The sequence below is a fragment of the Nuphar pumila genome, chromosome 8 (genome assembly GCF_984573655.1).
Source record: "Nuphar pumila chromosome 8, dmNupPumi1.hap1.1, whole genome shotgun sequence".
NCBI classification, from domain to species: domain Eukaryota; kingdom Viridiplantae; phylum Streptophyta; class Magnoliopsida; order Nymphaeales; family Nymphaeaceae; genus Nuphar; species Nuphar pumila.
Window position 1 is genome coordinate 65,433,850 of NC_143256.1, and position 72,089 is coordinate 65,505,938.

Sequence of the window (72,089 nt, forward strand, 5' to 3'; positions counted from 1 at the left end):
TTTCACTGGTCGAACTTCTTAAATCCGGTTTTCACTGGTCGAACTTCTTAAATCCGGTTTTCACTGGTCGAACTTTCTGAATCCAGTTTTTACTGGTCGAATTTTCTGAATCCAGTTTTTACTGGTCGAACTTTCTAAATCCAGTTTTCACTGGTCGAACTTTCTAAATCCAGTTTTTACTGGTCGAACTTTCTAAATCCAGTTTTCACTGGTCGAACTTCCTGAATCCAGTTTTTACTGATCGAACTTTCTAAATCCAGTTTTCACTGGTCGAACTTTCTAAATTCGGTTTTCACTGGTCGAACTTTCTGAATCCAGTTTTCACTGGTCAAACTTCCTGAATCCAGTTTTCACTGGTCGAACTTCCTGAATCCAGTTTTCACTGGTCGAACTTCCTGAATCCAGTTTTCACTGGTCGAACTTCCTGAATCCAGTTTTCACTGGTCGAACTTCCTGAATCTGGTTTTTACTGGTCGAACCCTCTAAATTCAGTATTCACTGGTCAGACTTTTTCAAAGCCCAGCGTTCGTGCGGGTACATTTTTTTTAATCCAGTGCTCATGCTGGTATCCTTCCAAAATCCAGTGCTCGTACTGGTAGCCTTTTAAAGTTCAGTGCTCGTACTGGTATCCTTTAAAAATCCAGTGCTCGTACTGGTAATCTTTCAAAATCCATTGCTCGTACTGATAATCTTCCAAAATCCAGCGCTCGTACTGGTAATCTTCCAAAACCCGGTATTCGTAATGGTAATTTTTTAAAACATAATGCTTATATTGGCACATTTTCAAAATCCGGTGTTTGCACTGGTACACTTTAAAATTCAGTGTCCACTAATTTAGTTTCCCTTTGGGATTCAAGTTTCGACTCGAATTTCCTTTCCTTATAATTAATCTAGTTTTCCTCAAGAATTCGAGTTCCGACTCGAATTTCTTTTCCTTCTAACCGGTTTAGTTTTCCTTTGGGATTCGAGTTTCGACTCGAATTTCCTTTCCTTCTGGTTGATCTAGTTTTCCTCCGGGATTCGAGTTCCGACTCGAATTTCTTTTCCTTCCAACCGGTCTAGTTTTCCTTCAGGATTCGAGTTTCGACTCGAATCTTCTTTCCTTCTAGTTGATCTAGTTTCCTTCGGGATTCGGGTTCCGACTCAAATTTCTTCTCCTTCCAAATTGATCTACCTTTCCTTTCGACTCGGATTTCTTTTCCTTCCATAATGGACCTGGTTTTCCTTCGAAGATTCGAGTTTCGACTCGAGTTTTCTTTTCCTTCAGAGTTGGTCTAGAAAATCCAAGTTTCGACTTGAATTTTCTTTCAAATCCAATTCGCTTAACTTTCCTTTACAAGTTTGAACTTCTACTCAAACTACCCTGCAAGTTGGTTTAGAAGATCCGAGTTCCGACCCGAATTTTCTTTCAAAATCCAATTCATCTAGTTTTCCTTGAAGAGTTGAATTCTGATTCGAATCTTCCTTGAAAAACCCAGTTTAGCACCTGGTCCATTCAAAGCTCATGAGTTGGAATCATTCCTTCTTAAGCCATGATCCTTAGGTTTAATTCCTATGGAATTGATAGTTCGTAGGTCGAATCCCTGCGGAACCAATGCCGTTCTCAATAGAACCAATGTCGTTCTTAGGCTGAATCCCTATAGAACCCATGTCATTCTCAGTAAACCAATTCACAATTTCAACCTTTTTAGCCAATCAATTTCCAATTTCCAATTTTTAAATTCCCAATTTTCATATTTCCAATTTCCAATTTCAAATACCAAATTTCAGAACCCAAATTTCAAAATTCCAATTTCCAAAATTTGACCCTTTTGAGTCACCCAATACCCAATTTCAATCATTTTTCTCTTGCAAGAGACCCTTTTTATAGGGAGAGTTAGAGGGAGCTCGCTCTTTTCGCATGCTATCCAATTCGTTTACTTAGCCCCTTTTCAGGGAGAGTTTGAAGGGACTCGTGTATTTGTGAACCGTTTGCAAAACAAAATTCCAAATTTCACACAAGGAACCCTTTTTATAGGGAGAGACTCGACGGAGACTTGCCTTCCTTGTGGCCCCATAATTTCAGAATGGGCCATTTTATCATAGAGGACCCTCTTTTCAGGGAGAGTGTGATGAACTCGTTCCTTCATGACCAATTTACCAATCTCACCAATTCCGGCCCCCTTTCCATAAGAGAAGCCTAATGTTAGGAAGTTTTGACGAAAGCTTAATTTCTCTTCGAAAGTTCGTTTTGCAAACACCTCATCTTCAAGGAAGAGAGAAGTAATTTCTAATTCCAATTTCTGAATCTTCTCCTTTAGGGAAAGGAGAAGAGAATTTCTGTCACGGATGTGTTGCGTTGTGCTTCGAATGCTCGCTTTCACAAAAGGATTTCAAGAAAAATTTCGCCAATTTGTCATTAAATATTTGTTGATTTCAAAAATCTTTATTACACAAAATTATTACTTCAGAATACCTCCAGTATTACTTCTGAAAGGGCAATGCTTTCGCGAAAAAGGATTCAAAGTTCAAAATCTTTCTATTGGCCAACCAAAAGGATGAAGAATAAATCCGCGATATGGCCAGCAAAGAGAATTCAATGTTGTTGCAAAGCCATGAGTGATTGATATTGATCGCAGTCAATGGCACATTTTTAAAGACCATTCTTGAAAAATAAAGCAGTCAAAATATCCTGGGTGATACAGAAAAATCCACTCAATTTCCATATCTCATCAATCACCTAAGCTGCAATTAAGTATCTGCAAAAGGGATCTCTCAATTGTCGTCAAGATGAAGGCGAATTAAGCGAGTCGACCCCCGAGGCCAAAGAAAATTTGGATCATCTCCAAGATGACGGAGTTTGTGACGGATCCTTCCAGGGAAAGTTCAAATCACCTTCGAGATGAAGGCGAGTGTGATGAGCCTACCGACAAACCCTAAAAGATATTTAATTTCTGCTATCATCAAGAGATTCCCAACCAATGAGCCAATAATCGTCAAGATAATCCCTGAGAAAAAAGAAGGATCAGAACATCTCTGAGATGAAGGAGTTTGTGACGTACCCTTCCCAAAAAGAGAGAAAAGTCAGGACATCTCCAAAATGAAGGATGATGTAATTCCCGAAAAATCCAAGAGAGCTCCAATTCTGTCAAAAAGAGTGCATAAAGATAATCATGAGAAAAGAATCCCAGGATATCAGACTGCCGAATCTATCAAAAATCTTCTTTAATTTTGCGAAATTCTTTTATCAATATTCTTTCACCAATAGCTCTCGCAATATCAAGAATACTTTCTTTCCCGTCCATATCAAGAAAATTGATAGCTTCCTTGAAAGAAAGCCAATTGCAAGCAATTTGAATTTGAATCTTGATTCTACGGAGTTAAGCCCAGTCGAAGGTAATACTTCAGGTAGAAAAGAGGGAATACTTTCAAAACAATGTGCATCATTTTCAATTATTTTGAATCAACAACAATTTTCAACATTTTGACAATATTTTCTAGCTATCCTGGCATAAAGCGAAAGCTTGAGGTTCATCTTTGGCGCATCCTAACACCATCCCTTTTAGGACTTGATTACGGGAGTTTTCAAGATTCCTTCTCTTCTTTGGTATAATCTGAGCGCATGGGCTCTCAGATTCGCACACTTCCCTGTGTCCCCACTGTCCCACCATAGACAGTCCAATTTCGGCTTGAGGTTAAGCCACCAATTTCAGCAAAAGGCAATTTCAAAAGCTATTTAGTCTTAGCAATGAGACGCCCAAAATCAAACCCTTTTCAAGCTTTAGGGACCCCAATTTGCTTCCTTTTGCAAAACCCCTATCAGATTCATTGTGCGGAAATCCGAAGGTTCCATCACGGTCTCTTCTTTCGAGGATTCCGTCCATTTTCTGCCCAATCAGGTTAAGGGTACAAACCTGGGCCTCCTTTGATGAGGTATTCCATTTTCTGCCCAATCAGGTTAAGGGTATAAACCTGAGCCTCCTTTGATGAGGTATTCCATTTTCTGCCCAATCAGGTTAAGGGTATAAACCTGGGCCTCCTTTGATGAGGTATTCCATTTTCCACCCAATCAGGTCAAGGGTACAAACCTGAGCCTCCTTTGATGAGGTATTTCATTTCCTGGTCAGGATAAGGGATTAAACCTGAGCTTCATTCTGATGAGGTATTTCATTTCCCGGTCAGGTTAAGGGTCAAACCTGAGCTTCGTTTCTACACGAGGTATTTTCTGTCCCATCCAGGTTAAGGGCAAAACCAGAATCTCACTTCCTTTTAAATAAAATTTTCTTCTTATTCTTCATTTCATATCTACCATCATCACTTGGATTAATTCTTTCATACCCAGTTAGATTCATCTAACTGGGGCATTTTTATAATCCAAATTTGGTGTGTTTTCTTTGCCACTAAGCTCGGCTTTTAACCGACTTAGCAGCAAAGAGGGTCATCTGTAAACACCCCAAATTTTCACTCTTATCCAGTGCTCACATTTCATGTGTCATTGCATATCATTGCATGCATTCGGCATACCATTTCATTGCACTACATAGCATTGCATGTCATTACATCTCATTTTCGAGATCCAGCACTCCTATTTTCAAAACATTTAATCAAGATTTGAGTTTTAAAGCTTTCTTTCAAAATCAATTTCAAAACCAATTTCAAAACCTGGGTTTTTAGTCAACATTCTATCATTTTCCAACCCCAGGACCTCATATTTCAAAATATTTTCTCAGAAAACAATCTAGATTCATTTTTCAAACTCAATTTCAATTGATTTCAATTCTCAGATGAGGCCCATTTAGGTGGTGTCGCTTCTGGATTCCTTTACTTGTCAAAAATCTCCAAAAATTTCAGAGTCCTAGTTGGATCATGACTCTTTTTCCATAGTCCAGTCGGATCAGAACTCTACTTTTCACTACCTTTTTACCTGTTTTCGGAGAAAACCTTTTAAAATCTTCTGTTTTGGCCAAAATTTTAGAGTCCTAGTTGGATTAGGACTCTTCTTCAAGAGTCCAGTCGGATCAGGACTCTTCTTCGAAGTTTCAATTGGATTGGGATTCTAATCTTTTACAACTATTTTATTCGTTTTCAATCAAATCTTTCAAAAACTTTCAAAATGAGTCAGAAACTCAGAGTTTCAGTTAAAACAGGACTCTGTTCAGAGAGTCCTAGTTGGATCAGGACTCTGATCCTGATTTCAATTTTGAGAGAATCTTTCAGAAATCTTTCAATCTACCAAAACTATTACACTTTTATCAAAGAATTTCAAAATTCTGAGGTTTTATCTCAGAATCCTGATCAAATCAGGATTCTACCCCAGAGTCCTGATCGAAGTAGGACTCTATCCAAAGTTCATTTTCTCGCTTCATTTTCACTGGTTTTCAAAAGCTTTGCTTAAAATTCATTATTTGCCTACCAGAAAAAATAAAATTCTTAGAGTTCTGATCGAATCAAAACTCTTTCTCAGAGTCCTAATCAGATCAGGAGTCTAAACCAAAACTTCGATTTCATCCTGTTTTTAACTGTTTTTCAAAATTCTCTCATTTGTTTTCTCAGAAAATCCAAAAATCTGAGAGTCCTAGTTCAATCAGGACTCTGTCCTCAGAGTCTCAGTTGAATCAGAACTCTGTTTTATTCCAATATTCCTTATTGTTTTCACTGTTTTGACAAGTTCTTTCATTTGTTTTTCAAAAAATACCAAAAAATCTAGAGTTTCAGTCTGATCAGGACTCTGTCCCAGAGTCCTAGTCCAGTTAAGAGTCTATTTTAAAGTCTGTTTTTATTCTATTTTCATTTATTTCCATTTGTTTTTAAAAATTAGGTCATTTTGTAGAGTCCAGTTAATTCAGGACTCTATTTCAGAGTTCTGATCGAGTTAGAAGTCTAACCCTGACTGTATTTTCTGACTTGTTTCACCATTTTCGATGAAATCTTTTCAAAAATTCCTTTATTTGGCTTTTAAAAACCAAAATCACAGAGTCCTAAAAATCCAGGACTCTAGCCTAGAGTCCAGTTCGCTTGAGACTCTATTTTCAAAAATCTTGAATTTCAAATACTGATTTTAACCCCTTTTCAAAACCATTTTCAGTGTTTATTTCAAAATTCTTCAAAACTCGATGTCGGCCAACTCAGTTGGCACCATATCCAGAGGAGTTCTAATCCAGTTAGGACCCCATGCCATTTCAAAACTTTCATTTTAAAAGTTTGCTTTTGAAAATCCTTTTGAAAACTCCTTCAATTTCAAGTTTTAAAATCGCTTTTTGAAAAACTCAAGTAGGGCCCACTCGGGGTGGCGCCATATTCGAGTAAGTGAGGGTTAGACTAGGGTTAGTCAGTGTCTTGGTTAGTGTTAGGGGTTTAGAAGAGTCAAAAATCATTTTGAAAACTCATTTTGAAGTTTAGTTTTTAAAACTAGTGTTTTTAAAGGTGTTTAAAAAAAAAAAACCAAATGTGGATGATGCCAAGTGGCATCACATTTGGGGGGTTTCTAGGTTTAGTTAGGGGCTAATTAGGAATTAATTAGATTAATTAGTCTAGGTGTAGTTAGGTCATTCCACCCAAAAATCGCCCCCACCTTAGAGAGTCCAAAATTTTTCAAAAAGGTCATTTTTAAACCTAATTTTTTTATTATAAAAAGCCCCCATAGGGGGGACGATTTTTCAAGCTCTCTGGTTGATATTTTGAAATGATCTTTTTAAAACAATTATGTTCAATAAAACTTTAGAAAATCGTCAACCAAAAATATAAAAACCGACTTTCCACAAAGTGGTAAGTACGGGTCGAATCCTCAGGGAACAGGAATTAATCACAATATTTCTAGAAAATTTAATTTATTAATGACAAATGTCAATCTACAATTATAAAGTTAATAGAACTACAATTAATCACTAAAATGAAAATAAACAAGCACGCAGTCTTCTGCTCCACACCAAGGGTATTTCCGTCTTTTCGCCAATTAGAGAATCTTTGCACTTGGACAATAACCCTGGAAACTAAATATACTTTTCACCTAAAAATGCAGAAAATACAAAATTAGTATTCTATTCTAACAATGCAAACAATAACTAAAACTAGTTCTAATTTTACAAAAATAATTAAACAAATGCTACTTATCAAACAAAAATTAAATAAAATACTAAATTAATTCTAAAATTAACTAAATTAATTCTACTAATGCTCTATGATGATTATGCAACTCCTAAAATGCAGAAACTACTGAAAACAAGTCTAAATTGCCGAAACTAAGAAAATTACGAAACTGCCCCTAACTAGTGTAAAATAGCATTCTGACAGGTTATCGGAAAACCACTGTTTAACAAGGCAAACGAGGTCCGATTTTCCCGAAATTTATTCTGTTCTGCAACTGACAAATTAAACAAACTTACAGTTTTTACAGAATTGAAAAATAGTATCTGGAACTCCATATATAAGCGTTTCAAATCTGGGAAAAATCAGGATATCGACAGTCCTGTAATTTGAAATCCAGAAAAAGCGGTTTTCGCAAAACGCTTAAAAAGCAGACCAAATCAACTCCGAATGAGCGGAAATTTGGTCTACAGTTAAATAACACTTCAATAAAGTGAATAGAAGAATTTTTTTTGGAAAACACAGAATTTTTGCACAGAAAATAATGCTAGTGCGACAGGGCAAAAATCTGGTTTTTATTTGAGTGTACTATTCACTTTATGAATCTATTTTAACACTCTAAAAGAAAAAGCAAACCTAATGCAATCTAAATGACACTGTATACCAATGTATATGCAGATGACTATTACGAATACGCTAAATGCACGACGAACAAAACACGATAAGCAAATTATGACAAGAACTACGTTAACTAACAAGGCAAATGCAACTATGCTAAACAATAAAATGCAATCCGACTACTAAGTTAAACAATATCTAATTACCAATTCAAACAATCACAAATACATTTCACACATACGAAACAAATACGATATCCATACACACACTTCTACACTAAAACTAACTTAGATAAATAAACTAATTAGTATAAAAATCAACATAAATAATACTAAATGAAATTAATTCACTAAAGAACGAAGGCTAGGGTTAGGGTTCACTCGGTTGACTCGACTAGGCTCGGTTTGACTTGGATAGGTTCGGGTTGGTTTGGGAGAACTCGGTTTGGATTAGATAGGCTCGAGCTATGTTTGACTCGACTTGGACAAGTATGGACTTGGATTAGGTTTGGCCTAACTAATTGGGTTCGGTTTTGAGTTGACTTAGTCAACTAGGTTCGGTTGACTTAGGTGGACTCGGTTTGACTTGGATAGGGTTGGGTTAACTTGGTTTAGGTTGACTCAACTTGGTTTAACCTAGGTTAGGTTTGACTTAGACTAGAGTTGACTTGACCTAGGCTCGGTTTGGACTCACCCTGGGTTAGACTAAAACGTGACTCGGGTTAGGTCTTGGTCTCGGACTTAGGCTTATTAAGACTAGGTTGAACTCGGTTTAGGGTTGACTTCATCAACTAAGCTCGGTTTGAGTTAGGTAGGTTGGGATAGGCTCGAATCAAGCTTGACTCGAGTTAGATCTTGGTCTTGGATTAGACCTAGGGTGGACTCAGTCAACTAGGTTCGGGTTGACTTAGACTCAACTAAGTTTGACCTAACTTAGGTTTGACTAGGCTCGAATGGGATAAGGTAATCTCGGTTGACTCACTAGGTTTAGACTAAGGTTTGACTTGAGTTAGATCTAGGTCTTTGACTAGACTCGAATTGTGTTTGACTTGGGCTAGGGTTCAAGTTGACTTGGACACAAGGCACACCTAACTAAGTCAACTAGGTTAACTCGGTTAGGGTAGGTTTCAATAGGTGGACTAAGGTTGACTCGACCTAGGTGTGGTCTTGACTAGACTCAAGTGTTGGACTAAAGCTTGACTAGGGTTAACTTAGTCAACTGAGGTCGGTTAGAAGGATAGGCACCCAATAAAAATTCAGAGATAATTTTGGAAATGGAGAAGTCCCAAAAATCGTCCTTCTAATGGGGAGTTACAATCTTAATGAGCTTTTAAATCCAATTGGGAAACATGGATCAATGCAATTTCCAAAACCAAGGTGAGGGAAAGCCTTTAATTGCAATTAATTCCTTTTTGAGAAGCCAAACCGTCCAACCTAGATAGTCACACGTTTTTGGCTTTCCAACCAAGAATTTAAGTGCAATTATTTATTTCTTGAACTCATCAACGCCTACTTTGGAAATTTAATTGATTTTCAAATTGGCTTTTCAAATCTCAATTTATAACTCCCTATTAATAGGCAATCAAGAATTAAATCCTTCTTTAAATACCCCACACGATTTTTGAAACTTAACTTTTTCCAAAAACTTTCCACATTTCAATGCATTAATTGCCTCTCTTCTCAAAAATCGCCAACTCTAAATTGACTCTACTTTCTAACTAAAAGAATTAAATCTACCTAAGGAATAAAAGGAATTAAATGAAAAAACGATTTCCTAGGAGTTAATGCTAACCTAATTCCCAAAACCTACTTAATTAACCCCTAAAAACGGCTAGGAAAGAAAACCCTAATACATTGAACCTAGACACCTTCCTAACTCAATTAATGACAATTAAGACTTGCTAAAAAAAATCGACCAAGAGCTCAAGGGGAGCTCTAATGGCTGCCGCCCGTCCTTGGGGAAGAAGAAGACTAAAAAAAATAAGAATAAAAACTTAAACTAAAAAAAAAAAAAACGACTTACTAAGGAACCAATATTTTGATAAAACTAAATTAAAATATAATGAAAAGAACTCCTAACTCCACAAATGCAAACATGAACAGCCCTATGCTGGAATTTATTAAGAACATAAAGAATTGAAAAATCGACTTTTGTAATTTTTTGTTTTTCAATAGATCCAAAACACCAAAAACGCAAAATGCTAAAAACGATTATTTAGAACTATCCTAAACGAATGAAATGAACTAACACGACTATATACTGCTGTTAACACCTAAAACACACAGCAACTACACAGTTTACCAACATCAACACATACATTTAACAAAAATACTAAGATCGGCTAGAATAATCCTAGCCGATTTTTTTTCTTTTTCAAAAATAAAATCAAAACAAGACACAAGCACAACCCACAAATAAAAATGAACTAAATGAGATTTTCTAATGAGATTTTCAGCAAAACAACACAATACACATGCTGGACGAAACAAAAATATCAAAACACAAAAATTTATTTTTATGAAAATCAAGAATCGGCTAGAATAAGTCTAGCCGATTTTTGGATTTTGTTTTTTTTTTAATTGAACACAAAATCATAACACATAACCAAACAATTAAAATGAATTAAATTGAAATATTTTTATTGGATTTTCTGTAAAAATTCCACAATGAGACGCGTTGGAAACAAAAGCTCAAATCGGCTAGAAAAACTCTAGCCGATTTACACGTTTTTCTTGAAAAACAATGAGAATAGCTAACCAAACATGAAACCAATAAAACAAAACCTATATCTAACGTGCTGGTCTATGCACGAATGCTACTCTAAGGTTGAACCAAAAAAAAAAACACAAAACACACCGAAAATAATAAAAGAAAAGCAACACTCACTTTCGGTTTTAGCTAGAAGAGAAGGAAGAAGAAGACCTACCTTTTGGAAGATCCGACGACCGAGGGGATGAAGAAGAGCGGACCGTGGCTGGAGATGGACGTCCTACGCAGTTCGAGAATGCTGTACTTTACCAAAAAACAGAACCTTTGCAGCTGCTACACGTTGGAGATCCACCGATGATGGAATGTGAGTCGATCCTTGATCGGAGGATGTAGAAAGCCGGATAGAGGTAGGGCCGGCTCACCTTGGTGGTGTGTTGCGCACTCCCGCCCAAGGTTAATGGTCTCTACCTCTGCTACACCTGCAAAAATACAGAAAAATGGTGAAACTACAGCAAGGAGAAAGAAAGAAATGGAAAGGAGCAAAGAGAAATCGAAGATATGCTTGAAAATCAAGCATAGGTCGGTCTTCAATGGCCAAAACGTTGGGGAAGATGGAGAGGAAGGAGTTGCTGGAGTAGATTCACTGCAAGGGGCGTCCAAACACAGCCAAAGACGCCTAGGATTCTTTAAAAAAAACTATTTATAGTTTTGACATTTTTCAGAAAGAAGGTTAAAAAAATAAAATTTGCTAGGTGCCACTTTCTAGGGGGTTTTCAGAAAAACTTTTTGAAATGGATATGGATAGGCGTGTGGGTTGGGTTTTGGGCTTTCTAAGAGTTGATCCAAGGTCCAATTAACCTAATTGGGTCGGATATGGATCCGATCCACCTCGAAATCCGTTCCCAAACACTGAAATAGCCATAACTCTCTCATTTTAACTCCGATTTTTCTGAAATTCGAACCATAGCCCCTTACTATCAAAACACATCTAAACATGGGTTTAAAACCTTAAACTTGATACAAAATGCATGAAAAACTTGTTTACATGATGTGCATTTCATGCATCATCAAATACCCCCATGCTTGAATGTTTGTTAGTCCCTTAACAAACCCTAATCATGATATGCCCTGAAGACAAGAAATGCTAAGCATGAATGCATAATACTAACTCACTTTCGTAGGAATCACAGTTGCATTTAGCGTATGCAACAAGCCCTTTAAACCCCTAGCTTACACTAGTGGACGAGTAAGGTCTCGTGAGGGTTTGCAGAGATGCTACCCACAAACATCAATGAAATGCGAGGATGATTTTTCAAAAATATGAGGCTCTTAAGAATGCAGTTGGAACAAATATTTCATGTAATTGACATTCTCAAAACAAGTTTAAAAATCTCATGCCGCCACAGTAAAAATTCTTTTCCGTCACTTTTCTAATATTGTAGCTAGTTCATGATTTTTCTCTGAAAGTCAAGTATTCTCATGTTTTACTCATTTATTCTCACTTGTATATTTTCTGCACAGTAATACACATATATGCCTAAGCAATGAAAATTTTCTCATTCAACACATTCTTTTTTTCTCATTTTCACTCTTTTTTCAACTTTTGATCTCTTGCGCATTCTTCTCATATGAGCACTATTTCAAATAGTCAGTTTTCGTGACCCGTGTAGCGAGCTTTGGGTCAGTGACTCCCAGGCTGGCCAACCTTAGGGCACTAGATATAAAGTATCCCTCGGACTTAATTGCTCGAGTCACTAGACCTTCTATTCTAATAGTTTACGTATAGTCTGTCTCTCGTCATGTGCAATGTCTCTATCTTTGAGGCTTTCTATGCAGTCCATGTAACAAGCTTTCGAACCGGTGGCTCCCAAACCAGCTGGCTTTGGGGCACCAGGTGTAAAACACCCTTCAGATTCTACTTACTTGAACAACAAAGCGCACAGATATCGACTTAGACAAGAAGATGATCTCCTTCGTTATCCTTTTCGTTAAGATACTCAAACACTTCATCTCGTGTCTGAGTTCCACTAATAGGATTCACGAAGACATCAACAACTAAACGTAGCTCTATTCTTTTAAACTCATTTTTCAACCACATCTTTCCATTGCTTATTTCTTTCAGAAAACATACTGTGCATACTTATACTAAAGTGATTCAAAATTTTCTAACAATCAAATACTATCTTTTCTTTGAATTTTCTCATGAATAACTACTCTATTTGACTCAGTTCAGAAATTTTTTTTTTATGGGGCTTAAAAATTTATAAACTGTTAGATTATGCCAAAAATAATCATATATGCGACAACTTATTCTCAAATGCCTGCTTAGATTACCAGTCATACAAAAAATTTTGAAATTTTTTTGTGTGCATGCATCTAAACCACCTCCTCATGCTTGAATGACACTGTCCCTAGTGGCATACAAAATAAGTAAAAATGTAATGCACATGCACACTAAAAGACACTAACAAAAATATGGGAGAAAGGATAGATACAACCTGATTTGCTCTGAGCTTCTGAAGTTGAATTTCATCTGATCTTTTAATTCTTTGAAAGCTCTTCCATGCACCTAGTAACTGATACACTAGGTGTTAGATTCATCCTGCATACATCAAAACAAATGTTAGCACATATGAAATGAAATACTGAATAAAGAAAAACCCTGAAATGAAAAACAAATTAATGTACATATGATACATCCCTCTGGTCGAATCCTCATGCCTTCGTGAGATGCACTATCTCACACTCACCATCCTGCAAGGCATCTGAAATGAAGGGCTTCAGTCTTTGCCCATTTACCTTGAATGTACCTTGGGTCATAGGATCGAATAATGTCACTGCTCCATGGGGAAATACTTCTTTCACGATGTAAGGACCTGTCCATCTCGATCTCAACTTTCCTGGGAATAAATGCAAACGAGAATTGCATAGCCACACTTTCTGATCTGGTTCAAACACTTTCCTGACAATATGCTTATCATGAAATGCTTTTGTGTGAGCTTTGTATAATTTGGCATTCTCATACGCATCATTCCGGAGTTCCTCTAATTCTGTGAGTTGCAATGCTCTCTCTTTGCCAGCCTGGGTGAGGTCAAAATTCAATTTCTTGATAGCCCAATAAGCTCTATGCTCTAGCTCGACAGGAAAATGGCATGCTTTCCCGAATACAAGGCGATACGGGGACATACCAATGGGAGTCTTAAAAGCAGTTCTATATGCCCAAAGTGCATCATCTAAGCGCTGAGACCAATCCTTGCGGTCCGGGCGAACTGTCTTTTCTAAAATTTGCTTAATCTCCCTATTGGACACTTCAACCTGTCCACTAGTCTGCGGATGATATGGAGTGGTGAATCTATGATTGACAGAATATCTTCTCAGAAGAGCAGCTATCTGTACATTCCTAAAATGCTTGCCACCATCGCTAATCATCGCACGTGGCACCCGAAAACGACTGAAAATGTTGTGCTTAATGAACTTAAGCACTACTCTATGATCATTGGTCTTGGTTGCCACAGCCTCGACCCACTTGGACACATAATCAACCGCCACCAGAATGTATAAATTTCCGAATGAAGGCGGAAATGGTCCCATGAAATCAATGCCCCAAACATCAAAAATCTCGACTATCAAAATCGGAAGCAAGGGCATCATGTCCCTCTTGGACATGTTCCCAATCTGCTGACATCGCAGGCATCGCCTACAGAACTCATGAGCATCCCTGTGGAGTGTGGGCCAATAAAATCCTGACTGCAAAACCTTTGCAGCCGTTTTCCTACTGCTAAAATGCCCTCCACCGGCTAATGAATGAGAAAAATTCAAAATGGACTGGTACTCCTCCTCCGGAACACATCTCCTAATGATCTGGTCAGCACAGTATTTCAACAACTCTTGTTCATCCCAATAATAGTGCCTTACCTAAGATAGGAATCTCTCACGCTCATTCTTGTTCCAATGCTCAGGTATCTGCCTCGAAACCAGATAGTTCACAATATCTGCAAACCAGGGTAACTGCGGTGTACTGACTGACATGATCTGCTCGTCGGGGAAAGAATCACTTATCGGCCTCTGATCCTGCGTGGTCTCCACGATCAGTCTGGAAAGATGGTCTGCTACTACATTCTCGCTTCCCTTCTTATCTCGAATCTCGAGATCAAACTCCTGTAGTAGTAGGACCCAACGAATCAATCTCGGTTTGGTGTCTTTCTTATTCAACAAATATTTCAATGCTGAATGGTCAGAATAGACAACCACCTTCGAACCGAGTAAATAGGACCTGAATTTATCCAATGCAAAAACTACCGCAAGTAGCTCCTTTTCTGTCGTAGTATAATTCATCTGAGCATCAGACAGAGTTCTACTCGCATAGTAGATCACATAGGGATTCCTATCAATGTGTTGTCCTAAAATGGCCCCCATAGCGTAATCAGATGCATCACACATAATCTCAAATGGGAGAGTCCAATCTGGAGGTCTCAAAATAGGTGCAGTAATCAAGGCCTCTTTGAGAATCTCAAAGGGGTTCATACAATCCTCACCGAAAACAAAGGGTTGGTCTTTCTCCAATAAAGTGCAGAGCGGTCGAGAGATTTTGCTGAAATCTTTTATGAACCGCCTGTAAAATCCCGCATGCCCTAAAAATGATCGAATCTGCCTCACAGAGGTGGGTGGAGTCAAACGAGAAATGGATTCCACCTTCGCTCTGTCAACCTCAATACCACGCTTGGACACAATGTGTCCTAGCACAATCCCCTCCTGGACCATAAAATGGCTCTTTTCCCAACTCAGGACGAGATTGGTCTCCGCACACCTACTCAGTACTCGAGCAAGTTTTTGGAGGCAATCTTCAAAAGAAGAGCCATACACTGAAAAGTCATCCATAAAAACTTCCATCACATCATCAATCATGTCCGAGAAGATAGCAAGCATGCACCTCTGAAAAGTAGTCGGGGCATTACAGAGCCCAAACGGCATACGTCTAAACGCGAAGGTGCCATAAGGACATGTAAATGTGGTCTTCTCCTGGTCATCAGGATGGACAGCTAACTGATTGTATCCTGAATATCCATCTAGAAAGCAGTAGTAGCTCTGGCCTGCGAGTCTTTCTAAGATCTGATCAATGAATGGCAATGGGAAATGATCTTTCTTAGTTGCCACATTAAGTTTCCTATAATCGATGCAGACTCGCCATCCTGTAGTGGTCCTCATCGGAATTCTCTTACCCTTCTCGTTCTCAACCACAGTGAGTCCTGACTTCTTCGGCACAACCTGAATCAGACTGACCCACTGGCTATCAGAAATAGGGTAAATGATTCCGGCATCCAACCACTTCACCACCTTTTTCTTCACCACTTCCTTCATGTTGGGATTTAGCCTTCTCTGTATATCCCTAAATGGCTTGACTTCCTCATCACAATGGATTCTATGCATGCAGAATGAATGATCAATCCCCTTCAGATCAGCAACTCCCCAGCCAATCGCTGCCTTATGCTCTCGAAGAATAGTCAACAGTCTCTGTTCCTGGTCCTCAGTGAGCAAGGACGAGATGATCACAAGCAGAGTCTCATTATCTCTGAGATAAGCATACTTGAGTGAATCTGGTAAGGGTTTCAACTCGAGTTTCGGAGGTGACTCGATCGAAGACTTGGCGGGGGTCTCCGCAAGTGGTGGAAGAGGCTCCCTGATAGCTCCCCAAGGTGGTCTCTCTGACGACACTCTAGACACATCTACACTATCTACACTACTATTCTTCTCTATATGGTATAGATCTAAAGAATCCTCAGTAATGTACAACTCGGGCTGCTCCTCCACTAACTCATGTGCAATGTCTACATGAAAGCAGTCCATGTCTCCTGCTGGTCCCATCGCGGCATTGAAAATATTCAGCTTGACTTTCCGATTGCCGAACGAGAGATCCATTGCTCCGGTTCTATAATTGATGCACGCATTGGCAGTCGCCAAGAATGGTCTGCCTAAAATTATCGGAGTCTAGTGCTGGCTGTCTACTCCTTCCATATCAAGAATAATAAAATCGACTGGAAAATAAAAGTCATCCACCTTAACTAGCACGTCCTCCAAGACACCTCTCGGTACCTTGACGGAACGATCTGCCAGCTGCAGTGTAATCAGAGTCGATCTCATCTCTCCTAGCCCAAAAGAATCAAAGAAATATCCGGGTAGAATGTTCACGCTTGCTCCAAGATCGAGCAATGCGCGTTCTATCCGAATGTTCCCTATAGTACAGATAATGATAGGGGCTCCAGGGTCCTTGAGCTTTGGTGGTGTCTGATGCTGAAGTACTGAACTCACCTGCTCAGTCAGATGAACCCTATTAGGAACTCTCTCTAGATTTACGCTTCTGCGTACATAGTTCCTTCAGGAATTTGGCATATGCCTGCACCTGCTGAATAGCATCGAGCAAAGGTAGGTTGATCTGCACATGCTTGAAGATGTCAAGCATGTCCTGGATCTTCGCACCTTGCTTTCCTCTATATCCGGGAGACTCTAATGCTTTGGGATAGGGTGGTGGGGGAATATACTCTGTTGGCTCCTCCTCTTTGTGAGAAGGCTCACTCCTATCCTTCTTCTTCTCTGAGGATGAAGATAATGATGATGATGAAGGTGATGATGGGGATAGGGATGATGATTGAGCCGACGTAGGTGAAACAATGGTCTCTGGCTCCTTTATCCTCTCTCTACTCTCTCGCTCTCTGCTCTCGACGTGATACTCACGTCCACTCCTCAGGGCCATAACCGATTTGGCCTGCTGCTGTGTCTCAGTATGAAATAGGCCTCCAGTCATCTGGTCCTTACCCTTCGGGTTCATGACAGCCTGACTCGGCAATGTACCCTCGGGTCTCCTACTAATAGCCTCAGCTAACTGTCCCATTTGCGATTCTAACTTCGCAATGGACTGCGTATGCGAACTCAAAATCTGGCTACACTTCTCGAAGGCGTTCTGATTAGAGGTTTTCACCTCTTGGAATGCCTGGAGAAGTCTCTCCTCAAAAGATGTCTGCGGGGCAGACTCCTGCTGAATCGGGGGAGTGACAGAAGAAGAAGAAGACTGAGAATAGTTCGGTCTTTGAAATGACTGAGTAAAAGATGGCTGCCGAACTGGCTCAGAGGGTGTAGGCCTCTGTGTGGAAGACTGTGGATACTTCCACGAAAAATTGGGATGGTTACGCCAACCCGGATTATATGTCGATGGAAATGGGTTATTCGGCGGTCTGACGTAACCCTGAGCTGCCTGAACTTGTTCTTGAACAAATTCAGGGTACTGAGCTACCGAAGGGCACTCAGTGATCTTGTGTGCCGGACTGGCACAAAGAGTACACACCTGCTGTGTAGTGGATGGTCCTGAGAGAAGCTGGTCCAGCTTCTGAGCAATCATGTATACCTTGCACTGTAGTGTAGTAGATGGACCAATCTCAAGAACACCAGCTTTCTTCTGAATGCTGGGTGTGGCTCTATCAGAATGAGTGCTCGAAGCATGGTGGAGTGAATTCTCGGCCAATGTATCAAATAGCCTCCATGCTTCGTCCTCGCTCTTCAGCATGAATGTCCCTCCACATGAAGAGTCGATCATCTGACGATTCTTGTCAGACAATCCATCATAGAAGCTCTGCACCAGTTGCCATTTCGGCACCTGATGATGGGGACATTTCCTGAGGAGATCCTTCATTCTCTCCCAGGTCTCATGAAAGCGCTCACCATCTAGCTCTGAAAAGCTAGTGATGGCTCTACGATATTGGTTTGTGCGACCAATGGGATAGTATTTCCGAAGAAACTCGTGTTGCAACTGATCCCAGGACTCTATTTCTACAGAATCTAAGGACTTTAGCCAATACTTGGCTTTGTCCTTCAATGAAAAGGGGAATAGAGTCAACCTTAAAGCATCATCATCGAAATTTTGTATCTTAACAGTAGAACAGATTTCGAGGAATTCATCTAAATGTCGGTTGGGATCCTCATGACTAAGGCCATAAAAGGATGGAAGCATCTGAATAATGCTGGCCTTAATCTCATAATGTGGCGCTCCTACATCGGGTCTCCGAATGCAGGATGCCTGCACATAATCTGTGGGAATGAAGTATTCCCGCAGAGGGCGTGAAAGAACTGGGGGTGGAGGTGGAGGATCCATGTCAGCCATTGTTGCCGAACTTCGATGAGAATGTAAAATTCTCTCTGGGTTGTCAACAAATGGGTGTAATGGGGTTCCTAGACCTCGTCGCCCCTGCATACACTGGTACTAAGACCAGATGTAAGCAAACGACCTAAATCTAAAAATAAAAACAAACTAACACAAGTACTAAAATGTAAATAAACAAATAACAGTAACTAAAAACAAACAGATATGCTATCTAGCTATGTCAGAATTCTATACTAAATAAATAAGTAACAAAGTAAACTATTCTAAAATGCAAAAACAAATAAATACAGAAAATCACAAACTATGTTTTTCTAAAACCCACCTGTCTAATCGCTCCTTGCAGAATGATAATTAAGTGAATCCTAAAAAGAACAATACGTGAATCCTATATTTACTAACTATGTTAATCCTATATTCACTTACTAATCCTACTAACTAAAAATAAAACAACTAATTAACTAACTAAAACAAATTAATAAATCAAACTCTAAGAAATAAAGTAATTAATTCGCCGTTCCCCGGCAACGGCGCCAAAATTTGGTTGATATTTTGAAATGATCTTTTTAAAACAATTATGTTCAATAAAACTTTGGAAAATCATCAACCAAAAATATAAAAACCGACTTTCCACGAACTGGTAAGTACGGGTCGAATCCTCAAAGAGCAGGAATTAATCACAATATTTCTAGAAAATTTAATTTATTAATGACAAATGTCAATCTACAATTATAAAGTTAATACAACTACAATTAATCACTAAAATGAAAATAAATAAGCACGCAGTCTTCTGCTCCACACCAAGGGTATTTCTGTGTTTTCGCCAATTAGAGAATCTTTGCACTTAGACAATAACCCTGGAAACTAAATATACTTTTCACCTAAAAATGCAGAAAATACAAAATTAGTATTCTATTCTAACAATGCAAACAATAACTAAAACTAGTTCTAATTTTACAAAAATAATAAAACAAATGCTAATTATCAAACAAAAATTAAATAAAATACTAAATTAATTCTAAAATTAACTAAATGAATTCTACTAATGCTGTATGATGATTATGCAACTCCTAAAATGCAGAAACTACTGAAAACAAGTCTAAATTGCCGAAACTAAGAAAATTACGAAACTGCCCCTAACTAGTGTAAAATAGCATTCTGACAGGTTATCGTAAAACCACTGTTTAATAGGGCAAACGAGGTCCGATTTTCCCTAAATTTATTCTGTTTTGCAACTGACAGATTAAACAAACTGACGGTTTTTACAGAATTGAAAAAAAGTATCTGCAACTCCAGATATAAGCGTTTCAAATCTAGGAAAAATCAGGATATCGACAGTCCTGTAATTTGAAATCCAGAAAAAGCGGTTTTTGCAAAACGCTTAAAAATCAAACCAAATCAACTCCGAATGATCTGAAATTTGGTCTACAGTTAAATAACACTTCAATAAAGTGAATAGAAGAAATTTTTTTGGAAAACACAGAATTTTTGCACAGAAAATAATGCTAGTGCGATAGGGCAAAAATCTGGTTTTTATTTGAGTGTACTATTCACTTTATGAATCTATTTTAACACTCTAAAAGAAAAAGCAAACCTAATGCAATCTAAATGACACTGTATACCAATGTATATGCAGATGACTATTACGAATACGCTAAATGCACGACGAACAAAACACGATAAGCAAATTATGACAAGAACTACGTTAACTAACAAGGCAAATGCAACTATGCTAAACAATAAAATGCAATCCGACTACTAAGTTAAACAATATCTAATTACCAATTCAAACAATCACAAATACATTTCACACATACGAAACAAATACGATATCCATACACACACTTCTACACTAAAACTAACTTAGATAAATAAACTAATTAGTATAAAAATCAACATAAATAATACTAAATGAAATTAATTCACTAAAGAACGAAGGCTAGGGTTAGGGTTCACTCGGTTGACTCGACTAGGCTCGGTTTGACTTGGATAGGTTCGGGTTGGTTTGGGAGAACTCGGTTTGGATTAGATAGGCTCGAGCTATGTTTGACTCGACTTGGACAAGTATGGACTTGGATTAGGTTTGGCCTAACTAATTGGGTTCGGTTTTGAGTTGACTTAGTCAACTAGGTTCGGTTGACTTAGGTGGACTCGGTTTGACTTGGATAGGGTTGGGTTAACTTGGTTTAGGTTCACTCAACTTGGTTTAACCTAGGTTAGGTTTGACTTAGACTAGAGTTGACTTGACCTAGGCTCGGTTTGGACTCACCCTGGGTTAGACTAAAACGTGACTCGGGTTAGGTCTTGGTCTCGGACTTAGGCTTATTAAGACTAGGTTGAACTCGGTTTAGGGTTGACTTCATCAACTAAGCTCGGTTTGAGTTAGGTAGGTTGGGATAGGCTCGAATCAAGCTTGACTCGAGTTAGATCTTGGTCTTGGATTAGACCTAGGGTGGACTTAGTCAACTAGGTTCGGGTTGACTTAGACTCAACTAAGTTTGACCTAACTTAGGTTTGACTAGGCTCGAATGGGATAAGGTAATCTCGGTTGACTCACTAGGTTTAGACTAAGGTTTGACTTGAGTTAGATCTAGGTCTTTGACTAGACTCGAATTGTGTTTGACTTGGGCTAGGGTTCAAGTTGACTTGGACACAAGGCCCACCTAACTAAGTCAACTAGGTTAACTCGGTTAGGGTAGGTTTCAATAGGTGGACTAAGGTTGACTCGACCTAGGTGTGGTCTTGACTAGACTCAAGTGTTGGACTAAAGCTTGACTAGGGTTAACTTAGTCAACTGAGGTCGGTTAGAAGGATAGGCACCCAATAAAAATTCAGAGATAATTTTGGAAATGGAGAAGTCCCAAAAATCGTCCTTTTAATGGGGAGTTACAATCTTAATGAGCTTTTAAATCCAATTGGGAAACATGGATCAATGCAATTTCCAAAACCAAGGTGAGGGAAAGCCTTTAATTGCAATTAATTCCTTTTTGAGAAGCCAAACCGTCCAACCTAGATAGTCACACGTTTTTGGCTTTCCAACCAAGAATTTAAGTGCAATTATTTCTTTCTTGAACTCATCAACGCCTACTTTGGAAATTTAATTGATTTTCAAATTGGCTTTTCAAATCTCAATTTGTAACTCCCTATTAATAGGCAATCAAGAATTAAATCCTTCTTTAAATACCCCACACGATTTTTGAAACTTAACTTTTTCCAAAAACTTTCCACATTTCAATGCATTAATTGCCTCTCCTCTCAAAATTCGCCAACTCTAAATTGACTCTACTTTCTAACTAAAAGAATTAAATCTACCTAAGGAATAAAAGGAATTAAATGAAAAAATGATTTCCTAGGAGTTAATGCTAACCTAATTCCCAAAACTTAATTAACCCCTAAAAACGGCTAGGAAAGAAAACCCTAATACATTGAACCTAGACACCTTCCTAACTCAATTAATGACAATTAAGACTTGCTAAAAAAAATTGACCAAGAGCTCAAGGGGAGCTCTAATGGCTGCCGCCCCTCCTTGGGGAAGAAGAAGACTAAAAAAAATAAGAATAAAAACTTAAACTAAAAAAAAAAAAAACGACTTACTAAGGAACCAATATTTTGATAAAACTAAATTAAAATATAATGAAAAGAACTCCTAACTCCACAAATGCAAACATGAACAGCCCTATGCTGGAATTTATTAAGAACATAAAGAATTGAAAAATCGACTTTTGTAATTTTTTGTTTTTCAATAGATCCAAAACACCAAAAACGCAAAATGCTAAAAACGATTATTTAGAACTATCCTAAACAAATGAAATGAACTAACACGACTATATACTGCTGTTAACACCTAAAACACACAGCAACTACACAGTTTACCAACATCAACACATACATTTAACAAAAATACTAAGATCGGCTAGAATAATCCTAGCCGATTTTTTTTCTTTTTCAAAAATAAAATCAAAACAAGACACAAGCACAACCCACGAATAAAAATGAACTAAAATGAAATTTTCTAATGAGATTTTCAGCAAAACAACACAATACACATGCTGGACGAAACAAAAATATCAAAACACAAAAATTTATTTTTATGAAAATCAAGAATCGGCTAGAATAAGTCTAGCCGATTTTTGGATTTTGTTTTTTTTTAATTGAACACAAAATCATAACACATAACCAAACAATTAAAATGAATCAAATTGAAATATTTTTATTGGATTTTCTGTAAAAATTCCACAATGAGACGCGTTGGAAACAAAAGCTCAAATCGGCTAGAAAAACTCTAGCCGATTTACATGTTTTTCTTGAAAAACAATGAGAATAGCTAACCAAACATGAAACCAATAAAACAAAACCTATATCTAACGTGCTGGTCTATGCACGAATGCTACTCTAAGGTTGAACCAAAAATAAAAACACAAAACACACCGAAAATAATAAAAAAAAAGCAACACTCACTTTCGGTTTTAGCTAGAAGAAGAAGACCTACCTTTTGGAAGATCCGGCGACCGGGGGGATGAAGAAGAGCGGACCGTGGCTGGAGATGGACGTCCTACGCAGTTCGAGAATGCTGTACTTCACCAAAAAACAGAACCTTTGCAGCTGCTACACGTTGGAGATCCACCGATGATGGAATGTGAGTCGATCCTTGATCGGAGGATGTAGAAAGCCGGATGGAGGTAGGGCCGGCTCACCTTGGTGGTGTGTTGCGCACTCCCGCCCAAGGTTAATGGTCTCCACCTCTGCTACACCTGCAAAAATACAGAAAAATGGTGAAACTACAGCAAGGAGAAAGAAAGAAATGGAAAGGAGCAAAGAGAAATCGAAGATATGCTTGAAAATCAAGCATAGGTCGGTCTTCAATGGCCAAAACGTTGGGGAAGATGAAGAGGAAGGAGTTGCTGGAGTAGATTCACTGCAAGGGGCGTCCAAACACAGCCAAAGACGCCTAGGGTTCTTTAAAAAAAACTATTTATAGTTTTGACATTTTTCAGAAAGAAGGTTAAAAAAATAAAATTTGCTAGGCGCCACTTTCTAGGGGGTTTTCAGAAAAACTTTTTGAAATGGATATGGATAGGCGTGTGGGTTGGGTTTTGGGCTTTCTAAGAGTTGATCCAAGGTCCAATTAACCTAATTGGGTCGGATATGGATCCGATCCACCTCGAAATTCGTGCCCAAACACTGAAATAGCCATAACTCTCTCATTTTAACTCTGATTTTTCTGAAATTCGAACCATAGCCCCTTACTATCAAAACACATCTAAACATGGGTTTAAAACCTTAAACTTGATACAAAATGCATGAAAAACTTGTTTACATGATGTGCATTTCATGCATCATCAAATACCCCCATGCTTGAATGTTTGTTAGTCCCTTAACAAACCCTAATCATGATATGCCCTGAAGACAAGAAATGCTAAGCATGAATGCATAATACTAACTCACTTTCGTAGGAATCACGGTTGCATTTAGCGTATGCAACAAGCCCTTTAAACCCCTAGCTTACACTAGTGGACGAGTAAGGTCTCGTGAGGGTTTGCAGAGATGCTACCCACAAACATCAATGAAATGCGAGGATGATTTTTCAAAAATATAAGGCTCTTAAGAATGCAGTTAGAACAAATATTTCATGTAATTGACATTCTCAAAACAAGTTTAAAAATCTCATACCGCCACAGTAAAAATTCTTTTCCTTCACTTTTCTAATATTGTAGCTAGTTCATGATTTTTCTCTGAAAGTCAAGTATTCTCATGTTTTACTCATTTATTATCACTTGTATATTTTCTGCACAGTAATACACATATATGCCTAAGCAATGAAAATTTTCTCATTCAACACATTCTTTTTTTCTCATTTTCACTCTTTTTTCAACTTTTGATCTCTTGCGCATTCTTCTCATATGAGCACTATTTCAAATAGTCAGTTTTCGTGACCCGTGTAGCGAGCTTTGGGTCAGTGACTCCCAAGCTGGCCAACCTTAGGGCACTAGATACAAAGTATCCCTCGGACTTAATTGCTCGAGTCACTAGACCTTCTATTCTAATAGTTTACGTATAGTCTGTCTCTCGTCATGTGCAATGTCTCTATCTCTTAGGCTTTCTATGCAGTCCATGTAACAAGCTTTCGAACCGATGGCTCCCAAACCAGCTGGCTTTGGGGCACCAGGTGTAAAACACCCTTCAGATTCTACTTACTCGAACTACAAAGGCCACAGATATCGACTTAGACAAGAAGATGATCTCCTTCGTTATCCTTTTCGTTAAGATACTCAAACACTTCATCTCGTGTCTGAGTTCCACTACTAGGATTCACGAAGACATCAACAACTAAACGTAGCTCTATTCTTTTAAACTCATTTTTCAACCACATCTTTCCATTGCTTATTTCTTTCAGAAAACATACTGTGCATACTTATACTAAAGTGATTCAAAATTTTCTAACAATCAAATACTATCTTTTCTTTGAATTTTCTCATGAATAACTACTCTATTTGACTCAGTTCAGAAATTTTTTTTTTATGGGGCTTAAAAATTTATAAACTGTTAGATTATGCCAAAAATAATCATATATGCGACAACTTATTCTCAAATGCCTGCTTAGATTACCAGTCATACAAAAAATTTTGAAATTTTTTTGTGTGCATGCATCTAAACCACCTCCTCATGCTTGAATGACACTGTCCCTAGTGGCATACAAAATAAGTAAAAATGTAATGCACATGCACACTAAAAGACACTAACAAAAATATGGGAGAAAGGATAGATACAACCTGATTTGCTCTGAGCTTCTGAAGTTGAATTTCATCTGATCTTTTAATTCTTTGAAAGCTCTTCCATGCACCTAGTAACTGATACACTAGGTGTTAGATTCATCCTGCATACATCAAAACAAATGTTAGCACATATGAAATGAAATACTGAATAAAGAAAAACCCTGAAATGAAAAACAAATTAATGTACATATGATACATCCCTCTGGTCGAATCCTCATGCCTTCGTGAGATGCACTATCTCACACTCACCATCCTGCAAGGCATCTGAAATGAAGGGCTTCAGTCTTTGCCCATTTACCTTGAATGTACCTTGGGTCATAGGATCGAATAATGTCACTGCTCCATGGGGAAATACTTCTTTCACGATGTAAGGACCTGTCCATCTCGATCTCAACTTTCCTGGGAATAAATGCAAACGAGAATTGCATAGCCACACTTTCTGATCTGGTTCAAACACTTTCCTGACAATATGCTTATCATGAAATGCTTTTGTGTGAGCTTTGTATAATTTGGCATTCTCATACGCATCATTCCGGAGTTCCTCTAATTCTGAGAGTTGCAATGCTCTCTCTTTGCCAGCCTGGGTGAGGTCAAAATTCAATTTCTTGATAGCCCAATAAGCTCTATGCTCTAGCTCGACAGGAAAATGGCATGCTTTCCCGAATACAAGGCGATACGGGGACATACCAATGGGAGTCTTAAAAGCAGTTCTATATGCCCAAAGTGCATCATCTAAGCGCTGAGACCAATCCTTGCGGTCCGGGCGAACTGTCTTTTCTAAAATTTGCTTAATCTCCCTATTGGACACTTCAACCTGTCCACTAGTCTGCGGATGATATGGAGTGGTGAATCTATGATTGACAGAATATCTTCTCAGAAGAGCAGCTATCTGTACATTCCTAAAATGCTTGCCACCATCGCTAATCATCGCACGTGGCACCCGAAAACGACTGAAAATGTTGTGCTTAATGAACTTAAGCACTACTCTATGATCATTGGTCTTGGTTGCCACAGCCTCGACCCACTTGGACACATAATCAACCGCCACCAGAATGTATAAATTTCCGAATGAAGGCGGAAATGGTCCCATGAAATCAATGCCCCAAACATCAAAAATCTCGACTATCAAAATCGGAAGCAAGGGCATCATGTCCCTCTTGGACATGTTCCCAATCTGCTGACATCGCAGGCATCGCCTACAGAACTCATGAGCATCCCTGTGGAGTGTGGGCCAATAAAATCCTGACTGCAAAACCTTTGCAGCCGTTTTCCTACTGCTAAAATGCCCTCCACCGGCTAATGAATGAGAAAAATTCAAAATGGACTGGTACTCCTCCTCCGGAACACATCTCCTAATGATCTGGTCAGCACAGTATTTCAACAACTCTTGTTCATCCCAATAATAGTGCCTTACCTAAGATAGGAATCTCTCACGCTCATTCTTGTTCCAATGCTCAGGTATCTGCCTCGAAACCAGATAGTTCACAATATCTGCAAACCAGGGTAACTGCGGTGTACTGACTGACATGATCTGCTCGTCGGGGAAAGAATCACTTATCGGCCTCTGATCCTGCGTGGTCTCCACGATCAGTCTGGAAAGATGGTCTGCTACTACATTCTCGCTTCCCTTCTTATCTCGAATCTCGAGATCAAACTCCTGTAGTAGTAGGACCCAACGAATCAATCTCGGTTTGGTGTCTTTCTTATTCAACAAATATTTCAATGCTGAATGGTCAGAATAGACAACCACCTTCGAACCGAGTAAATAGGACCTGAATTTATCCAATGCAAAAACTACCGCAAGTAGCTCCTTTTCTGTCGTAGTATAATTCATCTGAGCATCAGACAGAGTTCTACTCGCATAGTAGATCACATAGGGATTCCTATCAATGTGTTGTCCTAAAATGGCCCCCATAGCGTAATCAGATGCATCACACATAATCTCAAATGGGAGAGTCCAATCTGGAGGTCTCAAAATAGGTGCAGTAATCAAGGCCTCTTTGAGAATCTCAAAGGGGTTCATACAATCCTCACCGAAAACAAAGGGTTGGTCTTTCTCCAATAAAGTGCAGAGCGGTCGAGAGATTTTGCTGAAATCTTTTATGAACCGCCTGTAAAATCCCGCATGCCCTAAAAATGATCGAATCTGCCTCACAGAGGTGGGTGGAGTCAAACGAGAAATGGATTCCACCTTCGCTCTGTCAACCTCAATACCACGCTTGGACACAATGTGTCCTAGCACAATCCCCTCCTGGACCATAAAATGGCTCTTTTCCCAACTCAGGACGAGATTGGTCTCCGCACACCTACTCAGTACTCGAGCAAGTTTTTGGAGGCAATCTTCAAAAGAAGAGCCATACACTGAAAAGTCATCCATAAAAACTTCCATCACATCATCAATCATGTCCGAGAAGATAGCAAGCATGCACCTCTGAAAAGTAGTCGGGGCATTACAGAGCCCAAACGGCATACGTCTAAACGCGAAGGTGCCATAAGGACATGTAAATGTGGTCTTCTCCTGGTCATCAGGATGGACAGCTAACTGATTGTATCCTGAATATCCATCTAGAAAGCAGTAGTAGCTCTGGCCTGCGAGTCTTTCTAAGATCTGATCAATGAATGGCAATGGGAAATGATCTTTCTTAGTTGCCACATTAAGTTTCCTATAATCGATGCAGACTCGCCATCCTGTAGTGGTCCTCATCGGAATTCTCTTACCCTTCTCGTTCTCAACCACAGTGAGTCCTGACTTCTTCGGCACAACCTGAATCAGACTGACCCACTGGCTATCAGAAATAGGGTAAATGATTCCGGCATCCAACCACTTCACCACCTTTTTCTTCACCACTTCCTTCATGTTGGGATTTAGCCTTCTCTGTATATCCCTAAATGGCTTGACTTCCTCATCACAATGGATTCTATGCATGCAGAATGAATGATCAATCCCCTTCAGATCAGCAACTCCCCAGCCAATCGCTGCCTTATGCTCTCGAAGAATAGTCAACAGTCTCTGTTCCTGGTCCTCAGTGAGCAAGGACGAGATGATCACAAGCAGAGTCTCATTATCTCTGAGATAAGCATACTTGAGTGAATCTGGTAAGGGTTTCAACTCGAGTTTCGGAGGTGACTCGATCGAAGACTTGGCGGGGGTCTCCGCAAGTGGTGGAAGAGGCTCCCTGATAGCTCCCCAAGGTGGTCTCTCTGACGACACTCTAGACACATCTACACTATCTACACTACTATTCTTCTCTATATGGTATAGATCTAAAGAATCCTCAGTAATGTACAACTCGGGCTGCTCCTCCACTAACTCATGTGCAATGTCTACATGAAAGCAGTCCATGTCTCCTGCTGGTCCCATCGCGGCATTGAAAATATTCAGCTTGACTTTCCGATTGCCGAACGAGAGATCCATTGCTCCGGTTCTATAATTGATGCACGCATTGGCAGTCGCCAAGAATGGTCTGCCTAAAATTATCGGAGTCTAGTGCTGGCTGTCTACTCCTTCCATATCAAGAATAATAAAATCGACTGGAAAATAAAAGTCATCCACCTTAACTAGCACGTCCTCCAAGACACCTCTCGGTACCTTGACGGAACGATCTGCCAGCTGCAGTGTAATCAGAGTCGATCTCATCTCTCCTAGCCCAAAAGAATCAAAGAAATATCCGGGTAGAATGTTCACGCTTGCTCCAAGATCGAGCAATGCGCGTTCTATCCGAATGTTCCCTATAGTACAGATAATGATAGGGGCTCCAGGGTCCTTGAGCTTTGGTGGTGTCTGATGCTGAAGTACTGAACTCACCTGCTCAGTCAGATGAACCCTATTAGGAACTCTCTCTAGATTTACGCTTCTGCGTACATAGTTCCTTCAGGAATTTGGCATATGCCTGCACCTGCTGAATAGCATCGAGCAAAGGTAGGTTGATCTGCACATGCTTGAAGATGTCAAGCATGTCCTGGATCTTCGCACCTTGCTTTCCTCTATATCCGGGAGACTCTAATGCTTTGGGATAGGGTGGTGGGGGAATATACTCTGTTGGCTCCTCCTCTTTGTGAGAAGGCTCACTCCTATCCTTCTTCTTCTCTGAGGATGAAGATAATGATGATGATGAAGGTGATGATGGGGATAGGGATGATGATTGAGCCGACGTAGGTGAAACAATGGTCTCTGGCTCCTTTATCCTCTCTCTACTCTCTCGCTCTCTGCTCTCGACGTGATACTCACGTCCACTCCTCAGGGCCATAACCGATTTGGCCTGCTGCTGTGTCTCAGTATGAAATAGGCCTCCAGTCATCTGGTCCTTACCCTTCGGGTTCATGACAGCCTGACTCGGCAATGTACCCTCGGGTCTCCTACTAATAGCCTCAGCTAACTGTCCCATTTGCGATTCTAACTTCGCAATGGACTGCGTATGCGAACTCAAAATCTGGCTACACTTCTCGAAGGCGTTCTGATTAGAGGTTTTCACCTCTTGGAATGCCTGGAGAAGTCTCTCCTCAAAAGATGTCTGCGGGGCAGACTCCTGCTGAATCGGGGGAGTGACAGAAGAAGAAGAAGACTGAGAATAGTTCGGTCTTTGAAATGACTGAGTAAAAGATGGCTGCCGAACTGGCTCAGAGGGTGTAGGCCTCTGTGTGGAAGACTGTGGATACTTCCACGAAAAATTGGGATGGTTACGCCAACCCGGATTATATGTCGATGGAAATGGGTTATTCGGCGGTCTGACGTAACCCTGAGCTGCCTGAACTTGTTCTTGAACAAATTCAGGGTACTGAGCTACCGAAGGGCACTCAGTGATCTTGTGTGCCGGACTGGCACAAAGAGTACACACCTGCTGTGTAGTGGATGGTCCTGAGAGAAGCTGGTCCAGCTTCTGAGCAATCATGTATACCTTGCACTGTAGTGCAGTAGATGGACCAATCTCAAGAACACCAGCTTTCTTCTGAATGCTGGGTGTGGCTCTATCAGAATGAGTGCTCGAAGCATGGTGGAGTGAATTCTCGGCCAATGTATCAAATAGCCTCCATGCTTCGTCCTCGCTCTTCAGCATGAATGTCCCTCCACATGAAGAGTCGATCATCTGACGATTCTTGTCAGACAATCCATCATAGAAGCTCTGCACCAGTTGCCATTTCGGCACCTGATGATGGGGACATTTCCTGAGGAGATCCTTCATTCTCTCCCAGGTCTCATGAAAGCGCTCACCATCTAGCTCTGAAAAGCTAGTGATGGCTCTACGATATTGGTTTGTGCGACCAATGGGATAGTATTTCCGAAGAAACTCGTGTTGCAACTGATCCCAGGACTCTATTTCTACAGAATCTAAGGACTTTAGCCAATACTTGGCTTTGTCCTTCAATGAAAAGGGGAATAGAGTCAACCTTAAAGCATCATCATCGAAATTTTGTATCTTAACAGTAGAACAGATTTCGAGGAATTCATCTAAATGTCGGTTGGGATCCTCATGACTAAGGCCATAAAAGGATGGAAGCATCTGAATAATGCTGGCCTTAATCTCATAATGTGGCGCTCCTACATCGGGTCTCCGAATGCAGGATGCCTGCACATAATCTGTGGGAATGAAGTATTCCCGCAGAGGGCGTGAAAGAACTGGGGGTGGAGGTGGAGGATCCATGTCAGCCATTGTTGCCGAACTTCGATGAGAATGTAAAATTCTCTCTGGGTTGTCAACAAATGGGTGTAATGGGGTTCCTAGACCTCGTCGCCCCTGCATACACTGGTACTAAGACCAGATGTAAGCAAACGACCTAAATCTAAAAATAAAAACAAACTAACACAAGTACTAAAATGTAAATAAACAAATAACAGTAACTAAAAACAAACAGATATGCTATCTAGCTATGTCAGAATTCTATACTAAATAAATAAGTAACAAAGTAAACTATTCTAAAATGCAAAAACAAATAAATACAGAAAATCACAAACTATGTTTTTCTAAAACCCACCTGTCTAATCGCTCCTTGCAGAATGATAATTAAGTGAATCCTAAAAAGAACAATACGTGAATCCTATATTTACTAACTATGTTAATCCTATATTCACTTACTAATCCTACTAACTAAAAATAAAACAACTAATTAACTAACTAAAACAAATTAATAAATCAAACTCTAAGAAATAAAGTAATTAATTCGCCGTTCCCCGGCAACGGCGCCAAAATTTGGTTGATATTTTGAAATGATCTTTTTAAAACAATTATGTTCAATAAAACTTTGGAAAATCATCAACCAAAAATATAAAAACCGACTTTCCACGAACTGGTAAGTACGGGTCGAATCCTCAAAGAGCAGGAATTAATCACAATATTTCTAGAAAATTTAATTTATTAATGACAAATGTCAATCTACAATTATAAAGTTAATACAACTACAATTAATCACTAAAATGAAAATAAATAAGCACGCAGTCTTCTGCTCCACACCAAGGGTATTTCTGTGTTTTCGCCAATTAGAGAATCTTTGCACTTAGACAATAACCCTGGAAACTAAATATACTTTTCACCTAAAAATGCAGAAAATACAAAATTAGTATTCTATTCTAACAATGCAAACAATAACTAAAACTAGTTCTAATTTTACAAAAATAATAAAACAAATGCTAATTATCAAACAAAAATTAAATAAAATACTAAATTAATTCTAAAATTAACTAAATGAATTCTACTAATGCTGTATGATGATTATGCAACTCCTAAAATGCAGAAACTACTGAAAACAAGTCTAAATTGCCGAAACTAAGAAAATTACGAAACTGCCCCTAACTAGTGTAAAATAGCATTCTGACAGGTTATCGTAAAACCACTGTTTAATAGGGCAAACGAGGTCCGATTTTCCCTAAATTTATTCTGTTTTGCAACTGACAGATTAAACAAACTGACGGTTTTTACAGAATTGAAAAAAAGTATCTGCAACTCCAGATATAAGCGTTTCAAATCTAGGAAAAATCAGGATATCGACAGTCCTGTAATTTGAAATCCAGAAAAAGCGGTTTTTGCAAAACGCTTAAAAATCAAACCAAATCAACTCCGAATGATCTGAAATTTGGTCTACAGTTAAATAACACTTCAATAAAGTGAATAGAAGAAATTTTTTTGGAAAACACAGAATTTTTGCACAGAAAATAATGCTAGTGCGATAGGGCAAAAATCTGGTTTTTATTTGAGTGTACTATTCACTTTATGAATCTATTTTAACACTCTAAAAGAAAAAGCAAACCTAATGCAATCTAAATGACACTGTATACCAATGTATATGCAGATGACTATTACGAATACGCTAAATGCACGACGAACAAAACACGATAAGCAAATTATGACAAGAACTACGTTAACTAACAAGGCAAATGCAACTATGCTAAACAATAAAATGCAATCCGACTACTAAGTTAAACAATATCTAATTACCAATTCAAACAATCACAAATACATTTCACACATACGAAACAAATACGATATCCATACACACACTTCTACACTAAAACTAACTTAGATAAATAAACTAATTAGTATAAAAATCAACATAAATAATACTAAATGAAATTAATTCACTAAAGAACGAAGGCTAGGGTTAGGGTTCACTCGGTTGACTCGACTAGGCTCGGTTTGACTTGGATAGGTTCGGGTTGGTTTGGGAGAACTCGGTTTGGATTAGATAGGCTCGAGCTATGTTTGACTCGACTTGGACAAGTATGGACTTGGATTAGGTTTGGCCTAACTAATTGGGTTCGGTTTTGAGTTGACTTAGTCAACTAGGTTCGGTTGACTTAGGTGGACTCGGTTTGACTTGGATAGGGTTGGGTTAACTTGGTTTAGGTTCACTCAACTTGGTTTAACCTAGGTTAGGTTTGACTTAGACTAGAGTTGACTTGACCTAGGCTCGGTTTGGACTCACCCTGGGTTAGACTAAAACGTGACTCGGGTTAGGTCTTGGTCTCGGACTTAGGCTTATTAAGACTAGGTTGAACTCGGTTTAGGGTTGACTTCATCAACTAAGCTCGGTTTGAGTTAGGTAGGTTGGGATAGGCTCGAATCAAGCTTGACTCGAGTTAGATCTTGGTCTTGGATTAGACCTAGGGTGGACTTAGTCAACTAGGTTCGGGTTGACTTAGACTCAACTAAGTTTGACCTAACTTAGGTTTGACTAGGCTCGAATGGGATAAGGTAATCTCGGTTGACTCACTAGGTTTAGACTAAGGTTTGACTTGAGTTAGATCTAGGTCTTTGACTAGACTCGAATTGTGTTTGACTTGGGCTAGGGTTCAAGTTGACTTGGACACAAGGCCCACCTAACTAAGTCAACTAGGTTAACTCGGTTAGGGTAGGTTTCAATAGGTGGACTAAGGTTGACTCGACCTAGGTGTGGTCTTGACTAGACTCAAGTGTTGGACTAAAGCTTGACTAGGGTTAACTTAGTCAACTGAGGTCGGTTAGAAGGATAGGCACCCAATAAAAATTCAGAGATAATTTTGGAAATGGAGAAGTCCCAAAAATCGTCCTTTTAATGGGGAGTTACAATCTTAATGAGCTTTTAAATCCAATTGGGAAACATGGATCAATGCAATTTCCAAAACCAAGGTGAGGGAAAGCCTTTAATTGCAATTAATTCCTTTTTGAGAAGCCAAACCGTCCAACCTAGATAGTCACACGTTTTTGGCTTTCCAACCAAGAATTTAAGTGCAATTATTTCTTTCTTGAACTCATCAACGCCTACTTTGGAAATTTAATTGATTTTCAAATTGGCTTTTCAAATCTCAATTTGTAACTCCCTATTAATAGGCAATCAAGAATTAAATCCTTCTTTAAATACCCCACACGATTTTTGAAACTTAACTTTTTCCAAAAACTTTCCACATTTCAATGCATTAATTGCCTCTCCTCTCAAAATTCGCCAACTCTAAATTGACTCTACTTTCTAACTAAAAGAATTAAATCTACCTAAGGAATAAAAGGAATTAAATGAAAAAATGATTTCCTAGGAGTTAATGCTAACCTAATTCCCAAAACTTAATTAACCCCTAAAAACGGCTAGGAAAGAAAACCCTAATACATTGAACCTAGACACCTTCCTAACTCAATTAATGACAATTAAGACTTGCTAAAAAAAATTGACCAAGAGCTCAAGGGGAGCTCTAATGGCTGCCGCCCCTCCTTGGGGAAGAAGAAGACTAAAAAAAATAAGAATAAAAACTTAAACTAAAAAAAAAAAAAACGACTTACTAAGGAACCAATATTTTGATAAAACTAAATTAAAATATAATGAAAAGAACTCCTAACTCCACAAATGCAAACATGAACAGCCCTATGCTGGAATTTATTAAGAACATAAAGAATTGAAAAATCGACTTTTGTAATTTTTTGTTTTTCAATAGATCCAAAACACCAAAAACGCAAAATGCTAAAAACGATTATTTAGAACTATCCTAAACAAATGAAATGAACTAACACGACTATATACTGCTGTTAACACCTAAAACACACAGCAACTACACAGTTTACCAACATCAACACATACATTTAACAAAAATACTAAGATCGGCTAGAATAATCCTAGCCGATTTTTTTTCTTTTTCAAAAATAAAATCAAAACAAGACACAAGCACAACCCACGAATAAAAATGAACTAAAATGAAATTTTCTAATGAGATTTTCAGCAAAACAACACAATACACATGCTGGACGAAACAAAAATATCAAAACACAAAAATTTATTTTTATGAAAATCAAGAATCGGCTAGAATAAGTCTAGCCGATTTTTGGATTTTGTTTTTTTTTAATTGAACACAAAATCATAACACATAACCAAACAATTAAAATGAATCAAATTGAAATATTTTTATTGGATTTTCTGTAAAAATTCCACAATGAGACGCGTTGGAAACAAAAGCTCAAATCGGCTAGAAAAACTCTAGCCGATTTACATGTTTTTCTTGAAAAACAATGAGAATAGCTAACCAAACATGAAACCAATAAAACAAAACCTATATCTAACGTGCTGGTCTATGCACGAATGCTACTCTAAGGTTGAACCAAAAATAAAAACACAAAACACACCGAAAATAATAAAAAAAAAGCAACACTCACTTTCGGTTTTAGCTAGAAGAAGAAGACCTACCTTTTGGAAGATCCGGCGACCGGGGGGATGAAGAAGAGCGGACCGTGGCTGGAGATGGACGTCCTACGCAGTTCGAGAATGCTGTACTTCACCAAAAAACAGAACCTTTGCAGCTGCTACACGTTGGAGATCCACCGATGATGGAATGTGAGTCGATCCTTGATCGGAGGATGTAGAAAGCCGGATGGAGGTAGGGCCGGCTCACCTTGGTGGTGTGTTGCGCACTCCCGCCCAAGGTTAATGGTCTCCACCTCTGCTACACCTGCAAAAATACAGAAAAATGGTGAAACTACAGCAAGGAGAAAGAAAGAAATGGAAAGGAGCAAAGAGAAATCGAAGATATGCTTGAAAATCAAGCATAGGTCGGTCTTCAATGGCCAAAACGTTGGGGAAGATGAAGAGGAAGGAGTTGCTGGAGTAGATTCACTGCAAGGGGCGTCCAAACACAGCCAAAGACGCCTAGGGTTCTTTAAAAAAAACTATTTATAGTTTTGACATTTTTCAGAAAGAAGGTTAAAAAAATAAAATTTGCTAGGCGCCACTTTCTAGGGGGTTTTCAGAAAAACTTTTTGAAATGGATATGGATAGGCGTGTGGGTTGGGTTTTGGGCTTTCTAAGAGTTGATCCAAGGTCCAATTAACCTAATTGGGTCGGATATGGATCCGATCCACCTCGAAATTCGTGCCCAAACACTGAAATAGCCATAACTCTCTCATTTTAACTCTGATTTTTCTGAAATTCGAACCATAGCCCCTTACTATCAAAACACATCTAAACATGGGTTTAAAACCTTAAACTTGATACAAAATGCATGAAAAACTTGTTTACATGATGTGCATTTCATGCATCATCAAATACCCCCATGCTTGAATGTTTGTTAGTCCCTTAACAAACCCTAATCATGATATGCCCTGAAGACAAGAAATGCTAAGCATGAATGCATAATACTAACTCACTTTCGTAGGAATCACGGTTGCATTTAGCGTATGCAACAAGCCCTTTAAACCCCTAGCTTACACTAGTGGACGAGTAAGGTCTCGTGAGGGTTTGCAGAGATGCTACCCACAAACATCAATGAAATGCGAGGATGATTTTTCAAAAATATAAGGCTCTTAAGAATGCAGTTAGAACAAATATTTCATGTAATTGACATTCTCAAAACAAGTTTAAAAATCTCATACCGCCACAGTAAAAATTCTTTTCCTTCACTTTTCTAATATTGTAGCTAGTTCATGATTTTTCTCTGAAAGTCAAGTATTCTCATGTTTTACTCATTTATTATCACTTGTATATTTTCTGCACAGTAATACACATATATGCCTAAGCAATGAAAATTTTCTCATTCAACACATTCTTTTTTTCTCATTTTCACTCTTTTTTCAACTTTTGATCTCTTGCGCATTCTTCTCATATGAGCACTATTTCAAATAGTCAGTTTTCGTGACCCGTGTAGCGAGCTTTGGGTCAGTGACTCCCAAGCTGGCCAACCTTAGGGCACTAGATACAAAGTATCCCTCGGACTTAATTGCTCGAGTCACTAGACCTTCTATTCTAATAGTTTACGTATAGTCTGTCTCTCGTCATGTGCAATGTCTCTATCTCTTAGGCTTTCTATGCAGTCCATGTAACAAGCTTTCGAACCGATGGCTCCCAAACCAGCTGGCTTTGGGGCACCAGGTGTAAAACACCCTTCAGATTCTACTTACTCGAACTACAAAGGCCACAGATATCGACTTAGACAAGAAGATGATCTCCTTCGTTATCCTTTTCGTTAAGATACTCAAACACTTCATCTCGTGTCTGAGTTCCACTACTAGGATTCACGAAGACATCAACAACTAAACGTAGCTCTATTCTTTTAAACTCATTTTTCAACCACATCTTTCCATTGCTTATTTCTTTCAGAAAACATACTGTGCATACTTATACTAAAGTGATTCAAAATTTTCTAACAATCAAATACTATCTTTTCTTTGAATTTTCTCATGAATAACTACTCTATTTGACTCAGTTCAGAATTTTTTTTTTATGGGGCTTAAAAATTTATAAACTGTTAGATTATGCCAAAAATAATCATATATGCGACAACTTATTCTCAAATGCCTACTTAGATTACCAGTCATACAAAAAATTTTGAAATTTTTTTGTGTGCATGCATCTAAACCACCCCCTCATGCTTGAATGACACTGTCCCTAGTGGCATACAAAATAAGTAAAAATGTAATGCACATGCACACTAAAAGACACTAACAAAAATATGGGAGAAAGGATAGATACAACCTGATTTGCTCTGAGCTTCTGAAGTAGAATTTCATCTGATCTTTTAATTCTTTGAAAGCTCTTCCATGCACCTGGTAACTGATACACAAGGCGTTAGATTCATCCTGCATACATCAAAACAAATGTTAGCACATATGAAATGAAATACTGAATAAAGAAAAACCCTGAAATGAAAAACAAATTAATGTACATATGATACATCCCTCTGGTCGAATCCTCATGCCTTCGTGAGATGCACTATCTCACACTCACCATCCTGCAAGGCATCTGAAATGAAGGGCTTCAGTCTTTGCCCATTTACCTTGAATGTACCTTGGGTCATAGGATCGAATAATGTCACTGCTCCATGGGGAAATACTTCTTTCACGATGTAAGGACCTCTCCATCTCGATCTCAACTTTCCTGGGAATAAATGCAAACGAGAATTGTATAGCCACACTTTCTGATCTGGTTCAAACACTTTCCTGACAATATGCTTATCATGAAATGCTTTCGTGCGAGCTTTGTATAATTTGGCATTCTCATACGCATCATTCCGGAGTTCCTCTAATTCTGAGAGTTGCAATGCTCTCTCTTTGCCAGCCTGGGTGAGGTCAAAATTCAATTTCTTGATAGCCCAATAAGCTCTATGCTCTAGCTCGACAGGAAGATGGCATGCTTTCCCGAATACAAGGCGATACGGGGACATACCAATGGGAGTCTTAAATGCAGTTCTATATGCCCAAAGTGCATCATCTAAGCGCTGAGACCAATCCTTGCGGTCCGGGCGAACTGTCTTTTCTAAAATTCGCTTAATCTCCCTATTGGACACTTCAACCTGTCCACTAGTCTGCGGATGATATGGAGTGGTGAATCTATGATTGACAGAATATCTTCTCAGAAGAGCAGCTATCTGTACATTCCTAAAATGCTTGCCACCATCGCTAATCATCGCACGTGGCACCCGAAAACGACTGAAAATGTTATGCTTAATGAACTTAAGCACTACTCTATGATCATTGGTCTTGGTTGCCACAGCCTCGACCCACTTGGACACATAATCAACCACCACCAGAATGTATAAATTTCTGAATGAAGGCGGAAATGGTCCCATGAAATCAATGCCCAAAACATCAAAAATCTCGACTATCAAAATCGGAAGCAAGGGCATCATGTCCCTCTTGGGCATGTTGCCAATCTGCTGACATCGCAGGCATCGCCTACAGAACTCATGAGCATCCCTGTGGAGTGTGGGCCAATAAAATCCTGACTGCAAAACCTTTGCAGTCATTTTCCTACTGCTAAAATGCCCTCCACAGGCTAATGAATGAGAAAAATTCAAAATGGACTGGTACTCCTCCTCCGGAACACATCTCTTAATGATCTGGTCAGCACAGTATTTGAACAACTCTGGTTCATCCCAATAATAGTGCCTTACCTGAGATAGGAATCTCTCACGCTCATTCTTGTTCCAATGCTCAGGTATCTGCCTCGAAACCAGATAGTTCACAATATCTGCAAACCAGGGTAACTGCGGTGTACTGACTGACATGATCTGCTCGTCGGGGAAAGAATCACTGATCGGCCTCTGATCCTGCGTGGTCTCCACGATCAGTCTAGAAAGATGGTCTGCTACTATATTCTCGCTTCCCTTCTTATCTCGAATCTCGAGATCAAACTCCTGTAGTAGTAGGACCCAACGAATCAATCTCGGTTTGGTGTCTTTCTTATTCAACAAATATTTCAATGCAGAATGGTCAGAATAGACAACCACCTTTGAACCGAGTAAATAGGACCTGAATTTATCCAATGCAAAAACTACCGCAAGTAGCTCCTTCTCTGTCGTAGTATAATTCATCTGAGCATCAGACAGAGTTCTACTCGCATAGTAGATCACATAGGGCTTCCTATCAATGCGTTGTCCTAAAATGGCCCCCATAGCGTAATCAGATGCATCACACATAATCTCAAATGGGAGAGTCCAATCTGGAGGTCTCAAAATAGGTGCAGTAATCAAGGTCTCTTTGAGAATCTCAAAGGCCTTCATACAATCCTCACCGAAAACAAAGGGCTGGTCTTTCTCCAATAAAGTGCAGAGCGGTCGAGAGATTTTGCTGAAATCTTTTATGAACCGCCTGTAAAATCCTGCATGCCCTAAAAATGATCGAATCTGCCTCACAGAGGTGGGTGGAGTCAAACGGGAAATGGATTCCACCTTCGCTCTGTCAACCTCAATACCACGCTTGGACACAATGTGTCCTAGCACAATCCCCTCCTGGACCATAAAATGGCTCTTTTCCCAACTCAGGACGAGATTGGTCTCCGCACACCTACTCAGTACTCGAGCAAGTTTTTGGAGGCAATCTTCAAAAGAAGAGCCATACACTGAAAAGTCGTCCATAAAAACTTCCATCACATCATCAATCATGTCCGAGAAGATAGCAAGCATGCACCTCTGAAAAGTAGTCGGGGCATTACAGAGCCCAAACGGCATACGTCTAAACGCGAAGGTGCCATAAGGACATGTAAATGTGGTCTTCTCCTGGTCATCAGGATGGACAGCTACCTGATTGTATCCTGAATATCCATCTAGAAAGCAGTAGTAGCTTTGCCCTGCGAGTCTTTCTAAGATCTGATCAATGAATGGCAATGGGAAATGATCTTTCTTAGTTGCCACATTCAGTTTCCTATAATCGATGCAGACTCGCCATCTTGTAGTGGTCCTCATCGGAATTCTCTCACCCTTCTCGTTCTCAACCACAGTGAGTCCTAAGTTCTTCGGCACAACCTGAATCAGACTGACCCACTGGCTATCAGAAATAGGGTAAATGATTCCGGCATCCAACCACTTCACCACCTTTTTCTTCACCACTTCCTTCATGTTGGGATTTAGCCTTCTCTGTATATCCCTAAATGGCTTGACTTCCTCATCACAATGGATTCTATGCATGCAGAATGAAGGATCAATCCCCTTCAGATCAGCAACTCCCCAGCCAATCGCTGCCTTGTGCTCTCGAAGAATAGTCAGCAGTCTCTGTTCCTGCTCCTCAGTGAGCAAGGACGAGATGATCACAGGCAGAGTCTCATTATCTCCGAGATAAGCATACTTGAGTGAATCCGGTAAGGGTTTCAACTTGAGTTTCGGAGGTGACTCGATCGAAGACTTGGCGGGGGTCTCCGCAAGTGGTGGAAGAGGCTCCCTGATAGCTCCCCAAGGTGGTCTCTCTGACGACACTCTAGACACATCTACACTACTATTCTTCTCTATATGGTATAGATCTAAAGAATCCTCAGTAATGTACAACTCGGGCTGCTCCTCCACTAACTGATGTGCAATGTCTACATGAAAGCAGTCCATGTCTCCTGCTGGTCCCATCGCGACATTGAAAATATTCAGCTTGACTTTCCGATTGCCGAACGAGAGATCCATTGCTCCGGTTCTACAATTGATGCACGCATTGGCAGTCGCCAAGAATGGTCTGCCTAAAATTATCGGAGTCTGGTGCTGGCTGTCTACTCCTTCCATATCAAGAATAATAAAATCGACTGGAAAATAAAAGTCATCCACCTTAACTAGCACGTCCTCCAAGACACCTCTCGGTACCTTGACGGAACGATCTGCCAGCTGCAGTGTAATCAGAGTCGATCTCATCTCTCCTAGCCCGAAAGAATCAAAGAAATATCCGGGTAGAATGTTCACGCTTGCTCCAAGATCGAGCAATGCGCGTTCTATCCGAATGTTCCCTATAGTACACGCAATGATAGGGGCTCCAGGGTCCTTGAGCTTTGGTGGTGTCTGATGCTAAAGTACTGAACTCACCTGCTCACTCAGATGGACCCTGTTAGGAACTCTCTCTCTAGATTTATGCTTCTGCGTACATAGTTCCTTCAGGAATTTGGCATATGCCGGCACCTGCTGAATAGCATCGAGCAAAGGTAGGTTGATCTGCACATGCTTGAAGATGTCAAGCATGTCTTGGATCTTCGCACCTTGCTTTCCTCTATATCCGGGAGACTCTAATGCTTTGGGATAGGGTGGTGGGGGAATATACTCTGTTGGCTCCTCCTCTTTGTGAGAAGGCTCACTCTTATCCTTCTTCTCTGAGGATGAAGATAATGATGATGATGAAGGTGATGATGAGGATGGGGATGATGATTGAGCCGACGTAGGTGAAACAATGGTCTCTGGCTCCTTTATCCTCTCTCTACTCTCTCGCTCTCTGCTCTCGATGTGATACTCATGTCCACTCCTCAGGGCCATAACCGATTTGGCCTGCTGCTGTGTCTCAGTATGAAATAGGCCTCCAGTCATCTGGTCCTTACCCTTCGGGTTCATGACAGCCTGACTCAGCAATGTATCCTCGGGTCTCCTACTAATAGCCTCAGCTAACTGTCCCATTTGCGATTCTAACTTCGCAATGGACTGCGTATGCGAACTCAAAATCTGGCTACACTTCTCGAAGGCGTTCTGATTAGAGGTTTTCACCTCTTGGAATGCCTGGAGAAGTCTCTCCTCAAAAGATGTCTGCGGGGCAGACTCCTGCTGAATCGGGGGAGTGACAGAAGAAGAAGAAGACTGAGAATAGTTCGGTCTTTGAAATGACTGAGTAAAAGATGGCTGCCGAACTGGCTCAGAGGGTGTAGGCCTCTGTGTGGAAGACTGTGGATACTTCCACGAAAAATTGGGATGGTTACGCCAACCCGGATTATATGTCGATGAAAATGGGTTATTCGGCGGTCTGACGTAACCCTGAGCTGCCTGAACTTGTTCTTGAACAAATTCAGGGTACTGAGCTGCCGAAGGGCACTCAGTGATCTTGTGTGCCGGACTGGCACAAAGAGTACACACCTGCTGTGTAGTGGATGGTCCTGAGAGAAGCTGGTCCAGCTTCTGAGCAATCATGTATACCTTGCACTGTAGTGCAGTAGATGGACCAATCTCAAGAACACCAGCTTTCTTCTGAATGCTGGGTGTGGCTCTATAAGAATGAGAGCTCGAAGCATGGTGGAGTGAATTCTCGGCCAATGTATCAAATAGCCTCCATGCTTCGTCCTCGCTCTTCAGCATGAATGTCCCTCCACATGAAGAGTCGATCATCTGACGATTCTTGTCAGACAATCCATCATAGAAGCTCTGCACCAGTTGCCATTTCGGCACCTGATGATGGGGACATTTCCTGAGGAGATCCTTCATTCTCTCCCAGGTCTCATGAAAGCGCTCACCATCTAGCTCTGAAAAGCTAGTGATGGCTCTACGATATTGGTTCGTGCGACCAATGGGAAAGTATTTCCGAAGAAACTCGTGTTGCAACTGATCCCAGGACTCTATTTCTACAGAATCTAAGGACTTTAGCCAATACTTGGCTTTGTCCTTCAATGAAAAGGGGAATAGAGTCAACCTTAAAGCATCATCATCGAAATTTTGTATCTTAACAGTAGAACAGATTTTGAGGAATTCATCTAAATGTCGGTAGGGATCCTCATGACTAAGGCCATAAAAGGATGTAAGCATCTGAATAATGCTGGCCTTAATCTCATAATGTGGCGCTCCTATATCGGGTCTCCGAATGCAGGATGCCTGCACATAATCTGTGAGAATGAAGTATTCCCGCAGAGGGCGTGAAAGAACTGGGGGTGGAGGTGGAGGATCCATGTCAGCCATTGTTGCCGAACTTCGATGAGAATGTAAAATTCTCTCTGGGTTGTCAACAAATGGGTGTAATGGGGTTCCTAGACCTCGTCGCCCCTGCATACACTGGTACTAAGACCAGATGTAAGCAAATGACCTAAATCTAAAAATAAAAACAAACTAACACAAGTACTAAAATGTAAATAAACAAATAACAGTAACTAAAAACAAACAGATATGCTATCTAGCTAAGTCAGAATTCTATACTAAATAAATAAGTAACAAAGTAAACTATTCTAAAATGCTAAAACAAATAAATACACGAAATCACAAACTATGTTTTTCTAAAACCCACCTGTCTAATCGCTCCTTGCAGAATGATAATTAAGTGAATCCTAAAAAGAACAATACGTGAATCCTATATTTACTAACTATGTTAATCCTATATTCACTTACTAATCCTACTAACTAAAAATAAAACAACTAATTAACTAACTAAAACAAATTAATAAATCAAACTCTAAGAAATAAAGTAATTAATTCGCCGTTCCCCGGCAACGGCGCCAAAATTTGGTTGATATTTTGAAATGATCTTTTTAAAACAATTATGTTCAATAAAACTTTGGAAAATCATCAACCAAAAATATAAAAACCGACTTTCCACGAACTGGTAAGTACGGGTCGAATCCTCAAAGAGCAGGAATTAATCACAATATTTCTAGAAAATTTAATTTATTAATGACAAATGTCAATCTACAATTATAAAGTTAATACAACTACAATTAATCACTAAAATGAAAATAAATAAGCACGCAGTCTTCTGCTCCACACCAAGGGTATTTCTGTGTTTTCGCCAATTAGAGAATCTTTGCACTTAGACAATAACCCTGGAAACTAAATATACTTTTCACCTAAAAATGCAGAAAATACAAAATTAGTATTCTATTCTAACAATGCAAACAATAACTAAAACTAGTTCTAATTTTACAAAAATAATAAAACAAATGCTAATTATCAAACAAAAATTAAATAAAATACTAAATTAATTCTAAAATTAACTAAATGAATTCTACTAATGCTGTATGATGATTATGCAACTCCTAAAATGCAGAAACTACTGAAAACAAGTCTAAATTGCCGAAACTAAGAAAATTACGAAACTGCCCCTAACTAGTGTAAAATAGCATTCTGACAGGTTATCGTAAAACCACTGTTTAATAGGGCAAACGAGGTCCGATTTTCCCTAAATTTATTCTGTTTTGCAACTGACAGATTAAACAAACTGACGGTTTTTACAGAATTGAAAAAAAGTATCTGGAACTCCAGATATAAGCGTTTCAAATCTGGGAAAAATCAGGATATCGACAGTCCTGTAATTTGAAATCCAGAAAAAGCGGTTTTCGCAAAACGCTTAAAAATCAAACCAAATCAACTCCGAATGAGCTGAAATTTGGTCTAAAGCTAAATAACACTTCAATAAAGTGAATAGAATATTTTTTTTTGCAAAACACATAATTTTTGCACAGAAAATAATGGTAGTGCGACAGGGCAAAAATCTGGTTTTTATTTGAGTGTACTATTCACTTTATGAATCTATTTTAACACTCTAAAAGAAAAAGCAAACCTAATGCAATCTAAATGACACTGTATACCAGTGTATATGCAGATGACTATTACGAATACGCTAAATGCACGACGAACAAAACACGATAAGCAAATTATGACTAGAACTACGTTAACTAACAAGGCAAATGCAACTATGCTAAACAATAAAATGCAATCCGACTACTAAGTTAAACAATATCTAATTACCAATTCAAACAATCACAAACACATTTCACACATACGAAACAAATACGATATCTGTACACACACTTCTACACTAAAACTAACTTAGATAAATAAACTAATTAGTATAAAAATCAACATAAATAATACTAAATGAAATTAATTCACTAAAGAACGAAGGCTAGGGTTAGGGTTCACTCGGTTGACTCGACTAGGCTCGGTTTGACTTGGATAGGTTCGGGTTGGTTTGGGAGAACTCGGTTTGGATTAGATAGGCTCGAGCTATGTTTGACTCGACTTGGACAAGTATGGACTTGGATTAGGTTTTGCCTAACTAATTGGGTTCGGTTTTGAGTTGACTTAGTCAACTAGGTTCGGTTGACTTAGGTGGACTCGGTTTGACTTGGATAGGGTTGGGTTAACTTGGTTTAGGTTGACTCAACTTGGTTTAACCTAGGTTAGGTTTGACTTAGACTAGAGTTGACTTGACCTAGGCTCGGTTTGGACTCACCCTGGGTTAGACTAAAACGTGACTCGGGTTAGGTCTTGGTCTTGGACTTAGGCTTATTAAGACTAGGTTGAACTCGGTTTAGGGTTGACTTCATCAACTAAGCTCGGTTTGAGTTAGGTAGGTTGGGATAGGCTCGAATCAAGCTTGACTCGAGTTAGATCTTGGTCTTGGATTAGACCTAGGGTGGACTTAGTCAACTAGGTTCGGGTTGACTTAGACTCAACTAAGTTTGACCTAACTTAGGTTTGACTAGGCTCGAATGGGATAAAGTAATCTCGGTTGACTCACTAGGTTTAGACTAAGGTTCGACTTGAGTTAGATCTAGGTCTTTGACTAGACTCGAGTTGTGTTTGACTTGGGCTAGGGTTCAAGTTGACTTGGACACAAGGCACACCTAACTAAGTCAACTAGGTTAACTCGGTTAGGGTAGGTTTCAATAGGTGGACTAAGGTTGACTCGACCTAGGTGTGGTCTTGACTAGACTCAAGTGTTGGACTAAAGCTTGACTAGGGTTAACTTAGTCAACTGAGGTCGGTTAGAAGGATAGGCACCCAATAAAAATTCAGAGATAATTTTGGAAATGGAGAAGTCCCAAAAATAGTCCTTCTAATGGGGAGTTACAATCTTAATGAGCTTTTAAATCCAATTGGGAAACATGGATCAATGCAATTTCCAAAACCAAGGTGAGGGAAAGCCTTTAATTGCAATTAATTCCTTTTTGAGAAGCCAAACCGTTCAACCTAGATAGTCACACGTTTTTGGCTTTCCAACCAAGAATTTAAGTGCAATTATTTCTTTCTTGAACTCATCAATGCCTACTTTGGAAATTTAATTGATTTTCAAATTGGCTTTTCAAATCTCAATTTGTAACTCCCTATTAATAGGCAATCAAGAATTAAATCCTTCTTTAAATACCCCACACGATTTTTGAAACTTAACTTTTTCCAAAAACTTTCCACATTTCAATGCATTAATTGCCTCTCTTCTCAAAAATCGCCAACTCTAAATTGACTCTACTTTCTAACTAAAAGAATTAAATCTACCTAGGGAATAAAAGGAATTAAATGAAAAAAAGATTTCCTAGGAGTTAATGCTAACCTAATTCCCAAAACCTACTTAATTAACCCCTAAAAACGGCTAGGAAAGAAAACCCTAATACATTGAACCTAGACACCTTCATAACTCAATTAATGACAATTAAGACTTGCTAAAAAAAATTGACCAAGAGCTCAAGGGGAGCTCTAATGGCTGCCGCCCCTCCTTGGGGAAGAAGAAGACTAAAAAAAATAAATAAAAAGAATAAAAACTTAAACTAAAAAAAAAAAAAAACGACTTACTAAGGAACCAATATTTTGATAAAACTAAATTAAAATATAATGAAAAGAACTCCTAACTCCACAAATGCAAACATGAACAGCCCTATGCTGGAATTTATTAAGAACATAAAGAATTGAAAAATCGACTTTTGTAATTTTTTGTTTTTCAATAGATCCAAAACACCAAAAACGCAAAATGCTAAAAATGATTATTTAGAACTATCCTAAACGAATGAAATGAACTAACACGACTATATACTGCTGTTAACACCTAAAACACACAGCAACTACACAGTTTACCAACATCAACACATACATTTAACAAAAATACTAAGATTGGCTAGAATAATCCTAGCCGATTTTTTTTCTTTTTCAAAAATAAAATCAAAACAAGACACAAGCACAACCCACGAATAAAAATGAACTAAAATGAAATTTTCTAATGAGATTTTCAGCAAAACAACACAATACACATGCTGGACGAAACAAAAATATCAAAACACAAAAATTTATTTTTATGAAAATCAAGAATCAGCTAGAATAAGTCTACCCGATTTTTGGATTTTGTTTTTTTTTAATTGAACACAAAATCATAACACATAACCAAACAATTAAAATGAATCAAATTGTAATATTTTTATTGGATTTTCTGTAAAAATTCCACAATGAGACACGTTGGAAACAAAAGCTCAAATCGGCTAGAAAAACTCTAGCCGATTTACACGTTTTTCTTGAAAAACAATGAGAATAGCTAACCAAACATGAAACCAATAAAACAAAACCTATATCTAACTTGCTGGTCTATGCACGAATGCTACTCTAAGGTTGAACCAAAAATAAAAACACAAAACACACCGAAAATAATAAAAGAAAAGCAACACTCACTTTCGGTTTTAGCTAGAAGAGAAGGAAGAAGAAGACCTACCTTTTGGAAGATCCGACGACCGGGGGGATGAAGAAGAGTGGACCGTGGCTGGAGATGGACGTCCTACGCAGTTCGAGAATGCTGTACTTCACCAAAAAACAGAACCTTTGCAGCTGCTACACGTTGGAGATCCACCGATGATGGAATGTGAGTCGATCCTTGATCGGAGGATGTAGAAAGCCGGATGGAGGTAGGGCCGGCTCACCTTGGTGGTGTGTTGCACACTCCCGCCCAAGGTTAATGGTCTCCACCTCTGCTACACCTGCAAAAATACAGAAAAATGGTGAAACTACAGCAAGGAGAAAGAAAGAAATGAAAAGGAGCAAAGAGAAATCGAAGATATGCTTGAAAATCAAGCATAGGTCGGTCTTCAATGGCCAAAACGTTGGGGAAGATGGAGAGGAAGGAGTTGCTGGAGTAGATTCACTGCAAGGGGCGTCCAAACACAGCCAAAGACGCCTAGGGTTCTTTAAAAAAAACTATTTATAGTTTTGACATTTTTCAGAAAGAAGGTTAAAAAAATAAAATTTGCTGGGCGCCACTTTCTGGGGGGTTTTCAGAAAAACTTTTTGAAATGGATATGGATAGGCATGTGGGTTGGGTTTTGGGCTTTCTAAGAGTTGATCTAATTGGGTCGGATATGGATCCGATCCACCTCGAAATCCATGCCCAAACACTGAAATAGCCATAACTCTCTCAATTTAACTCCGATTTTTCTGAAATTCGAACCATAGCCCCTTACTATCAAAACACATCTAAACATGGGTTTAAAACCTTAAACTTGATACAAAATGCATGAAAAACTTGTTTACATGATGTGCATTTCATGCATCGTCACTCTCCTCTTGGCAAGTCTTGGACTCTCTCTCTCCTCTCTAGCATCTCCACCTTCCTCCATTGCAGCTGCAAGCACTAAGGTAATATTTTTAATATTTTTTAGTTTTATTTAATACTTTTTCATGTTTTAAATAACTTTTAGCCATTGGTGCCATCCCCTTCATGGATTAAACCATGGATTCAAGTCCAAGAACCCCAAGAACGGTCCAAGAAGATGATCTAACTCTGTTTTTTATGTTTTATAGGGATTCTAATCCATTAGAATTGATTTTAGCATTAGTCTTTGCATTATTAACCAATAAAATACATGATTTACCCTTTTAATGGGTTAAATCTATGTTTTAAAGGTAATATTGAATTCCAGCCATTGATTCCCTGATTTTATTTTATTTTCATGGTTTATTCATGTTTTTTTTACATTGTATAGCATAGAAATAATTTTTATTTACTGTTTTATGGTTTATTTTATTGTTTTTCATTAGTTAATGCATATTTTCTCAAGTTTCTTAGATTTCTGTATGTTTTTAGTTTAGAACAGAAAAGAGCATGCTGTTTCAGATTGAAATATGTGTTGTTATTTTCTGATTTTTTTATATGTGATGCATGCATATGTGATTGCGCTACTGTAAAAAAATCAGAGATTTTGGACTTCGGGAACCCTGTCAGAAAAATCAGACATCAAGTCAGATTTTTAAATCTTTAAAATCGGTGTTAAAATCAAGAAGGTGACTTGCTGTGATGATATTTTTCTCATCTTATGTCCGATTTTAGATATGTAAAGTGATATGGATTCATATTGATTAGATCTACCTACTGTGCAATTTTCAGAATTTTTGATCACTTTTTAGTATTTTTCCTCCGTCAGATACTCTGATTTTCAATTTAAAACTCGTTAGGGTTTACCAAAACCCTAATCATACTTGTGTTGTTTATAAATCCCAAACCACAGATCCGATTCATGATCTGTAAAAATTGAGTATTATTATTTTCCTGTCAGCTGTTCACTGTTAAAATCTCAGATATTTTGAATGAGTGCTGCTATTTATCCCAAAATTCCCAATTGAAAGTATCAGTTAGGACCAAAGTTAAAATCAATGTTTTCAAGGCCGGATTGCCGGAAGGGGATCTCCCTAATCCTAAGTGATTTTTCATATCTGTAAAAAGGAAAAGTTCTGTTTTTCTGTCTATTTAGTCTCTGTAAAATGTCATAGATTTTCATGGAGGTTTGGTCCCTGGTTCGGGCCTTAAACTGAGACTGGTTGGTGAACTAGGTTAAAATTAGCATATTTTTAGGGTTTAATGCTATTTTTGGATTAAATTAATGGCAAAAAAATATTTTTATAATTCTAATTTGATATTAGGGTTATAACAAGTGCAGGTACCAATTTTGAGGATTTTTAGAATCCATTTGATGCTTGAATGGCTTGAATTGCAAAACAGGGCACCCAAAGAATTCCAAAACACTGCAAAAAAATCACAAAATTTGTGATATTCTTGAATGTTCGTGCATAAGCATATATTTTTAGGGTTTAATCATATTCATAATCATATTAGGATACTTTAGGTTAAATTTGATGTTCATTTGATTTCATTTAGTGTATAAAACCTAAGTTTTACCAAAATATTTTCTGAAAAACCCTGATTTCAAGGCCATAGTCTTGCTATCAGGGGTAGTTTGGTCATATGACCTCAATTTTGAAGTCCCTAACCCTAGTTTTCACATTTTTAAGCATGTCATATCATATTTAGTTTAGTATATTTGCATTTGAATTTCAAAACTTGCATTTTATCAAAATATCTTTCTGAAAACCCTAATTTTAAGGCCATAGTCTTGTTATTAAGGGTATTTTGGTCATTTTGACCCCAATTTCGAAATTTCAAATTTCATTTTCATATTTATTCAATCTTATTTCATATTTTATCAATTTTTATTTAAGGGAATCATGGAAAAGGCTTATATTTAGCAAAATCCAATAATTTCTAGATATTACTGGATAAACCTAGAAAAGCCAACATATCATCACTAACAAAGTTTTCTAGTTTTGCAGGTACATTGAAGATTTTAATTTCATGTATTTAAATTTAAATAGTGATGTAAATTAAATGTAAACTTTGGAATAAGAATTTAAATTCCTGCATAGATTAGGATTTGCATTTCATATAGTTTAAACTTTGATATATAACTGCCATGTATGTTAATTCATGCACATTTTATTAATTCACTATGGTCTACACGAATGACACATACACTAGCTTTTATGAAGTTTATAAACTTGGTGGAATTCGTATTTATGGCCATAGTCAGAATATGAATGATACCCAGATTTATGATCTTCACATTAGCCACATTCAGCCTACACTCTTAGGCTAACTTCAAAATGCATTGCATTTTTCAAAAATACAAAAAGTATTTCTCAATTCCTCAAATTCATATTCATTCATTTCATGCATTTGCCAATGCCAATTCAAATCTCAATTCAAAGAAATTCATTTTCTCAAAATTTTCTAAGTCATACTCAAAAATCGATTTTCTCAAAATATGGATTTGCCAATGATATTTCAAGTATTTCTCAAGTTCCAAATTCGATTTTTCTAAATTATATTTTCAATTTCAAAGTTCTAATTCAAAGAAATCAAGTTTTCCAAAGTTATTTCACATTTCTCAAAATCGATTTTCACAAAACCTCTAGATTCTTCAGAAATCGATTTTTACTTTTGTCAGAAGTACATTTCAAATCCCAATTCACGATTTTCCATGTGATATCTATTCTAAGTGTTTCAGTTATTCAAAGCAAACATCATGTTTTCAAATGTGCATTTTCAGAAAATTCATAGCACATGCCTGATTCTATGTGCATTTAGAAATTAGAGTATGATTTAGACAAGTTGAATAGAGCAGAGCAGTAGATTGATCCTTGGTTCGATTACCCCTGTTAAAGGTGGCAGGAACGGTCGAACCTCGTACCGACAGGCGAGTCCCATTCTATGGAATTTTTCCGCATTTTAAAACGGAGGCGAGTTATTTTCAAAAACTTTTCAAAGGTCAGTTTGACTCGCAAAAGTTAAAAAAAAAATTTTGCTATGATAACACTCTCTAGATGGACATATGTGTCCATGAGGACCAGCTGGTCCAAGGTTGACCAGCTGGGCGGTGGCAAGACTGTAAAAACCCAACATTGATTTAAATCCCAGCCATGGGTTGGCCTAGTGGGCGGCAGCCCATGGCAACTTTGAAAAACATTTTAGTGCAGCCAAAAGGCTGCACATGCACTGGCTGTTAGGGGTGGCAAGCCATGGACATCCCTTGTAAATTTCTCAAACATTAAGGGCTTCTATAAAACCAACTTCATGGCGTTTTTGAAAGAGCTTTAAAAGTTTTCAAACAATAGCTTTTGAGTGGAGGAGTGGGGCGGCTATGGGGGGGCGTGGAGCACCCCTGTGCTCCATCTGTTTTGCTTGACCTAGGTATTTAAACCTTCAAGAAAGAGAGAGAAGGCACTTTGGACGATTTTCCCTCTCTCCTCTCTTGTTCTTCTCTCCCTCTCATTCCCTTCTTCTCCAAACCGTGAGAGTGAGTGAGTGTGGGTGCTAAGCACCACGTTGGTTGAAGCTCCTAGGCCATAGCTTCCATTTCCACCATTTCTTGAAAGCCTCGGAGGTAAGATTTCTACCCCTCTTTCCATTTGCATGCCTCTTGTTTTCGTTAAAGGATGCTTGTATTCGTTCTTTCCATCGTATGGCATGAAACCAAATTTCTAGTATGCATGGTTATGCATATAGGATTTCTTTTCGGTGGATTAGATAATGTATGTGTATGTTTAGAATTCGGCAATGCCTTTTTATATTTAGGTTGTGCTTTGAATGGGTTGCATTGCATGAACTTCTTCTTTTTCTTAAAGGATGCGTTGTGGGGCTATTTTGTGCTTCTTTTTTTCCCTTTTTGAGAGGGTGGTGGTGTGGTCTGCTGTGTTGCAGCCACCATGCTTGGCGAAAGGGCCGGCAGTGACCCTGCCCCCTTTCCATGTAGTGGGTGCGAACGATGGGTGGGCTCCCACATAGCCCAAACCCAACGTTTCAGTCTCTCTCGGTTTTCTCAGTTTGAACCGAGTGGGTTCAGACTAGGCGTTGGCACCCCAGGTCTGAGCACAGGCTCAAACCAGCTGGGGTGGCCTCCATTTGTGCCCAGGACACACCGAGTGTTGGAAGAGCACTCGGGCGGTTCGGTTGCGCTGGCGCCCATGCACCATGCGATGGCCCCCTTGTGGCGCTGGCTCTTCTTGGCAGGTGCAGACTACTGCGCCCTGCACCCCTTTCGTGGTGCTAACCGCACCTCTACTGGTCTGGACACCCCTGTCTAGACCAGTGCTCATCCCCGTGAATGACCTAGGCCTGAGCCATTCGGCCGTAGCACCTGAACCGAATTCGGTTCAGGTGGCAAGTTGTGTTTGCATGCGGGCAAGTCTGGACCGAATGTCCAGACTTGTTGTTGGCATGCTGGTCCTTTGGCGTGGGTACATGCGTGTACCAGACCTGTACCCCGCCCTGTTGCACCTGAACCAAGCCGGGTTCAGGTGTTGCGTTGAGGACGCAGATTTGGGCAGGTCTGGACCAAATGTCCAGACTTGCTGCCTTGTGTTTAGGGACCCGATGGTCCAGCTGCATGGGTCTGTACCTATGTCCAGACTAGTAGACCGCTAGGTTAGCGTTGCAGCAGTACCTTTGCGGAGTTTTTGGAGGCCTCAGTCCCAAGTTGCACCTAGGGGCGCGGCTGCAGCACTTTGACTGCATTTTGGATTGGGTTGTGTTGCGGTTTTGGGGTCAAAGCGTGGCCTTGTTTGCGACCCAATTGTTTGGTTGCTGCAGCGGTTTGAGGGCAGCAAGCGGTCGGACCCCACCCTTGTGGTTTCATAGTTTTTCGCATAGTATAGCTATTTGGTTAGCCGCACATCCCAAATGCATGACACAGTTGCCACATCATCTTTTTGCAAATGATCCTCCTCGACGCCACCATGGTAGCGAAAGTATATAGTTAAATATGTATTTATCATGCGTATAATGACATGCTACGTGTATCGTAGTTAGCACTTTACGCAATTTTGTGGTTCGCAAATATGTAAAGCAAATTAACCCTTATGAAATAATGTGATTCAATGAAAAACAAGGAAACTGCGTGCTTATTGGTTCTTGCATGAAATCAAAATTTATCGGATGCATTGGTTTGATAATTTAAACACTATGTCTCTCCTTAAGCGGTTATTTCACTCGTTACTTGCATATTTCCCGATTGTACATGGCTCTCGTTGTATAGTTTTGGAAATTCTTGAATTTAAGAGTTAGCCTTGGGAAAAGACATGATTGAGTACATGTTAGACATGGCAATAACTTGTGTAACCATGTCATAGAACTCCTTGGGGAGTTCTTTCAGGCTATAGACCCACCTCGTGAGACGAGCTCATTAATGAGAACAACGTAATGTTATTTGCACTTTTCTTGCTAAAGTGCACCTCGCGCGATGCATGTTCGAAAGAGGCCTTGCCTTAGTTAATCAGTTGATGAAGTGATCCTTATTACAATTACGTTTGGTTCCTCTCTTTAAATGAACAAAATTGTATCACTACAATGCACATACACGTATGCATACATCGTTCAAGTTATTTCACTGTGGCTAAATGTTTCTAACTGTCTCATCTTAATGCACATTGCTTTGGAATGTTACATTGCTTGTTCTCGTACTTGTCACAGAATGCACTCATATGTTCACACACACACTTTTGCTTTACTTGCTTAATCCATATCATTGCATTTAATTATAAAGCATGCTCTCACCTGATTGTTTCGTACGCACTCCTTACTGCCTCGTACTTGTTTGTGATTATGATTGTTGAATTATTGCAAATGGATTGTCGTGGTTGATTTCTCACCAGCTCGAAAGAGTACTGACCCCGTTTTATGGGGATACAGGTGTTGCTTCTAGGCGTGCGATGGAGTTCGATGTGTGGCAGAGGACATGAACCCACTCTTTTAAAACCTCGAGATCTTGGCAGTGTTTTTGTAAAGGGAATGGTTGTATTAATTGTAAATTGTGAATAATAAAAGTTGTTTCAAATCATGTTGTTTCACTCTATGACCCACCCATAGCTTTCCACTTGCTTTCCCTTTTTAGTACTTTTGCAGATGCGCAATGTTTTCAAAAAAAAAAAAGTTTACCCTAAATCCAAAGGATTTTTAAGGATTTTCAAAGTCGGAAATTCTGGGGCATCGCAGTTCTGGTATTAGAGCAGTGTTTTAGAAAGTGTTACAGAAGTGTGGTTCAAGTCTCTGCATGCATCAACCATTGCACTGTAAGTATGCCTAATTCAGTAGAATTGTATTTCTGTTGTTTAATTTCTTATCGTGCATGTTTAGATAATTTTTGCGATATTTCAGGTGTCGTCCGATGTGAGACCCAGTTTCATGTTTAAGCCTTGTATTTTGGCTTAATGTATCGATTGTCAGAACCTAGGGGTTCGTTTGCGCTTGTGGATATAGTTTCCCAAGCTATTTCGAGTCGACTCCTGCGAGAGTTGGAGTTCTTGACTGAGACCTAGGGAACTACCTGCGTAGTTCGCCCTTCTCGTTCCACATTATGTTGGTGGAAATGATTGAAGAATCATAGCAATGACCGAACTGTTATCCTTATCGTGTTAAAGGCGGTGTAGTTTGATAAGAACTGTCGTGTAAGGCTCTAAGTGAGTGTCTTTCCTATTTTTCCAACTTCGTTGGAATTGTTCGTAACCCTGTCTTTGACCAAGGGTATCTTTTCGAATATGACCTTTTTGGACAGACGGTTGAAGCCTTGTCTGTGCTAGTTGAGCCTTTGTGTATCCCGTTGGAGGATACTGTTGATCCCCTGTTGTTCTTGGTGATAAGAACACATTCGCTGTTTTGCAATAGCATGTTGCTTTTGTGTTGCCGGTGATGGCATTTGACTCCTAAGAGGGTCATATTTTGGGGATAGCTTAACATTGATTTTCAGAGTGTTGCTGCTCTTGAGAGAGCAATGCGGGGATTTTTGTTTTTCCCACCACTGTCGGACGGATCGTGGTGAGCTGGCTTAGGTGGTGATTCCTGGTAGTGCCACTGATAACGTTGGAGTGGTGACGCTTCAGCGATGCCGTTAGAGTGGTGATTCTCTAAGAATGTTGTCAAAGTGGTGATTCTCTGGCGATGCCATTAGGGTGGTGATGCTCTAATGATGCTGCTTGGGGTGGTGATTCTTCAGTAATGCCATCAGGGTGGTGATTCTCTGATGATGCCATTAGGATGGTGATTTCCTAATGATGCTGCTAAAGTGGTGATTCTTCAGCAATGTCGTTAGAGTGGTGATTCTCTAATGATGCCATCAGAGTGGTGATTCTTTGATGATGTCATTGGAGTGGTGATTCCCTAATGATGCTACTGAAGTGGTGATTCTTCAGTAATGCTGCTAGGGTGGTGATTCTCTAGCGATGTCATTAGAGTGGTGATTCTCTAATGAAGGTCGTTGGAGTGGTGATGCTTCAACGATGCCGTCAGGGTGGTGATTCTCTGGCGATGTCATCAGGGCGGTGATTCTCTGATGATGCCATTAGGATGGTGATTTTCTAATGATGCTGCTGGGGTGGTGATTCTCCAACAATGTCGTTAGAGTGGTGATTCTCTAACGATGCCATTAGGATGGTGATTTCCTAATGATGCTGCTGGGGTGATGATTCTCCAGTAATGCCACCAGGGTGGTGATTCTCTGATGATGCCATTAGGGTGGTGATTCCCTAATGATGCCATTAGGATGATGATTTCCTAATGATGTTGCTGGGGTGGTGATTCTTCAGCAATGTCGTTAGAGTGGTGATTCTCTAACGATGCCATCAGGGTGGTGATTCTCTGACGATGCCGCTAGGGTGGTGATTCCCTAATGATGTCCTTTGTATTGTGATACTCTTTGTTTTGTTGTGTTAGAGTGGTGATTCTCTAACATTTGTCATCTAGAATGGTGATTTTCTAGCGATAGCAACCTTGTATGGTGTCATTTGGGGTCATTCGTGGAACGTGCTTATATGTCGTGTTGTGTTGCACGATTGAGTTGCGATGTGGTTTTTGTCTGAATTATGTGTAGTGTGCTCATGATTTTTGTATGATTGCTGCGATTATCGTTTAGCGAGCATGGTTGTCAGACCTATCGATTGATTATTACGTCTTTGTGTCATGATAGATGACTTGGAAGACCAGATGCAACGATATTATGGGCATTATGAACAACCTTGCAGAGGTTGTGCAACAACAAGTGGTTGCGATGCAACAGATGGGTGTGAATCTTCAACACGTAGCCCAAGGTGGGCAGAACCTGAGTACGGTTACCTATAAGTGATTCATGGAATTGGATCCTTCAGCTTTTGAGGGTAGGACAGACCCTGAAGCTGCTGAGTCATGGATACGTGAGATAGAGCATATTTTTTGCATTTTGGATGTCCCAGAGGAACAAAAAGTGAATTTTGGTACTTATCGTTTGAAAGACCACACTGAGAAGTGGTGGGACACGATTTCTTCGGTTAAATTCAAAGACACGAATGTTACGTGGGATGAATTCGTCGAAGTGTTTAACTCCACATATTTTTCGAAGCATGAACAAAGTAAGAAGATGCAAGAATTTCTGGACCTACAACAGGAAACAACGACCTTATCTTACTATATTACGAAGTTTCGTTGTTGGGAACGGTATTGTCCGAACGTTTACATCGCGAAGAATGATCGAGCAATAAAGTTCGCTCGTGGTTTGAGGCCTACTCTGAGAACCAAAGTGTTCACTAGCGGGCCAAAGTCGCTCGAAGAGGCTATTGAGGTAGCTACTCTGTTGGACGAAGATCAAGCTAAGCAACAGACTCATGTTTTTGCGATTACGATCGAGAAGAATCCTAGTAGGACGGAGTCCTCGCCACCTACTAGAGAGCGGAAGCGTCAGAAAGTTCAGCAGAACCGCCAGCAAAGGCAATCCCAGCGATCGAATGTCCAGCGAAAGTGTCGACGATGCAACAAAGATCATGCTTTTGGAACTTGTCCTCGCTACGATGGCAAGTGTTTCAAGTGTGGACAACCGGGGCATATTGCCAAGTTCTGTTCGAGGAAGTCTACGAGAGACTTAGTTGTTGCCGATTAGGCACCGTCAGAAAAGATCTGACCATTTTGTCATTGTTTGATGTTTTGTGATTTCGCGGACAAAATCCTTTTTAAGGAGGGTAGGATGTAAGAACTGTGAAATTTTCTGAAGAATCTACTGTTGCATAGAGTTGATATATATGCTTTCATGTGGTTATGAGGTTGTAGCACGTAGCTGAGTATGAATTTGACTATGCTTTGTATTTCAGCTTTATGCGCGCGACCCAAAATCACGTAAGTTCATTATATGGGTAAGAAGAGCCTAATTCTGGACGAATTAGCTTCTGAAAATTTAAGGGTAAGTTTATAATAAATCTGTATGGTTTGTCCTTGAATTTGGGACCTATACGACGAAAAAAACCCGTCAGTGCATGTGAATTATGAGATTTGCGTAACGATAGTACGCGAGTCGTAACGAGCCTATTTCTTGCAAACGAAGGAAAATATCTTTAAGAAGCTTTGCACATTTTATGCCAATTAAGATTGTGAAAATGGGTATTTGATTTATCGAAGTCAAATTTCAGTTTAAAAGCATTAAATAAGTATTTCCTTTTATATATTATTTAATTTTTTGTTTTGGGTTTTGGATTTGGAGTTGGCCCAGATCCATGGACGTCCCAGCCCCTTTGTGTGCCCCTCTAGATGGACATTTGTGGCCATGAGGACCAGCTGGTCCAGGGTTGACCAGCTGGGCGGTGGCAAGACTGTAAAAACCCAACATTGATTTAAATCCCAGCCATGGGTTGGCCCAGTGGGCGGCAGCCCATGGCAACATTGAAAAACTTTTTAGTGCAGCCAAAAAGCTGCACATGCACTGGCAGTTAGGGGCGGCAAGCCTTGGACATCCCTTGTAAATTTCTCAAACATTAAGGGCTTCTATAAAACCAACTTAATGGCGTTTTTGAAAGAGTTTTAAAAGTTTTCAAACAATAGCTTTTGAGTGGAGGAGTGGGGCAGCAATGGGGGGCGTGGAGCACCCCTGCCCACCATCTCCTCTACTTTAATACCAGCCATCTGTTTTGCTTAACCTAGGTATTTAAACCTTCAAGAAAGAGATAGAAGGCACTTTGGACGATTTTCCCTCTCTCCTCTCTTGTTCTTCTCTCCCTCTCATTCCCTTCTTCTCCAAACCGTGAGAGTGAGTGAGTGGTGTGGGTGCTAAGCACCACGTTGGTTGAAGCTCCTAGGCCATAGCTTCCATTTCCACCATTTCTTGAAAGCCTCGGAGGTGAGATTTCTACCCCTCTTTCCATTTGCATGCCTCTTGTTTTCGTTAAAGGATGCTTGTATTCGTTCTTTCCATCGTATGGCATGAAACCAAATTTCTAGTATGCATGGTTATGCATATAGGATTTCTTTTCGGTGGATTAGATAATGTATGTGTATTTTTAGAATTCGGCAATGCCTTTTTATATTTAGGTTGTGCTTTGAATGGGTTGCATTGCATGAACTTCTTCTTTTTCTTAAAGGATGCGTTGTGGGGCTATTTTGTGCTTCTTTTTTTCCCTTTTTGAGAGGGTGGTGGTGTGGTCTGCTGTGTTGCAGACACCACGCTTGGCAAAAGGGCCGGCAGTGACCCTGCCCCCTTTCCATGTAGTGGGTGCGAACGATGGGTGGGCTCGCACATAGCCCAAACCCAACGTTTCCCTCTCTCTCGGTTTTCTCAGTCTGAACCGAGTGGGTTCAGACTGGGCGTTGGCACCTCAGGTCTGAGCACAGGCTCAGACCAACTAGGGTGGCCTCCGTTTGTGCCCAAGACACATCGAGTGCTGGAAGAGCACTCGGGCGGTTCAGTTGCGCTGGCGCCCATGCGCCATGCGCTGGCCCCCTTGTGGCGCTGGCCCCCTTGTGGCGCTGGCCCTTCTTGGCAGGCGCAAACTACTGCGCCCTGCACCCCTTTCATGGTGCTAACCGCACCTCTGCTGGTCTGGACACCCCTGTCCAGACCAGTGCTCATCCCCGTGAATGACCCAGGCCTGCACCAGGCCTGAGCCATTCGGTCGTAGCATCTGAACCGAATTCGGTTCAGGTGGCAAGCTGCTTTTACATGCGGGAAAGTCTGGACCGAATGTCCAGACTTGCTGTTGGCGTGTTGGTCGTTTGGCATGGGTACAGGCCTGTACTAGACCTGTTGTAACGCCCCGTGGTTTTAAAACCTTTAAAAATGCATTTTTTTTAAAACTACGGAAATGGTTTTGACTTCCGGTTTTTAAACCTCGGCACGTCACAGTTCATAATTTATAACAAGAGCAAAAATAATTTATATCAACATTATATACATAGTCATTTCACAAAGTTCAAAAATTAAAACATTTAGGATTAAATTTAAAATAAATCCTAAATTGATCTCAGGATCTTGGGAATCTGGATTCTTCGATGCCGCACTTGTCCAATATCCACTATAATATCGCCTACTCCATATTTGAACTTGAAATCCCCAAAAAATGGGGTCAGACTTATGATAGCCAAGTAAGTTATTAATCAAAATCATACAATTCAAATATTAAGCATGATTTCAATAATTTAGAAATTAAAATGCATACATTCAAGAACAATTATGCAATTAAAAATATGACAATTAAAAATAATTTAAAACATGATTATGTGTTATATCAACAAGGCATATTTTCATATCAAATTCTGTGAAAGAAAATGTCATTGTTTCGATATTAACGTCCTCCTGGTACGGTGGAGGGCACTCCGATCTCAAACTATGTATTCCGGGGGTGTATTATTCTATTGTGGATTACCCGAATACCTGAGTGAAATAGGCTCCCAGGCGAGCAGTCAACGACCGGGAAGATTCTCGGCAATGGCGAGCAAACAAGGAGAGTTGGATGCATCCACTGGCATGCGACAACCTTGAGACCCGTTGTCTCGGCCTCCTCAACCAAAGTGACAGGAGGCCCAGGGAATATATTGCTCCTAACAATCATCATCTTCACAATGTCACTCCTGGTTGTACCACTACCCCTTCCAGGGTAGGCTAAACCTAGATGGGCACGGAGGATTCTTTTATAGGACTTTTAATATTTTCAAAACTAGGCTCAATAGTCAAATCACTCATTTCAAATAAACACAGGTCAAATGTATCCAGCCCATCCAAAATTTTTCTCTATCACAACGAGCATTCGCCTATGATGGTGAGAATTAAGTTTGTGTAGACATGACTCCTGCAATAATAAAATCTTTCAAAAATCCACATGCTATACAAAATTCTTCTTTTCATCAATATCATCAATGTCTTAACCATAGTATTTGATTTAAAATCATAAGATTTGAAATAAAAAATTGAACTTAATTTATGCAGATATTGAAATATGCATTTGATCATGAATCAAATTTAAATAATCATGCACGAATCAAAAACATGAATCAAAAGCATGTCTAATATAAAGTTATAAGATTTTGATAGAATAACTTACTTGGATTTTGATAGAACTAAGGAGAACAGGATAAAGCGCACGTGCTTTGATTTAATCTGATAAAATTTATTATATTAGTTAATATTTTTATATCGAATTTTGGGTAGTATTTGCCCTATAAATTTAAAGAAGTATCTTTTGAAGAAATTATTAAAAATCTCAAAATTTATTTGTAATTGACCTTAAAACTTTTATATAAATTTTCACAGAGTTTCCTCTGTAATAACTCAAATGTTCGAAAAAGAGTTTGAACTTGAATTCGAGTTGTAAAAATTCGAACATGACTTTGCGTCACAAATATTTTTATAAAGGTTTTTCAAAAAAATTTATTCAAATATTTAAAAAGGATTTTGAAAATTTTAACAAAATTTCCTATATAAAAAGCGAATTTTTCTAAAATAATTACAAAAATTTTGATATAACTTCTATTAAATAAACTCAAAATTTCTAAAATATCTGAAAAACTTTTGCCAGAATTCTAATTAAAATAATTAATTTTTTTCAGAAATCATTTAAAAATTTGGTCAGAATTACTGCTATACTAATTCTACTTTTTTCAAAAATCTTTAAATTATTTTGGCAGAACTCCTGCTATAAAAACTCAATTTTGCAGAAGTCTTTTAGAAAATTTTGCCAGAACTACTGCTAAAGTAGTTTTGAATACTTAAAAATATTTATAAAAATTTGAACAGAGTTTCCCCTGCGTAGAGGCTGGGTTAGATTAAATTTTGGCAAAATTGCCAAAATTTAAATCCACAAAAAGTAGAATTGGGGTTTTGAAGGAGAATTTGAAGTCAGAAGATGGTTTTTAAATACTAACCTTACTTGGTTGATTCGAGCAATGCTTCCGCTATCCAAATCCAACTTTTTTGCTAAGTTTAGTAGAACTCCTGCAGGCAGCACTTCCGAGGCTGTTTCTGATCCGCCGGAGCTTCTTGCAGAAGAACAGACTTCGCTTAAGGAAAGAGAAAAAGGGCTAGAAGAGGTTTCTTAGAAAAAATCTGAGATTTGACGAAGTTTTTGAACTAAAATCTAGAGAGAGAAATTCAAAGCTAGAGAGAGAAAGTAGGAGAGAGAGAGAGCTTAGAGAGAGAGGGGACCTCAGGACTTGGGTAGAGAGAGAGGGGGTAAGGGGTATTTATAGGAGAGAGGGGGGGGTGTCGCCCCCCCTGTGGGACCCACTTTGGTGACATTTGTCACCAAAGTAAATAAAATATAATTTTTAAAATGACACTTGTCATTCTTCTGACAAGTGTCAAATGGAGAGAGAGGATTAGTGTCACCTCCTTACTGAGGAGTGACACTTGTCCCCCCATGGTTTTGGGAAACCATGGCCTGTCCATGGTTTTGGGCCAGTGGTTTTTCTAAAACCATGGTCTTAGATTAAAATAATATAAATTAATATATTTTATTCAATTTGCTACTTTTTAATACCCAAATTAACCTTGGCTCAATCCCATCTTTCAGGATTGCCATAAGGGGATTTAGAATTACTTAATTATCCTTCTACAGTTCAATAAATTACTGGGTCTGCCACTGAATATGGCAAATTACCATTTTTGTCCCTAACAGTTATATTAATTCCCTGAAAATGTCCCTAAAAGAAAATTTACCATTTTGACCTTATATAGTTGCGTATTTTACCAAAAAATGCCACTGAATTGGCAAATTACTAAGTTGCCCTTGACAATTTGACTAATGACTAGAATGTCCCTGAATTCCGGTTTTCGAACAAGCCTCAACAAAATTTCATCAGGATTTCAAATATAGATTCAAATCTTTACTTTGAACAATACTAATATTAAAACTCAGGGTTTTAACACTATAATTTACATTCAGAATAAATCAAAATTGAAACTTGAATTTTTTTGAGAATTTATAAATCATTAAAAAAATTTGGTATTACATTCTACCCCCCTAAAAGAAAATTTTTGTCCTCGAAATTCATTATACAACTTAATCAAACAGTTCTGGATACTTCTCTCTGATGTTGTTTTCAGGTTCCCAAGTACATTTTTCAATTCTGTGATGCTGCCATCTGACTTTAACTAGAGGAATAGTCTTTTTTCTCAAAATTTAATCCCTTCTATCCATAATTTCTATAGGCTTTTCCTCAACAGTCATGTCTTCTCGAATTGCTATATCTTGATGCTTGATAATATGAGATGGATCATAAACGTATTTTTGTAGCATTAAAACATGAAATACATTATGAATCTGTGCATACTGAGGAGGCAATTCGATTCTATAAGCGGTTTCACTGATTCGTTCTAGAATCTTAAAAGGTCCTACAAATCTAGGACTTAACTTTCCCTTCTTTCCAAATCTGAACACACTTTTGGTTGGAGATACTTTGACAAAGACCATATCATCAACTTCAAAAGCGAGTTTCTTTCGTCTTTGATCAGCATATCCTTTTTGTCGGCTCTGGGCAGTGCGTAGTCTGTCTCGGATCAAATTTACTTGCTGAGTGTAATGTTGTAGTATCATTGGTGACTCTAACTTTCGTTCACCAATTTCATTCCAATAGAGTGGCGATCGGCAAGGTCTTCCATATAAAACTTCGTATGGCGTCATTCCAATACTGGCATGATAACTATTATTATAAGCGAATTCAGCTAGCATAATATGAATATCCCAATCTCCTTTTCATTCTAGCATACAGGCGCATAACATATCTTCCAGAGTTTGAATAGTACGCTCTGATTGTCCATCAGTTTGGGGATGAAAAGCAGAACTGAACTTTAATTTTGTTCCCAAAGCCTGCTGAAGTTGGTTCCAGAATCGAGAAGTAAACCTGGGATCACGATCAGAGATAATCGAAATTGGTATTCCATGTAGTCTTACAATTTCTTGAATATATAAACCGGCTAGACTTTCCAATGATTGACTTATACGAATAGGTAGAAAGTGAGCCGATTTAGTTAATCGGCCAACAATAATCCAAATTGCATCATGCTGATTTCGAGTCTTCGGTAAACCCACTATAAAATCCATAGTCATTTCTTCCCATTTTCATTGTGGAATTTCAATTTGTTGCATCATTCCACCTGGTTTCTGATGTTCTGCCTTTACTTGTTGGCAAATCAAACACTTTGAAACGTAATTTGCCATATCCTTCTTCATACCAGTCCACCAATACTTTCTTTGCAAATCTTTGAACAATTTTGTACTTCCAGGGTGGATAGTATATTTGCTTTTATGGGCTTCTTCAAGGATTTCATTTCTCAGTTAAGGGTTATTTGGTACCCATATTCGATCATTCATTAAAATACTCCCATCTTCTTTAAGTCGAAAAGAAACATCATCTTCATGTTGGGCTCTGGCTAAAAATTCTTCATGTTGAGAATCCTTACTTTGTTCAGCAACAATTCGGATGAGGATTTCTGGTCGAACAATTAAGTTTGATAATAAAATCCTTCCTGGTTCAGTTGCAAAGGGTTTCCAATTAATGAAATCTTCAATAAGTTTCTATTCTTTGTCTATGAGACTTGCCAAGGTGTTTCTAGTTTTGCGACTAAGAGCATCAGCTACAATATTCCCCTTTCTAGGATGATAAGAAAGTGTGAACTCATAGTCTTTAATAAATTCTAGCCAACGTCGTTGTCTCATATTCAATTCTTTCTACGAGAACAAATATTTGAGGCGCTTGTGATCACTGAATACTTCAAATTATTCTCCATATAAATAATGTCTCCAGATCTTTAGTGCAAAAACAATTGCCGCAAGTTCTAAGTCATGGGTTGGATAGTTCTTCTCATGATTTTTCAGTTGTCTTGATGCATAAGCAATAACTTTTCCGTGTTGCATCAATACACAACATAGACCGGTACCGGAAGCATCTGCATAAACCTCAAATCTGCCATGTTCTGGAGGTAAAGTAAGCACTGGAGATATAGTGAGCTTTTCTTTCAAAATTTGGAAACTTTCTTCACATTTAGCGTCCCAATCAAATTTAACACCCTTCTTCAGAAGTCTGGTCATCGGTGATGCTATATGGGAGAAATCTTGAATGAATTTTCGGTAGTATCCTGCAAGTCCAAGAAAACTTCGAATATCTGTAATATTCTTAGGTTGTTTCCATTATAATACTGCTTCCACTTTAGCAGGATCCACTGAGATTTCATCTTTTGAAATCATATGACCAAAAAACATAACTTTTTCCAGCCAAAATTCGCACTTAGAAAATTTGGCATATAACTGATTCTTCCTCAGAGTATCGAGAATAATCCTTAAATGTTCCCGGTGTTGTTCCTTATTTTCAGAATAAATTAGAATATCATCAATAAAAATAATCACAAATGTATCTATAAATGGTCTGAACACACGGTTCATAAGATCCATAAAGGTTGCTGGTGCATTTGTAAGTCCAAAAGGCATGACAATAAATTCATAGTGTCCATATCTTGTCTGGAAGGCTGTTTTAGAAATGTCCTCTTCCTTGACTCTAAGTTGATGATATCTAGACCTAAGACCAATCTTTGAGAATACCTTAGCCTTCTGTAATCGATCAAATAAATCTTCAATTCGTGACAACGAATATTTATTCTTTATGGTAACTTGATTAAGAAGTCTGTAATCTATACATAATCTTAATGACCCATCTTTCTTCTTTACAAATAATACTGGTGCTCCCCAAGGAGACATACTTGGTCTAATAAATCCCAGCTCCATTAATTCCAATAATTGCTTTTTTAATTCTGTGAGTTCTGCTCGAGCCATCCTATAAGGAGCTTTAGAGATTGGTGCAGTTCCTGGTATTAACTCAATACCAAACTCTATATCTCTATGTTGAGGAGGTCCTGGTAATTCATCAGGAAAAACATCTTAAAATTCATGAACAATATCCAGACTTTCAAAGGAAATTTTTGTTGGCTTGGCAAGAGTAATGCTGACTAAAAAGGTCGTACATCCATTCCTCAAATATCTCTGAGCCTTTAAAGAAGAAATAACTTGATTTTTAAGAGTAGAATTGGACAATCTAAATTCTACCTTAGGAATACCTGGCTGAGAAAAAGTAACTTTTCCTTCCTGACAAAATATTCTTGCATGATGTTGATGTAGCCAATCCATACCCAATATGATATCAAAATCTGACATGTCTAATAGAATTGGGTTGGCAGGTAAATTTTGTCCTTCAATATATACTTCTAAATTAGCTAGGTATAATCCACAAAAAGATTTACATCCTACTGGGTTGACCACTTCCAGAGCACAGTTCAATGACTTGATAGGCATATTAAGTAAAGTAGTAAGCTTCTTGGAAATAAAAGAATGAATTGAACGGCAATCAAATAGAGTAAAAACAGCATGTCCAGCTATAGATAAAGTACCTTGAATCAGGTCACCCTTAGATAGTTGATCAACATTGGTGGCATAAACGCGACCTGGTACCTTTTTATTCTGCGGTCGTTGTTGTTGCTGTTGTTGTGGTTGTTGTTGCTGCTGCTGTTGTTGCTGGTACGGATACTGAGATTGTTGTTGAGGGCGAGGTCTAATAAGGCCTCGAGCATGTTCAGCCATTTCTTTTTTATAGCAGTCTTTAATAAAATGGCCGAACTTACCACAATATAGACAACCACCAATCGTTCGGGGGCAGGGTTGTCCTAGATGGGATCGATAGCAACTCTGACACGATCTAGCTGGCAGTTGTGTAGCTGGTAGTTGTGGTTGCTTGGCTTGAAACTGCTATTGCGGCCTCTTTGCTGGTGGGATGAACCTTCTTCCTTCAAATGTTTTTTTAGGCCAACTCCTTTGGCCTCTGAATTAAGAAATCGTTCTGCCAGATTGATTCTTCTGTATTTCTTCCTAATCTTCTTGTAGCAATGTAGCTATTTCCACTGCCTTGTCTAAGGTTTCTGGCCTACTAGTGAGAATTTTGGTTCGTAGAACTGGCTTCACTCCTCTAGTAAATTTCATTGCACTTTGGTCTTCCGTATTATAGACATTTGGGCAATACTTCTCTAAATTTTTTAATTTAGTAATGTATTCAGATAAAGAGAGTCCTCCTTGTTGTAATTCAAGGAATTCCCTCATCTTATGGCTTCTTTCATGCTTGGAGAAATATGCAACATAAAAAACTTCAATAAATTTTTCCCAAGTAACAGATCCATTGCTAAATTTAATTTCTAAGGTGGATGCCCACTACCTTTTTGCATCTCCCTTTAATATGTATGCTGCATAATTTACTTTACGATCTTCAGGTACTGTCAGAACACGAAAAATCTTTTCTATTTCTCGGATCCAAACCTCTACATCTTCTGGATCCATCTTTCCTGAAAATGTAGGTGGATCTAATTTGAGAAACTTCTCATAAGAGACTTCATTATGGCTTTGACAAGCTTTTGAAGATGTAGCTGAGTCTTGCCTACTCTGATTCTGATCTCTTATAGCAGCTGCTAAATTATTTAATGTTTCCATAATGAATTCTTGTTGACCATTCTGCTCCTTGGATTGCTTCTTTGGTGCTTGACGAGGCATCCTTGATTAATAATGATCAGACTTAGATTAAGGTAGAAAGAACATTTATTCATATGGACATGTATATACATCAGAACTCATATTTACAAGAATTTACATATTTATCAAAAAGTTAACAAAAGATATCCTATGGAAGCTTGAGGAATTCACCCATATAATTCTTCTTGTTCCTAATCCGCCCTGGTGGATGAGAAGGTCCTGCAACATTTGAATCTATAGCATAAACTTGTTTATCTGGATTTCCTAAATATAAGCTAAGGTCGTCTGTAGGTTCCCTTGGGGTATATATAGGTTCAGGAGGTTGAACTGAAAATACAAAGTCCAAGGGAGTTAAGGTGGGTGCGGGAGCTGGTACTATGGGTGAGTCAGATGAAATGATAATAGGTTCCATTGGAGGAGGAGGAGCAAGAACAACCACACGAGACTGTTGATTTGGCAGGTTTTCAGCGGCTCACTGTCTTTTAATACAACCTATCTTTACTTGGCATTCTTTTTCTATATGCCCACCATCTCCACAGAATAAACATTCTTCCAACTCCAGTGGGCAAGGTTCTGATAAATGGGTCTGTAAACACCTATGACATTTTTCTAAGTTTTCTTTTTCTTTTGTGAGACTTCGAACTTGATTTTCTAAATTATCCACAACCCTTTTTTGTATTGTATGCGATTCTTCTAGCTTTTGAACATCCTTGACAAGTTCTTCAATGATATTGACCAAATCTTGAGGAGTCATCCATAAGGAAAACAATGATTTAACAATAATACTAAAATAAAAATCTAAAGTAAATACTTACAGTGTAATGTATGGACAAGGTGGATCTCGAACCAGATCTCCCAAAACTCCGCTCTGATACCAACTGTAATGCCCCATGGTTTTAAAACCTTTACGAATGCATAATTTTCATTTTTTTTTAAAACAGCGGAAATTGTTTTGACTTCCGGTTTTTAAACTACGGCACGTCACATTTCACAATTTATAACAAGAGCAAAAACAATTTATATCAACACTATATACATAATCTTTTCACAAGGTTCAAAAATTAAAACATTTAAGATTAAATTTAAAATAAATCCTAAATTGATGTCAGGATCTTGGGAATCTGGATTCTTCGATGTTGCACTTGTCCAACATCCACTGTAATATCGCCTACTCCATATTTGAACCTTAAATCCCCATAAAACGGGGTCAGACTTATGATAGCCAAGTAAGTTATTAATCAAAACCATACAATTCAAATATTAAGCATGATTTCAATAATTTACAAATTAAAATGCATACATTCAAGAACAATTATGCAATTAAAAATATGGCAATTAAAAATAATTTAAAACATGATTATGTGTTATATCAACAAAGTATATTTTCATATCAAATTCTGTGAAAGAAAATGTCATTGTTTCGATATTAACATCCTCCTGGTACGATGGAGGGCACTTTGATCTCAAACTAAGTATTCCGGCGGTGTATTATTCTATTGTGGATTACCCGGATACCTGAGTGAAACGGACTCCCAAGCGAGCGGTCAATGACTGGGAAGATTCTCGGCAATGGCGAGCAAACAAGGAGAGTTGGATGCATCCACTGGCATGCGGCAGCCTTGAGACCCGTTGTCTCGGTCTCCTTAACCCGAGTGACAGGAGGCCCAGGGAATCTATTGCTCCCAACAATCATCATCTTCACAATGTCACTCCTGGTTGTACCACTACCCCTTCCAGGGTAGGCTAAACCTAGATGTGCACAAAGGATTCTTTTATAGGACTTTTAATATTTTCAAAACTAGGCTCAATAGCCAAATCACTCCTTTCAAATAAACACGGGTCAAATGTATCCAGCCCATCCAGAATTTTGCTCTATCACAACGAGCATTCGCTTATGAAGGCGAAAATTAAGTTTGTGTAGACATGACTCCTGCAACAATAAAATCTTTCAAAAATCAACATGCTATACAAAATTCTTCTTTTCATCAATATCATCAATGTCTTAACCATAGTATTTGATTTAAAATCATAAGATTTGAAATCAAAACATGTATTTAATTTATGCAGATATTGAAATATGCATTTGATCATAAATTAAATTTAAATAATCATGCACGAATCAAAAACATGAATCAAAAGCATGTCTAATATAAAATTATAAGATTTTGATAGAATAACTTACTTGGATTTTGATAGATCTAAAGAGAACAGAACAAAGCACACATGCTTTGATTTAATCTGATAAAATTTATTATATTAGTTAATATTTTTGTATCGAATTTTGGGTAGTATTAGCCCTATAAATTTAAAGAAGTATCTTTTGAAGAAATTATTAAAAATCTAAAAATTTATTTGTAATTGACCTTAAAACGTTTATAAAAATTTTCACAGAGTTTCCTCTGTAATAATTCAAATGTTCGAAAAAGGGTTTGAACTTGAATTCGAGTTGTAAAAAATCGAACATGACTTTGCGTCACAAATATTTTTATAAAGTTTTTTCAAAAAAATTTATTCAAATATTTAAAAAGGATTTTGAAAATTTTAACAAAATTTCCTATATAAAAAGCGAATTTTTCTGAAATAATTACAAAAATTTTGATATAACTTCTATTAAATAAACTCAAAATTTCTAAAATATCTGAAAAACTTTTGCCAGAATTCTAATTAAAATAATTAATTTTTTTCAGAAATCATTTAAAAATTTGGTCAGAATTACTGCTATACTAATTCTACTTTTTTCAAAAATCTTTAAATTATTTTGGCAGAACTCCTGCTATAAAAACTCAATTTTTCAGAAGTCTTTTAGAAAATTTTGCCAGAACTACTGCTAAAGTAGTTTTGAATACTTAAAAATATTTAGAAAAATTTGAACAGAGTTTCCCCTGCGTAGAGGCTGGGTTAGATTAAATTTTGGCAAAATTGCCAAAATTTAAATCCATAAAAAGTAGAATTGGGGTTTAGAAGGAGAATTTGAAGTCAGAAGATGGTTTTTGAATACTAACCTTACTTGGTTGATTCGAGCAACGCTTCCGCTATCCAAATCCAACTTTTTTGCTAAGTTTAGTAGAACTCCTGCAGGCAGCACTTCCGAGGCTGTTTCTGATCCGCCGGAGCTTCTTGCAGAAGAACAAACTTCGCTTAAGGAAAGAGAAAAAGGGCTAGAAGAGGTTTCTCAGAAAAAATCTGAGATTAGACGAAGGTTTTGAACTAAAATCTAGAGAAAGAAATTCAAAGGTAGAGAGAGAAAGTAGGAGAGAGAGAGGGGACCTCAGGACTTGGGTAGAGAGAGAGGGGGTAAGGGGTATTTATAGGAGAGAGGGGGGGGTGTCGCCCCCCCTGTGGGACCCACTTTGGTGACATTTGTCACCAAAGTAAATAAAATATAATTTTTAAAATGACACTTGTCATTCTTCTGACAAGTGTCAAATGGAGAGAGAGGATTAGTGTCACCTCCTTACTGAGGAGTGACACTTTTCCTCCCATGGTTTTGGGAAACCATGGCCTGTCCATGGTTTTGGGCCAATGGTTTTTCTAAAACCATGGTCTTAGATTAAAATATTATAAATTAATATATTTTATTCAATTTGCAACTTTTTAATACCCAAATTAACCTTGGTTCAATCCCATCTTTCAGAATTGCCATAAAGGGATTTAGAATTACTTAATTGTCCTTCTGCAGTTCAATAAATTATTGGATCTGCCACTGAATATGGCAAATTACTGTTTTTGTCCCTGACAATTTTATTAATTCCCTGAAAGTGTCCCTAAAAGAAAAATTACCATTTTGACCTTATATAGTTGGGTATTTTACCGAAAAATGCCACTGAATTGTCAAATTACTAAGCTACCCTTGACAATTTGACTAATGACTAGAATGTCCCTGAATTCCGATTTTCGAACAAGCCTCAACAAAATTTCATCAGGATTTCAATTATAGATTCAAATCTTTATTTTGAACAATACTAACCTTAAAAATCAGAGTTTTAACACTATAATTTACATTCAGATAAAATCAAAATTGAAACTTGAATTTTCTTTATAATTTATAAATCATTAAAAAATTTTGGTATTACACCTGTACCCAGCCCAGTTGCACCTGAACCAAGCCAAGTTCAGGTGTTGCATTGAGGACGCAGATTTGGGCAGGTCTGGACCAAATGTCCAGACTTGTTTCCTTGTGTTTTAGGACCCCATGGTCCTGCTGCATGGGTCTGGACCTATGTCTAGACTAGTAGGCCACTAGGTTAGGGTTGCAGCAGCACCTTTGCGGAGTTTTGGGAGGCCTCGCTCCCAAGTTGCACCTAGAGGCGCGGCTGCAGCACTTTGA

At 38.7% G+C, this 72,089-nt stretch overlaps 3 non-coding genes across 3 annotated transcripts; all 3 read left to right on the forward strand.

Moving 5' to 3' along the window:
* Nucleotides 1-18,032: 18,032 nt before the first annotated feature.
* On the forward strand, nt 18,033-18,135 carry LOC149829957 (small nucleolar RNA R71). The gene has a single exon (XR_016433989.1). It is a non-coding gene; the product is annotated as a small nucleolar RNA R71 (small nucleolar RNA).
* Nucleotides 18,136-30,450: 12,315 nt separating this feature from the next.
* LOC149829958 (small nucleolar RNA R71) lies at nt 30,451-30,553 on the forward strand. Its single transcript, XR_016433990.1, has one exon. It is a non-coding gene; the product is annotated as a small nucleolar RNA R71 (small nucleolar RNA).
* Nucleotides 30,554-42,857: 12,304 nt separating this feature from the next.
* LOC149829959 (small nucleolar RNA R71) lies at nt 42,858-42,960 on the forward strand. Its single transcript, XR_016433992.1, has one exon. It is a non-coding gene; the product is annotated as a small nucleolar RNA R71 (small nucleolar RNA).
* Nucleotides 42,961-72,089: the final 29,129 nt, after the last annotated feature.